At 45.0% G+C, this 72089-nt stretch overlaps 1 protein-coding gene across 1 annotated transcript; it reads left to right on the top strand.

Annotated features, from left to right (window-relative positions):
• Window positions 1-13664: 13664 nt before the first annotated feature.
• LOC147640260 (carboxyvinyl-carboxyphosphonate phosphorylmutase, chloroplastic-like) lies at window positions 13665-59973 on the top strand. Its single transcript, XM_086778663.1, has 7 exons — window positions 13665-14099; window positions 14617-14690; window positions 58693-58775; window positions 58898-58922; window positions 59070-59089; window positions 59184-59339; window positions 59495-59973. The coding sequence occupies exons 1-7, from the start codon at window positions 13777-13779 to the stop codon at window positions 59858-59860; spliced, it is 1047 nt and encodes a 348-aa protein (XP_086634789.1). The 5' UTR covers window positions 13665-13776; the 3' UTR covers window positions 59861-59973.
• The last annotated feature ends 12116 nt before the right edge of the window (window positions 59974-72089 follow it).

Genomic DNA, 72089 nt, shown 5'->3' with positions numbered 1-72089 from the left:
CCATGGAAATGGAGTGAAGGAGAGAGGAGAGTGGAGAGGGAAGAGAGAGAACCTTCTCTCTCTCTTTGGGAAAACGGGGAGGCCGCAGCCTGCAGGCAAAAATTCCCCCCCCAAATACGTTTTTTTTATAAGCTTAAACACTAAGCTTATAAAAGTTTTTTTTTAAAAACCTTTTAAAATATATTTTAAAAAGTGTTTTTTAAAAAAAACCTTTTCAAAAGCTTTTGAAATCTATTCAAAAAAGCTTGGAAAAAAGCCTGAAAAAGATGAGAAAATATGAGAATTGAAAAAAAAAACTCTAGAATTTTCTGAAATTTTTTTCTTGGAATCTTTTGGCTTTTCATCTTCTGGGAAACCTTTTGGCTTTCCGAATTCCGGAAAATCTTTTGATCTTTCGGATTCCAGAAACTTTTGACCTTTTACATTCTGATTTTTTTCTTTTCTTTTCATTTTCCCGAAACTATTGGCTTTCCGTATTCTGAGAAAATTGTTGGGATTCTGAAATTTTTTGACTGTTCGTATTCTAAATGCATTCGGGGTAAATTAATTTTTTAAAAAAAATCTTAACAATTAGTGAAAAATTAGACAAAGGTTATTTTAAATTTTTGAAAAATATGGGGTTGGTGTTTGGCATGTGGTGTGTCCATTCAGGCGCCCGTGACCATTCAAATTCCTTTAAAAATATATTTTTAAACCCAAAAATTTTAAAAATCCATTAAAACTGTAAATTTTCATTGGATTTGAGAATTCTCGAGCGGAATTGAAAATTTCGCGAACGATGGGATTCTCAAGAAAAATTAAGAATATTCTAAAAATTATTTTTAGAAATCTTAAAAATTGGTATTTTTAAAATATCAAATATAATTGCTAAATTTTTTTTGAAAAATATAGGTTTGGAATGCCATAAGATAGGTTTGGTGGAATTCAAAATTATCGTATTTTGAGGCCCTTAAAAATTAGGAAAAATTAGGAAAAAATCATGATAATTCTTTTTCTCGAGAATTGAATATTTTCGAGGGTTATTTAATGTTGAAGTACGTTTTCTCATGCTCTCATTAGATAGATGCATTTTTTACCATTGTTTAGCCATTCTTTTTGGACATGTTCCTTAATTTCTTTTGATGGCTATAATTTGCGTTCAAAGTGTGTTTCACCTTTGAAACTTTTCCATGATAATTTATTTTGCACTTGTTTAAGTGTGGTCTATGCTTAATTTCTTAAGCTTAAGACAAATTCTATTATGGGTTAGTTGATCAGTTTGTTTTGGTTGATTTTATTGGATGTTTCCCAAGTTTTATATGGACTCATCAGGTTTTGCCTAGATCACTTGTGTCTAGGGGTTTTTTTATGAGTGCTACACACGTGTTTCACTTGCTTCGGCATACTAGGGAGTTTTAAATTGTTAAGGTATGTATGGGTGGTATCATGGTGGTATGGGACGCTAGCGATCCCTCACATATATTATCTTATGGGATAATTTGGGCTCAGGATTGTTGCTTTGCTTACATCACTTGGCATGTTAACCTCAACATTCAAAGACAATCTCATTTTCTAAATTCACTAGAAGTTATAGTGTGGACATTCTCTATATAAACTTCTTTTATCTATAGCCTGCATGTATTGATGATTGTAATCTCATCGGTATTTTCACTTGTGGAAATCTCTTTCTTTAGAGTTCAACGAGTTTATCTTGTTGTGTTTGGATTAAAAGGAAATTTGGATTTTTCCTTTGTTGGCATTTCTTTCTCTAGTTCCGTACTTTAGGTGATTTATACAATCAACCTGATGGTTTACGGATGGACATATGTGACCCATCGAGACGTTGATGACTCTTTATGTTGATATGGGTAACTTGGGACACCGATAATTCCATGTACAGATGTGGGTATGTCGGGGCACCGATGAATCCCTGGTTCCTGCTGTTATAATGCCATGTTTTACTACTTTATTCCAAATGGTTTACAACGAGGAAATTACTTTGAGTATGAATTTATCTGATCATCCACCACAGAGTCTAATGGGCAAATAGAGCGTATGAATGAGATTGTAGAGGATATGCTTCATGCATATGTCTTTGGAAAAGCATCAAATTGGGAAAAATATCTTCCAATGATGGAATTTGCCTACAGATTTAAGCATACCGCTATTGGTTTTAGTCCGTTCATACTTATGTATGAACTAAAACTACCTCTAATTGTTAGAGTTTATCCAGTCTTTCATATTAATAGATTGAAAGGGAATCTAGGAGGTGAGGATAACATAGTTACTCCTCAAGAACTCGTTGAAGTCGAAGAATTATTCTATGTTCCACATGAACCTGATAAGGTACTTGAATTCTGGGAAAGGAAACTGTGTAGTTGACTAATCCATGAGGTTAAAATTAGGAAAATAGAGGATTCGACTTGGGAGTCGGTTGAGATTGTTCAGTGCAGTTCTCCTTGCAAGAGTGCAATGTTTTGAGAGAGGGGAAGTATGTTATATGCACATTATGTATGCATATACTAGGAGGCTAACCCACATTAGGCTTGTGAGCATGGGAGCATGGGAACAAGCTCTAGTGGAGCATGGGTTAGGACTAACCTTAAGGGTTAAGGTTAGGGTCAGGCATCCAAGGGTCACACATGGGAGTCAAGAGTCACTTGAGGGCCCTCCTGTATAATAGGGGCTTGAGGCTTGGAGGCTTGTGAGGCCAAGGCTAGCTTGAGGCTAGGTTATGTTATGCTCTCTTGTGTGTAGAGGATCATATCTACTCACCTACCATTTCACACTATAGCTACATAATATTAGATTGGAGTTATACCTCTTGATGGTATGGGACATCAAGGTAAAGATATGATGTATTTCATTATATTTCATGTGTGCATCCCTTGGGCTCGGGGGTGGTCAGGTGGATGAGTTTATGCCTGATTTATGCATGTTTATGCATAACAATTATCTAGAGAGATCTTAGGGTTTTAACAATGGAGGGCTTTTGCCTCCAATGTAATAACTTTTGGGCTGAAGAATGTTCTAGCCACATTCCAAAGGATGGTTTAGAAAATATTCTACGAATATTTAACCACCTTCATGAGAGTCTTCGTGGATGATTTCAGTGTGTGGGAAGAAAGAAGACCACATAACACACCTCAATGATGTGCCTAGAGAATGGTGAACGAACCAGACCTAGCAAGAAAATTAGCTAGATGGATGCTTCTGTTATTACAAGAGTTCGAGTTCATCATAAGGCACACCCCTAGAAATAAGCACGCAGTGGTTGTAGGTTTCCTATCAAGACTGGAGTCATGAGAAGATCCAAAGGGGGTGGAAGATGACTTCTCGGATGCATAGCTCTTCCTCATAGACAAAGAAAAACCTAGCTAGTATGATGCTGCAGTTCCTGTTAGACTTGTCCTTCCCGAAGTAAATATCTAGAGATCAGAGAAAAAATCTGTCTCTGCAAGATAGCTCTACAAGATGGTCATTCAATCTTATGTTAAGTGTAGTCCTGCCTGGATGTGGATCACTGCCTGGAGAAAAAATCTATCTCTACGTGGATGTGGATCACTTAACGCAAGTCGTTCATGGTGGTAGCAAAATAGCTCTACAAGATGGTCATTGATCAAATACTTAGAAGATGCATCCTTGAACATGAACAATAGGTTGTGCTGGCAGAAGCGCACCAAGGACGAAGGGCACTTTTTCGGGGAAGTCATGGGGTGGAAAGTGTTCCCCACAAACTGCATTAAAAGATGCACACAAGTTTACAAAGGAGTGTGATATGTGCTAGAGGCTGGGGCAACCGAATGATGTAGATAGAATGCCTCATGACCCAATATTTTCCCTAGAGCCATTCCAGAAGTGGGGTCTGGACTTTGTTGGCCCATTCAAGCCAGCAGCTTAGCGAACAGGAAATAAATACATTCTAGTGGCTATGAATTACTGCACAAAATGGGTAGAAGCCAAGGCCCTAAGAGATTGTAAGGCATTGTCAGTATAGCAAAGTTTCTTTATGAAACTATCATGTGACAAGATTTAGATGCCCAACAGAGATAGTCAGCTACCAAGGGACCCACTTCCTCAATGAATTTACAACATATGATAATGCATAAGAAGTCAACAGTCTACTACCCACGGCATTGTATTATTGTATTGTTATTGCTCAAGAATGACTGATGGGTTGGTCTTTGCCTTATTGGTCCTTGTCTTATTTCTATTTATTCTACATATCTATGTCTATTCAACATTCAATCTTGTGTTAAGTGTAGTCCTGCCTGGATGTGGATCACTGTCTGGATTCATGAGACAGACTTAGGAACTAACTTGCTTTGTAGTCATAATCAATCTCCCCGCGTTTAGGTAGATAGGTAGCTCAACCTAGCGTTGACTTATTACATTGGGCATAGCTACGTTAGTTGCTGCTCCTCTGGTGGTCCGGAACCACGTAAGTGCCGTGTCTTGATCGGACTCCAACAAGGTTGATACAATCAATAGCATTGCACTGGATGCCATGCCTAGGGAGAGCAAGGAGTACTTGAGTGTAGATTCGGTCAATAACACTAGTGAAGATTCTTTTTTATATACAACAAAGTACCTAAACAGTCTTAATCTTAGTGGTGGTTATCCACATCATCGGTTGGTTTTGAAAGAAATGCTCTAATAATTTCATTGTGTAATCTATATCCCCAAGAGGGATTGTGCAAGAGTACTCAATTAATGTAAGGAATTCCACACAAAGGTGTGAGATGTGGAAATTATTACTAACACTAACATTTGAGATAGGGTCTTCAAACATAACTAGGAGTAACCTACAAGGTAAAGATGTACAATTCATCCACCCAAACCAAGAGATAGGGGACATATCACCCAAACATAACTAGGAGTAACCTGCAAGGTAAGGATGTACAAGTCATCCACCCAAACCAAGAGATAGGGGACGTATCATCTAAAGCCTCATCATTGACTAAGGGTGCCCAACTAATAACACCAAACTAGATTCCTAGTTAAGGACATGAGCATGGATGAGTTGACAGATAATCTGCTCAACCATTTAGGTCAGCAATGGTAAGTACAACCATAAGGATATCCTCAAAGGCAGATCCAGCCAACACTCAAGCAGGACACCCACATCTATTTCTACGAAGAGATATGGTTTGGTGTGACTTGTCGTGAAAATCATACAAGTACAAAGTGTCCGATATGCTAAGACCTAGACAACAACAGTATTGTGCTCATTACCAGTGCCATGAGAACTATGACACATCTCATGTTGGTACCAGGGAAACCTGACACCATAACCTATACCTCTAGCACCAAGGCAACCATTGGCCTTACAAGCCCCATCAAATGCTTCTCCATAGAAGCTACAAAGCCTACATATCAAAAACCCATATGTACAGGCTCTGCCACCAATGCCATACCCATCTTTGATATTACCACCCCAACCGGTTCCACCTAGAACCGCAACAATAAAACAATACTTGATGACTTTTCTAGTGGATGCCGAGAGTCCATAATATGAGAGATATGCATTATATGAGCAATAGGATTCATATGGATATCCAAAACATCCCCTAGCCAACCATTGTTTATACCTCTCTATTTAAGGCCATGGTGTAAAAAAGAGCAAGAAATTTCAACAATATGGCATCCAAGCCACCTCTCCATTGCAAGGACATGCACCATGTTACTGAGTATCCTCATAGGTCCTCATAGAACCATCACACCTAGTGCCCCAACTCCATTATCGAATCCAATGCCAAACCCCAATGTCATTCCATATGGAGGCACATGTTACGAGTGTGGATTTGAACATGCTTTCAAGGATTATCCTGATAGAGTGATAATCACCCCTATGTGGCTGGGGCATTAACCATGCTCTCAAGGATTATCTTGACAGAGTGATAATCACCATTGTGGCTAGGGCATCAACCATTTTGATGAGCCTTAATTTGGTAAGTGTATAAGGAGGACTTATTCCTACAATCCTCCTTAATTCCATCACAAGGCTCTAAACCGAGTTGAGGGCAGTTTCCAACAAGGGAACATCTAGTAATAAAGAAGTAAAAAGATTAAGCTTTGACCTCAAAGGCAGTAGCCCAAGAGCTAGAGACGCAAGCCCTAAATACAACAATAACCCCTAAAAAGCTAATGACCTCAAAGGCAGTAGCCCAAGAGCTAGAGACGCAAGCCCTAAGCTATCTCCCTCATAAAGACAAGAAGTGAGCTCCTATTATCAAAGAGAAGAGAAACCCATTGACTAGGAAAACCTTCCAAAGAAACTCAAAAAACAAAGAGTACTCTAACTTTGTGTTGGAGAAAAAGAGAATAAAACAAGCCCAAGAGCTTGTAAGGAAGTGGTTGAGTATGAATCGCTAACCCTGCTTAAGCCAATCCTTGACCCCATCCTAGTAGTGACAATCATAGAACCAATAAGGGAACCTCAAAGCGTGCCAAAGGCCTTGACTAAGACTATAACCATTCTTACCTCAAAGCATGCTAAAGGCCTTGACCAAGACTAACCATTCTTAAGAGGTTGCAAAAAGAGCCAATTCTAGAGTCTCTACCTCAAGAACCAATCATAAGAATTTGTTCTAGAGGACAAAGGCTAGATACAATGAAGAAGAACTTGGTGGGAGGTGAAAGTTGGCCTTCCATGGGTCACTTCCATGGATCATCACAATCACCATAATATTTTCTCTAATGTGATAGGTGATAACATCATTTTGACACACCACATCAGAGGCACTACCTCCTAGGGAAGGATCAATGTACATCTCCTACACATTAGCAGGTCCAAGTCCACCTTCGAGTGAGTACAAGATAAGTGAATGTGAATATCACATGAGGGACATAGGAAGCCTCATAGCCTTATGCTCGAAATTACGAGTCTCAATAAGTTCTCTTTTAAAGGAAATTATCAACTTTAGAGAGACTTATCCAATTGGATGAATGGGAATTTTTAAAAGCCCACATAGTTGAACCTAAACGTGAAGAGAAGGAGGATAAGCCATGCCACAATGAGCACTCTCCTTCTATACTTGAGAAATGAAAGGACAGCCAAAAGTTTCCATGAACAAGTTGGGATACTACTTTAGAAGTGATGAAATGAACGCCATCTTACTTGTCATTTATAAAGGAATGATAGTCTCTACAATCTGATGGTGGTGCTGGTGTGAGCATAATCACCAATGATTATGGGGAGGCCTGGGGAAGTTTGCCACTCTTAGTGATTATGCTGAAGTACCCCACTCACATAGGCACAAAGCTTGGGAAATGATTATTGGGAGGCTTGGGAAAGTCCGCCACTCGTATAGGCACAAGCCTCGTTTAAGCTTGGGAAAGGATTGAAAGGATTATTGGGAGACCTGGGGAAGTCCGCCACACTCGTAGTAGGAACAAGCCTCATGTGGTCAAGCTTGCCGAATATGGGAACATGGCCAAACCCTTAGGTGTCCTCAAGATGCAAAGATTAAGACCTTTGGGCTAATCTTCCTCCACACATGGATTTTCATAGAAGAGGGTCATACACCATGATCCTCAGAAGGCCTTACATGAGAGATGCAAGGCTGGTTTAATGATTTGGAAACCAATCACATTTATATACACAAAGGTAACCAATTCTTTAAGATGAACTTGAAAACAGGGAAGAATTTTTGAAGACCTCCCTAGAGGGTTGCTGAGGTCGAGGTTGAGGTTTAGGGGGTGGTCTTCATCTTCGTGCAAGATTTAAGATCTCCGGTTTGGGGGGGTGGTCGATGCACAACGAGACGAGAGGGATATTTAGTGTTAGAGGCTACCTGAGGTGGTTTGTAAGTGGAGGGTGGAGGATGAGGCTTGGGATGTTGATAAATTTGAGGTTCCCTCATCCTCCACCCTCCACTTACAAACCGCCTAATGCTCGAGCTCCCCTTTAAAATGGTTACCGTACCCTTGGTGGATGAGGGCACCCTAAATTTACCACAACATCCCAAGCCTCATCCTCCACCCTCTATTTACAAACATGGTTTGTAAATAGAGGGTGGAGGATGAGGCTTGGGATGTTGGTAAATTCCTTTAGTGGTTTGTAAATAGAGGGTGGAGGATGAGGCTTAGGATGTTGGTCAATTTGGGGTGCCCTCATCCACCAAGGGTACGGTAACCATTTTAAAGGGGAGATTGAGCATCAAGATCCTCTTTCACTAGTTGATGATGCAATCCGTGGTGGCCATGATCCATCCTCTCCCAAGGACGATGCTCTCTTTCAACATACTTCTGGGTGTCACATAAAACTTGCACAATGCAGATTTATATCCAATTAGAAACTCCGCTTCAAAACAACCGACAAACATAGATTGGGAATTATTTATTCGCAATGATTGTTGTTGCAAATGGTGTTAGGGGTTGGTGGCCTAACGAGGTCCGCATCTCCCAAGACACCACGTTGTGGCTAGCCCCAATGTCAACCAAGGCAAGCCACGTAGCCAGATCGTCTTTTTGGGGAAACTCCAACTCAAGGCGAGCAGGTTTAATTGCTAGTTTTGTTTCAAAAACATAAAAAACTAATAGGGATGTGATCTTGACACCGTCTAGTCGTGTAAACATTGTCCCAAGCTTCTATGGAAGAGTGTCCATGGTTGCAAGAACGTGAATCTAGTCCTTGGAGTCAATAGGATCCAAGAGGGGCTCATATTCTTGGTCTCCATATTTTACCATCCAATATCTTATTTTACAAGCTTTATAGATGTCAATTGACGTGGTGTGAGCTTCTGCATCACATGCTCTACAAATATCGACTAAAGCGGTCCAAGTGGTTATACCCTAGCTAGCCAAGGAAAGTACAATGCCCATGCAAGGACCTAGCAACCAACACCATTTTGGCCTGAAGCCCAACCATGAGTGGAGATCATCTAAGTAGAAGCCCCATGCAACAGTGTTCTACCCAAACCCCACACCCCGCTAGATCTGCATCGAGCTGCTAGAAGCCCAGGGCTTCTACGATGGTAGACAATCCATTCAGGTCCCTAAAACCTCATTGTCGGTATAATCCTGGAAGCCAAAAAAACATAGGCGATGGCCTAAGTACCCACCAATACCACCTCGGATGCTTCATTGGACCTCAAAAAAATGGCTAGAAGCACAAGGATTCTACGAAGAAAAACCCCCCATCTGAATGTCGAGATCAAAGAAGACCATATCCCAACCCCCCACAAATGCAGCCTCAAATGTTAAATTTAAGTGGATATGGAGACCCAAAGCCATACCTTCGACGTCAACTCCAAAGCTTAAGCAAGAATGGAGAATAGTGGCTTCCATCAAGTCTTGTGCCAATAGCACCTTCAGAAAAATTAGGAGAGCCCATGGACACTGAGCAGGAAGAGGCAAAACCTTGCCCATGTGCAGTGGCCCTACCCGTCTTGCCTCCCATCAAAGAAGAGCCACCCATGGTGCCAAACCCCAAGGAGAACCATGCACACATTTTCGTGGCACCACCCATGGTACCAAACCCCAAGGAGAACTATGCACACATTTTTGTGGCACCACTAAGTAACCACAGGGTTCAAAAAGACCACCACGACCCCACAACACCTATGCCACCACACCAACTCATAAGCTAGAACTCAGCTCAATCAAGCATGCCAGTAAAGCAGGCTGTGGCGGCATCTAAGCTTTTATCGTGGATGGGCAAAATCAATTCTTTGTCCTCACCCACTGATGAGTGTGTGCACGTGGGCCAAGGCTCAAGCTTGTGTAGGACCCGAAAGAGACTGGGCTTCCCATCCTCTTCACTAACACATACCCCCGCTTTTCTTATAACCACACCATGCCACCCCCAGCCAACCACCCCACCAGCTCATTCCAAGCACTAGTGGTAACCTGACAAAGCTACAAGCAAAGAGCCACTACCAAGTTAACACCGCTACTGACAAGATGACATTGACATGTGAAGAAGGCCTCAATCGACTGCTACTACCGACACTCCATCAAGCGTCGTTCAATGCAACACTAACATCTTTATCTCCCCGCCAAATTGGTAAGTGCAAATAACACTTCATCCCTTCTTTATTGCTTATTTTGGATCCCCATTGAGTGGGTAGAGCACTCCTCATGAAGGGTAGAACTAGTAAAGCTAAGGGTTGGGTGCATGTACATCACTTGAATAGCTCAATTGTCACACCACATGTGCAAAGCTCGAAAATCTCGCTACTACCACCAAACCCAAATTAGCATTCACTTATAGCTAGACCATTGCACTTTGTTGGCGTGTGTAGTTAATCCTCTTTACTAAAAACCATTCACTGGCCGACACTTTGGCACATAGAATTGGACCATCCTTCCTACCTTGTGGTCCCTCCGGCATCCTTCCATGCATTCATGCCTTTCATCGATCACATCCACACGGTCTCCACTACACCTTATTAAGGCACTCCAACATTTGATCCTGTTCTTGCACGTAGCATCCATGCTGCATTCATGTCCCATGCCCACACTTTACATTCTTGCTTTTGGTTTAATTGTCTTGTTTTGCCTTCTTCTTTGAGCCTTGTTCTTGCTTGGTCTAACCCTCTTTCCATCCATGCTTGTAGCACAATTCCGGTGTCTGTACACTCACAAGGGCTACTATAGCCTTCCATTCGTGCCCATGCTTAGACTTCGTGGTTGCCATTGGAGAATCCTCCATCTCAATCAAATGGGCCTCCCAATCGTGGTCCATGGAGTCACTTAGTGGAGTTCTTCACGCAATGTGGTGCTTCAATTAACCAAGCCCATAATCTCCCTCCAAGGTACAAGGCTCGCCTGTATCTGTGCTAATTAAGCAAGGTAGAGATGCCCAAAAGGTTAAAGCAATGCCACATGCCCAAGGTTGGCAATGTCTAGTGTCCCACAATTCCACCCCAAGCTTTTGTGGAGACTCTGTAATGCTTCCATTTTTCCCACTGGCATCGCTATGCTTCTAGCAAGTGAGTTGAATAGCCACCAATGCTTCAAAATGAGGCTCAAAAGCTCCCAGAACCATTCCACCATGTCCAACAAGCCACCCATTATTTGCGGGCTTACTAATGCCATACAAGGTGTCCTCAATTCTTCCATCCTCATGGAAATACCAAGCTTAGTCACACTTGCCTTATCGACCAACCTTGTTACACATCAACTACCACACCATATGATGTAAGAGTCAAAGAAAGCAGGCAAATAAGTGTCAAAGAAAGCAGTGTGTTAGAGTTTTCACCGAACCTTCTACATGAACCCACCTTTTATCCAATACCCATGCATGCCACCTGTAACATTCATCAGCAGCTCTATATGTAATAGACACATAGGCATTGTGCTTTCACAAACCTACACTGAGCCTCATCATCATCAAGAGCTTTCTAGGTGCATTTTTAAATGGGGGGACCAGGGCACAAGCTTGGCCCATGGTACAACCCATCACTTGGACCTTCTTACAATCAGCAGGAGCCTTCCATGCCTCATCTTCAACCACCCCATCCATTCAATCCACCTTGCCTCTAGTCCAAGCGCTCGATAATGACAAGCCTATCAAGCCATACAGGCCGCCCAACTCCCTTAGCTATGGGCACAACTATGTGTAAATCTATTGTGATACCTCTAACAAGCTACTGATCTTAACTCCCCAAGTATCAAGATGTGATGTAAATGTCAAAGAAAGGAGCAAAGAGAGTTGAAGAAAGTAGTTGAGTTGGTGAATTCTTCATGTTGGAAGAGTGTATACACACAGGTACACCTTCTAGCCATTGTCCATGCATGTCACCTACATACTTCACGATGGGATTCACATTTTTTTTTAACTTCTCGCATCTCAAGGCATGTATATACACATGCACTTGTAAACAAACCTCGTTCAATGACAACCCTTTAGGTATATCTCTAGATGGGGGGACTATGACGAGGGTGCAAGCGTGGCCCATGGTATGACCCATTGCATGGAGAACCCTTGACCTTGTAGGTACCTTTACTAAGCTTCCCTGCCTACATACTCTATGTCGACTCTAGCTCAACACCAACAACACCTCACCCTAACTGACGTATCATTAAGTGATAGCCCAATCTCTAGGCATCATGATATGAGATCTAGGCATAGTACCTTATCGTGCCAAGATGTCGTGGACCTCTATCAACCCATGTCCATTCTTTCCATGGAGTCCTAGCACTCGTTCCACCAAACATAGGGTGCTGACCACTTCTCCCACCTACCTCATGTTGAAAGGTCCACACCACGTTCACAACCAGCAGAGGCCCATCAATGAAGCACCTCTACATCGCTTATCACTTCTGCCCCCCCCCCCCACATGGGTATAGCCATCATTCATCTCTTGCTCTCCTTGTTACCTCCTAGGGTTAGCGCCACTCTCCATAGGGTGACATTATTTGAAGGGGTCAAGTGCAGTTGCCAGTACTCTCCTAGTTCATTGCCTCAACCTTTGGCGAGTACCAAGCTTGACCCCACAACTACTATTGTGCCTAGCTCTCTCTATGCCTAGCTCGACCACACTACAGGAAGCTCGAACATTGATAAAGCATTATCTAGTCCACTAGGTCATGAAGATATGTGAGCTCCACCCGTTGAGTCAATAGCTCATGTGATAAGTAAAAATAAAAACCCTATTTTAAGGGGATTTTTCAAAACTGATAGTTCCCATGTAGGTGAAAGCCACAATGGACCGAGGAATGAAGCTTTCATTGCGACCGAGGAATGAAGCTTTCATTGCGACCACTCTCTCTACACCAAGAAAACCCCCCATCAGTCCACCAAAATAACTAGGCTGCCTACCTCCAAAAGGATATCCTCAAGCTACAAAAGAGAGAACTAGGAGCCTAAAGAATAGCTTCAAAATGTTGAGCACTACCTCAGTGCGGGGTGGAATCCCACAAGCACGTGGAAGTGGCCCAAGAAAAAGCCATCCTTGTTAAGGAAAAAGAGGTTGAGGACACCATCAATGAAATGATGGAAGTTCTCAAGGTGGAAGTGAAGAGTCAAGCCAAGGGGGTTCATAGGGTGTGGAAGAGCAACTAGGTATTCAAGGAGATGAAGTGAAGGAAGGTGACAACCCTCAAACTGAGGGTCGAGGGGTTAGCAGAGGCTTTGTTCACAATATCATTGCATGCCAATGGGGCAACAAAATTCCAAGCTGTGATAGAGGCAATGCCATGGCTAGACACACTCAAGCAATCCAAGCTTCTCAAAGGCACCAAGCTTTGAATATCTGAAGAGCTCACACCAATGTTACTAAAACAAAAGGGAGCGGAATTGAAAGCACCCAAGGTAGTAGGCAAAGGAAGAGTGCTCATCACTACAAGACCACCAATAGTATCTGAGTAGAGCTAACTAGTCTCCATCCATGGCGTTTTGCTTAGTGGAAGCCTTGATCAAATTAGGTTTTTCTTTTTTGCTGATATGTACGCAGCTGTAGTTGCTTTATACAGGTCCCATAAGTTAATTCTTGTTGTTCTAACAAAGATGTATGACTTGCTATGAAGTAGATTTGGGTCTATTGCTTTGTGCAGGTGTGCTAACGTGGAGTTTGGTGTACCCCTAAGCACCATATATACGACTAGCATCATCCTCTTAACATGTATCATGTATCCTAGAGAAGATTGACATAAGGACGTATGTTTAAATTTCAAGTACATTTTGCATGGGAAACAATGTCTTTGCATGGAAGTTTCACACCAAGTACCTCGACTTTGCATTTGAGACGATTACTTTTGGTGGGCAGGGCTTTTGATCAAGAGGAAGGGGTTCGAGCAACCCAAGTCGGCCAGAAAAGCAAAAACAAAAAAAAAATCCGCAAGGAAGCCATGGCAACATCAGCTCTGCTTCTAACAATGGTGCCCCTTCCTCAGGGCGAAATTGTGTGTAGCAGGAGGGCAAACTCAACCAGGGTTACGAGTCCATTAGTGGTCAAGATGCCCTTGTGCGTGAGGGCTTCAAGCAATGGGAGTGCTGGATGCCAGACAAGGTTCCACAAGCTCATAGAGGAGAATGGGGTTGTACTCATGCCTGGCTGCTATGATGCCCTCTCTGCAGCCATTGTCCAGAATGCAGGTTTTGATGCAAGCTTCATCTCTGGTTATGCTCTCTCTGCTTCACTCCTTGGCAAACCAGACTTCGGCTTTTTGACGTAAGTCCCCAACATGACTTGAAAAGTTTCCCCCTAAAAAAAGAAAATGCGTGGGGAAAAGTGAAAGCAGTTCGTTTGTGTGTGTCTCTGTGTGTTGCCCTTTGTCCTTTTTCTCCCCATTATGGTTGACACAAGGTTTATCTTTTTTCCAAGGATCCCTAAATTTTTATTTGCTTAAAATTTTTACCACATATTTGGGCACTCATAGGCACATTAGTCTGCATCTCCTCACCTTTTTTCCTAAATTTTTCTTTGATCCCCCCCCCTCCCCCCCCAATTATCACTTGAATTTCTGTTCGTTTTTTGTTTTTTTAATAAAAAAGCATAGAAGGCGTTCCATTTTTGGTCACTGATAAGCACATCAGTTTGTCTTTCCTCACCTTTTTTCCTAGTTTTTCCTTTCAAAAGAGAAAAAAAGCATAGATGGCATTACATTTCTGGCAGTGCTAAGCACCTGGCTCTACAAACAATATTTTCCAACAGTCTACTATAATGGTTAACTTTGGAAAATATGCAGGCCACCTGAAATGGCCATGAATGCTCGATTCATTTGTGCAACGGCTTCCAAGATACCCATCATTGCAGATGCAGGTAAGGCCAAATCAAAAGAACGGCCCTGTTCTTTTATTGTGTCAGCATTTTTAGTAACTGTTTTTTACATACATGATGGCATTGGAGGTCATGAGAGCAACAATAATGGCATGTAGAGATTGCAGATATACAAGGGTAAGCCAGGTTTTTGGCTGTTGATGTACTTTAGAAGTGCATATCCGAGACGCACCTGCAGGCTACGACAGGCGCCGGATAGGTGCAGCAGCATGGGCAGACAGGCTGGACAGGAAGATCGCCGGGCAGACAACTGCAGGTTTGAATGGGCAGTGGGTGGTAGGACAGATCTGGGCCAGCCAGCACATATGACAGTCGGGGTATTTTTTATAAGGTCAATTTGTGGGGTTTTTGCTAGTTGATTAGCTCAGCTCCAACTTGGAGCAGCTGACCAGGGATTGATTGCCTATGAATAGGCCTCTTCCCTTCCCTAGTGAATCATCAGTCAATCGGCTACCTTCTACAACAGTGGAGCTGCCAAGAGAAGGGCTTAGCCATGCAGTGAAGGCAGGATTGAATAGCAGGAAGCAGCCACTGGATGAGAGAAGCAAAGTTACTTTTGCAAGTGATCACCTGTCAAGAAATTATCTTACATGTACAAGCAATCTTTGTAAATGTTGTGATGTGCCAGTACGCATGGGCCAATAGAATATACTAGTGTAGAAAATAGAAAATATTTTGTCAAGGTTCATTCATCGCCCAAGTGATACTACAATTGTTATTAGGGCTTAAGACTAGCACATTTTATTTGTCAATATTTTGTCAGTGTTTGTTGCCTGATCTTGAAGCACTTCCAGCAGAAGCCTAGAATATTTGCAAAATTTTATTTTCCAACATTTCGTGTATTGCCCTCTTGATTAGGGTTGAATAAGAGGAACATTGTTAGGGATTAGGAGGAGCTAGTTTTGGGTATCTTGCTAATTTGAAGCTTTCAAGTTTTTCAATCAGGGCTTGCAAGGACCAGTAGTAGCAGAGAGAGATGAGCCATGCCCTGATGAAGCCAATTGTAGCACACGGTAGCCTTGAATTGTTGTAGTAGATAAAGATGAGCCATGCCTTGACGAAGCCAATGGTAGCACATGGTAGATAGGTAGCCTTGAGATGAGCCATGCGTTGACGAAGCCAATGGTAGCACACGGTAGATTGATTGAATATATTTTGGTCGGTGGGTTAACTACATGCTTTCCTTAGGTGCCTTGCATCTGGCTACAAGCTTAATGCCTGGTTCATTCCAGAGGGTGACTCACAGTATGGACTGACATTGTTTCATATGTGGGACTTGCACACCTGACCAAGACCATGTACGAGACTTGTACACATGACCTTGGACGCTTAGATTGGAACTGTAGTTTACTTGTCCCGGACAAGGGACCAGCTTCAACTCAGGTCTTGCACCTGCTGCACTGCTTAACTTGATGGAAGCTGCAAAGATTCTAAATAGTCTTTCAATAATGCCAGATAATCTTCGAAGAAGTTCTTGTCAAGCCACACCACTTCATGTGTCCCTCGGTCTTGAGGAATTGTCTTTCTTTTTGGCCAGAGCTGTACTTGAAACGATGTAAGAGGATTTGTTCTAGAACCATAACTTTAGCTTCGTCCACTATGTCTGGTTCTTGTTCATCGTGGACATTGGAGAGAGGAGGTCCAATATAAGGCTTCAACCAACTGACCATGCATGGTCCAATTGGGAGGTAGCTTCAGCCTCATAGAAACCACATTGATCTTCTTCCCTTTGAAACAATAACTTGGGTTGCTTGCCCATCTATTTCAACCTTTGCTTCATTATTCGGAGATATACCTAATCTCCTTCGGAGGAGATCACATCTGTTCTATCCTTGTTGGCCTGTCGAGTGTAGGCCTCCTGTGCTTTAGCTAACAACCTGTCTTTTACAGACTCCAAAATCTCTTGGTAAGACTCCGTTAGCCTGTTAGCTTCAGGCACCTAGGACGACATCCTGGTTAGACATGATTGGAATGGTCTTCCAAATGTTGTCTTGTATGGAGTCCTGTCAATAGCTGAAGAAAACGACTCATTCAACATAGCTTGAGCTAAAGGCAAAAATTGCTCCCACTTACCTTGCTGGTCGTGAACATAACACTTCAGCTCGTCGAACGCCAATTGATTGTAAATCTCCGTTTGGCCATTCGTTTGTGGGTAAAATGCATTGGAAAAATTCAACTTAGTTCCATAGTTATCAAATAATGTCCTCTAGAAATGATTTGTAAACTTGGCATCTCGATTAGACACAAATGCTACTTATTGGGTACCAATGCTTGATAAACAATCTAGCAACATCTTCGGCAGTCACGTTAGGCCTACAAGAAATTAGCATAACAAATTTGCTAAAATGGTCAACAATCATAAAATACTGCGTATTACACTTACTTGGACTGGGAGGCAGGTTCGTCACAAAATCCATCGAGATGTCTTGGAAATATCGTGATGTAAAACGCTGATGTTAGTGCTAATGTAAAGGCTGAAGATAGCAGAGAGGATTGTTGTCCCATGGTGTCTTGTAGCAGAGAGTGGGTTGCTGTCTCGTGTAGAGGCTAGATGAGAAATGCTGATGTGTTGAATGTCAGTCGAGGATGATGAAGGTGTATTGTGTAGAGCCCGACAGAAGCAGTAGCAGCAACATATGGTACCGGATATGTGCAATGAAGTGGTACAATTAGGTGAATGATGAGGCAATGCTATATATACCAGGGGGGAGTGATGGTCGGCCAGCCTAAAGGATGTTGGCCAGCAGTAAAGACAAAAATCCCCAAATAAAACCAAAAATACCTAGAAAAATTTCCTTTTTAGGGCTGGGAAAAATACTATTTTCACACCCCCCCCTCTCAGGCTAAAAAAGGGGACCATGAGAGAAGATGATGGATGGCAAGGTCCCACATTGACACACTAGCGGAAGGAATGTATCCCCCTCTAGAAACATAATTTGATAAAGTCAAAGAGGGGGATCGTGATGGCAAAGGTGGTGAAGATGAGTGGATGGCAAAGGTGGTGAAGATGAGTGGATGTACGTGGGTTGATCGTCTCCCAAAGAAAGATCTTGAATGGGGCTCTCCATTGGGTAAGAAGTCCCATTCCCTATGTGGTCCGGATCAGAGTTTCGAGAATTGTCATGACCCTGTGAAAGTGGAACAGCACAAGTGTGGGCATGGTGGTTGGTGAGCAAGATAAATATTTAATGATTCATATTTGGGGTGCTCGGACAAATGGTATTATGCTCAAGTGTGAAGGGGGACCAAGGACATTAATATTTTTAATGTTTTAACCTTGGGTGGCCCGACCCTTAGTAAGTTTGATAAACTTTAGAAAGGGGCCACTAGGATATTTTTGGGAAAAAGGGGCAACTCCACTTTGGGAGTTACACGCCTCTCTCTCTTTCTCTCTCTTGCTTTTGGAGAGGAGTCGTGGAAGCTAGCTGCGTGGAGGTGTGGGGCTGCTGGTTTTGCTGCGTGAAGAGCAGGGCGTACAGAACAGGCCGTACAGACCACGTGGCTGCAGGCCGTACAGACCTGGTGGTTGCAGGCCGTATAGAGCAGGCGGCTGTAGATTTATTGGCGGCTGGTTCAGGCGGCGCTGGCGACCAGGGTATGGACAGCAGGCGACTGCAAGTACAGTCCTGTACGGACAGGTACAGTCGGGTACTGCAGACCTGTACGGATAGGTACAGGCGGGTACAGTCCTGTTCAGTCCTGAACAGTTGTAGGGGGCGCATCTTCAGCTGTTGCAGGTGGCGCTTTTTCAGAGTCCAGTCGGTGCATCAGTCAGGCGGCTGCAGGGAGAAAAGTACAGACAGCCTGTTGCAAGTACAGACTGGTATGGTCAGTCCCTCTGGTGCAGAACCACACATTAAAATTGGTAAGCTCTGAACATATCAATCTTTCTTTCTTTCCACTGGCTTATGTCTGCTCTGCAGAGTTGTGTTATCTGGCCCCTTGTGAGAGGAGGGGTATGGCAGTTTGAAGGGTGGAAACAGAGATTGGACAGTGGATGTGTATTTGAACTGAGTTGAAACCATGTTCATGGAACAGCCAGATGTGTGCTCAAGGCTGCCCTGTTGAATTGTCTTGGTTGATTAGAGGGAAGCACAGTGTGTTGCTTTTGTGGGACACAGATGTGTGTGTGAATCCTAGGTGCTAAGAGGTCTTGAGGGCTGCCAGATTGGACATGCAGGTTTACTTTCCTGGACTAGCTTTGTTGTACTCAGTTATACATTTCATTGAATTTGAATAAAGAAATACCAAAAGGGGCGCAGGTGTCGATTTTCTTTCAGTTTTGGGGCATTCTAGCTCCTATTAATTTGTTATTCATTTGGACTACAATTGGAAGGGTGACTGCTAGTCTACCGCACTTTGGTTTCTACCAGAGGCCGGTTTCAAGGTTCCATTGCCGGGACCCATCATCAACTTTCTTAAGGGGGTGAGCTCGTGGTTGACTCCAGGAAAGTCATTGCTGAAAAATTCAGCAACATGTCAGACACAGAAGACGAATATTTTTATAATGAAGAGGAAGAGCAAGAGACCTCTCTTGAGAGAAATGAATCTGAGGATATTCTTGCAGGAGAACAAGCTGCAGATGATGCACAATATGAGGATGTAACACAGCTAGAAGATATGCCTAGTAAAGAGGAAGATGATGCTCAGTTTAAAAATCGTTTGGCAGGTGTAATGGATATGTTTATGCAGCTCACTCAAAGTGAGAAATTTGCTGAATTTATGAGATCCCGTTCTGAGCCTGAGAAGAAGAAGAAGAAAGTGCGTTCTAAGAACCCACCTCAGGGCAATAGTGGTGCCTTCCCACAGGATCCATCTTTTGGATAGTTTCCGAACATGCAACATGCTTTTGTTGCCAACTCATAGAGTTCCTTTTTTGGACAGCCATCTATTCCTCCGCAGTCTATGCATCCAGGCTATTTTGGTGGTGGCTCTGTGTTCCAATCCATGACTGGGGGTTATCCTCAGGGAGGCATGGGTATTCCAGGGAATTTTGGAGCTAGTTTTCAGCCTGGTATGCAAGGGAATATGTATGGTGGTATGCAGTCCGGAATGCAAGGAAACATGTTTGGGGGTATGCAGCCTGGAATGCAAGGCAACATGTATGGGGGCATGCAGCCTGGTATGCATAATGGTATGTTTGGAAACATGGCTGGAATGTATGGAATGCCAGGTGTGGGAATTGGTAATGTTGACCCTATGATGGGCATGAATGCTGGGGGTAGCAATCTTGTGAAGCCACTTCCTTACGATAATCTAACGCCTATGGGTAAGTCGAAGGATTATAAGGAAGGGGGAGCTGCTGTGAAATTTGACACATTCAGTGGGGCCAAAGATAAGCTAAAGGCACTTACCTTCTTACAGCAGTTTGATGCTGCTTTTTCTTGTGGTAATTACACGGAATCCTCTAAGGTGAGAAAAGCTGCGACTTTTCTCAAAGGCAATGCATTGGAGTGGTGGTCCACTCTTCTTCTACAGGGCATAGCACCATCTACTTGGGTACAGTTTAAGCAGGTGTTCTCTTCCGTATGGCTCACATCTACTTTTGAGGTGGATGTAATGACAGCATGGCACAAGTTGGATGCATCAAAGTGTGAAAATCTTGAGGATTATAATAAGAAGTTTTGGGAAGCTTTACTCCCAGTTACTTCTTATCGTGCAGTGCCTTTGTCTGAGCAGGTGGAGAAGTATTGTTGTGGGCTGTCCAAGGAACTGCGTGACTATTGCATAAAGACTCGAGTAACAAATATGTCACAGATGATAGAGAATGCTATGACAGCAAATGCGTTACTCACTGGGGTCTCATCTGGATTTAAAGGAAGTAAAAGCTCAAGCAAGAAATCTGAAAAGTCAGGGCATGCTTCGCGTGATGCAAAAGGGTCAATAGAGAAGTGGTATAAGAAGTTACCAATGCCCAAGAGAACTCCTGAGGAGAGACAGGCTTTGATGGATGCTTGGAAATGTTTTTACTGTACAGAAGAGGGACATATGTCTTTTAATTGTTCCAAGCGTAAGTCCCAAAAGGACTCTGACACTAAAGGGGAGCCCAAGTCAAAGAAACCAAAACCTTATGCAGGGTTAGTTCCTGATCTTGTTGGGGAACAGCCAGGTGGTGAAGAGACTGAGTTGTGTGGGGCATGGGGCAAAGTGAGATCAAAATGCCTTGATTTTCTTTGACACAGGTGCTAGAGCCAACTTTATTTCACCGGATTTGGTTGGCCGATTGGGGATTCGTGCAGAGGAGATGGGGCCTTTGTATGAGGCTAATATGGCTTGTCCTGGGTATGCAGAACCCGTCACTCCTATTATTGGAAAGCTCAGGCTTCATGTGCAGGGTTATGTGGACAGTGAGGAGTTTTTCATCATGCCACTTGATGGATGTGATGTTTTGTTGGGTATGCCATGGTGCCATAGAGTACATGCGGTGGTGGATACATACAATAGGAAGATTACTTTTACTCATAGAGGGAAAGAATATATTTTGGATGTAAAGCTAAAAGGGGAATCTGTTCCTATTGTATCAGCTTCGGCAATTTCATCAGTAATGAAAAAGCATCTTTCCGCGTACTTGATTTATGTAAAGGATGCAAAAGATGGTGAGTCTAAATCTAATTTGTCTACGTTAGATAAGGGCAGGACTGATTTCTTATGTGAGTTCCAAGATTTTTTTTCCGAGTCATTGCCAGGGAAACTTCCTCCGGAAAGGCTAGAAGATCATGCTATTGATCTAATCCCGGGGAGTACTCCACCAAATAGACCGTCGTACCGTGTTAGTGCAGCTCAACAAGAAGAAATTATGAGTCAGGTACAGGAGCTGTTGAATAAAGGGTTGATACAGCCTAGCTCATCACCCTTTTGCTCACCTGTACTCTTAGTGCAAAAGAAAGATGGTTCTTGGCGCATGTGTATTGATTACAGGTCGCTGAACAAGAATACCATCAAGAATCGATTCCCCATTCCGAGGATCGATGACATATTGGACCGCTTACAGGGCTCAACAGTCTTTAGTCGGATAGACTTGAAAAGTGGGTCATCAGATACGTATTAGACCCGAGGATGTGCATAAGACAGCATTTCGAACCACTTTTGGGTTATATGAGTTCTTGGTTATGCCCTTTGGTTTGACAAATGCACCTGCCACATTTAACAGAATGATGGACAGGATTTTCCGGCCTCATAGAGCGTTTGTGGGCACATTCTTTGATGATATGATTGTGCATTCACATACTGAGGAGGAGCATAGGAGGCATTTGGCCATTGTGTTTGAAGAACTCCAGAAGCATAGGCTGGTCATTAATGGCAAGAAGAGTGAGTTCTTCTTGCAAGAGATACACTTCTTGGGGCATATTGTGTCTAAGCATGGAGTCCGTATGGATCCTTCGAAGGTGGAAGCAATTCTTAATTGGCTAGATTTGAGGACCGTGCATGATGTACGTAGCTTTTTGGGATTGTGTTCCTATTAGGCGGTACATACGGTATTTTGCTGAGATTGCTTCGCCCCTTCATGCCTTAACAAAGAAGGCAACTCCGTTTAGATGGACTGATCAGGAAATTACAGCCTTTAAAAAGCTTAAAGAAAAGCTTACTTCGGATCCAGTATTGGTATTACTGGATCTCCGAAAGGCTTTTGTTGTCCAGTGTGATGCATGTGGAAACAGCATTGGGGCAGTTCCCATGCAAGGAGGACATGTGATAGCCTATGAGAGTCGAATATTGAAGAATGCCGAGAAGCATTAACAGGTTTATGAGAAAGAGATGTTGGCTGTAATTCATGCTCTTTCTACATGGAAACACTATTTGCTTGCGGCTGATTTCACTGTGCAGATAGATCATCAGACCTTGCGTTATTTCCTCACGCAAACTAAACTTTCTGAGAAGCATATGCGATGGGCCAACTTTTTGTCTATGTTTCACTTCTAGATTGTGCATGTGGAAGGCAAAAAGAATGTTGTGGCAGATGCTTTGTCACGCAAGCCAGAGGTCTCAGTAGTTTCACTTGCTTATCATCATGAGCTTGATGAGATGAAAGAGCAGTATGCCCATGATGAGGATTTTGGAAGGCTCTATGATCAGATGTCTAAGGGTCAGCGGCATGATCATTATACTCTCAGAGATGGGTTTTTGTTGATGCATGGTAGATTGTGTGTTACCAGGCAATTACGACTCAAGGTTATGATTGAAAGTCATGCTCCACCGTATGCAGGTCATAGAGGTATTGACGCCACGGTAAAAGCAGTTGAGGCTTTCTTTTATTGGCCAACCTTGAGAAGAGAAGTTGATGCTTTTGTTCGGCAATGCATCGTATGTCAGAAGGTGAAGTTTGACCGTCAAAAGACACCAGGGTTACTTCAGCCTTTACCTATTCCAGATAGACTATGGGAGAGCATTGCCGTGGATTTTATATTTGATCTTCCACCAGGCTCATTTCATTCCCGTGCGTAAGACGATCAAAGTTGATCATATGGTGAAGTTGTTCATGGCAAACATCTTCAAGTATCATGGCTTGCCTTCGTCTATCATTAGTGACCGTGATCCACGGATGACGAGTTTATTCTGGAGAGGATTGTTCGACAACATGGGTACAACTCTCAAGTTTTCATCTTCATTTCATCCACAAACAGATGGTCAATCGGAAGAGGCTAATTCTACAGTGTTGGATCTTCTTAAGTGTTGTGTCAGAGCACAAGCAACAATGGGAAAAGTATCTTCCTTTGGTGGAGTTTGCTTATAACAACACAGTTCATACCTCGACGGGCAAGGCACCTTTTGAGATTGTGGAAGGAGGGAAGAAGGTACCACCCATTTTGCACACAAAGGATAAGATCTTTGAGGCTGATCAGTATGTGGAGAATATGGATGAAGCTTATCGGAGAGTTAAGTTGGCACTCCAGAAAACTTAGCAAAAGCAAAAGAAAGTAGCAGGCCGTCACAGACGTGCATTAGAGTTTGCATTGGGTGATTGGGTTCTTTTGCGATTTGAAAAAGCTAGGCTCAAGAAGATGAAAGGTAAAGAGCGCTTATTTTCTAAGTTGAGCATGCGTTATTATGGACCTTTTCAGGTATTGGAAAAGATTGGTGAGGTGGCCTATCGCTTGAAGCTTCCAGATCACTGGAGGATTCACAATGCATTTCATGTGAGTCTACTTAGACCTTTCCGTGGGGATGTGCCTGAGGATGTATCAGATGAGGCTCAGTCGGAAGTTGAGGAACTTGATGAGGTTCTTATTCTAGAGCAGATACTGGCACATAAGGAAAGAAAGGTACGAGGTAAAGTTTCCCGTCGCTATCTTGTGAAGTTAAAGAACTATTCACCGATGGATGCGAAGTGGATGGAGGAAGGTGACTTACAGATTCACCTCAGGTTTTCCAGCTTTATCTCGATGCCTTTGAGTTGGAGCCGACTCTTGTTATGACTCATTCAGGTTCAGCAAAGCATGGGTCTGGAGCATTGCCTAATGCTCAAGAGGGGGGTAGCACCTCCACTCCCTTGATACAGACAGGCTCAGATGACATCTAGAGGTCGCTTGGTGCAGCTTTTGTCTCACCCGAAGGTACTGATGGCTGACAATACATCTGTTTATGGGACTTCTATGATATATGTGTACTAGTCACATTGGATGTTCTGGTTGTGTATGGTTCACAGTGGTATACAACTTGGACTACTACTACACCATTGGTTTGCAGTGAATGTTGTTACATATGCATGGTTTAGAGAGATTGGGACGTTGATCTTGCCATATTGTACATTTCACTTTGGATATTTTGCTATATCACCAGATTGCAATCGAGGACGCTTGCCATTTTTCAAGAGGGGGGTATGTCATGACCCTGTGAAAGTGGAACAGCACAAGTGTGGGCATGGTGGTTGGTGAGTAAGATAAATATTTAATGATTCATATTTGGGATGCCCGGACAAATGGTATTATGCTCAAGTGTGAAGGGGGACCAAGGACATTAATATTTTTAATGTTTTAACCTTGGGTGGCCCCTAGGCATAAGTGACCCTTAGTAAGTTTGATAAACTTTAGAAAGGGGCCACTAGGATATTTTTGGGGAAAAGGGGCAACTCAACTTTGGGAGTTACACGCCTCTCTCTCTCTCTCTCTCTCTCTCTCATCCTATGTCATTACAGAGGACATGCCACAGGAGGAGGAGACAGGAGCCTCGCCATACACTTGTCTGTCAGAGGAGATTATGCATTATTCTACACTAGGGGAAGTATTTCTTACGGGCGACTTCAATGCCCACACACAGAGCAGACAGTGTGAGGTGTATGACTATGATGACATGGAGATCCTCCACCCTGTGGATCCAGAGGAGATAGGGGCTAGTCGGGCATCAGAGGACACTGGACCAGATAGAGGACATTATGGGGACCACTTACTAGAGTTGGGAGCCAGGCATCGTCTCGTTATTTATAACGGGATGCTACAGTGGCCGGGATCAGGAGGGCTGACATGCTTTCCACATGGGGGTCATACACGGACCGGAGGCACGGTAGTAGACTACATTATGGGGTCTTTGGAGGCATCACAGCTTGTCACCTCATTCTCCATTCCACCTCGTCCTATTGGGGCAGATCATACGTACTTGGCATTTTCACTAGCCGGATCACCAGTATCACTTGCCCCCCACATACCGACGCCACACACTACCATCTACTTCACACATGACATGGCAGACATATACACTGGCAGAGTAGAGGATGGGCTCCTACTCATGGATCCCCTGGCACCTATGGATACCATTACAGCCCAGCTCGCATCACTCCTACACACGGCTGCATTACAGAGCTTCCCACATCGTGTACACTCAGGAGAGCCTGCGAGACCTGGGACTATGCCCCAGAACAGATGGTATGATGACGAGTGCAGAGCCCTATACTCACGGCTGCGCATACAGAGAGCCTTGGGAGCCATCACAGAGCAGGAGTCGAGGAGAGAGATGAGGAGACTTACTCGCCGCAAAAGGCGGGCCTTCGCAGAGATACAGGAGCTAGAGATCTTTCATTTCTTCATGAGTAGAGATAGCCCTGTCTCATGGCGGCACTTTAGAGAGCCCCGGACCCCGACACCTATTGCAGACCCACAGACATGGCACACATATGCAGAGGGACTATACCATGCCCCACAGCAGCCACCTATACCTCAGCCACAGGAGCCTCGACCTACCACAGCTAGCTTCTTTACCCACTCGATGGTACAGGAAGCTATCCGCCGCCTACAGCATGGACGGGCCGCCGACCATATGGGCCTGCAGGGTGAGCATCTCATATATGCAGTAGATTCTTTAGCTCCTTTTCTTGCACACCTGTTTAACAGGGCACTAGCAGAGGGTTTGCCTGCAGAGTGGACGATGCATACCATTGTGCCGATTCACAAAATAGGGGATATGCTCGATCCGAGCAACTACAGGACGGTTATGGTTGGCCACGTGCTGGCCAAACTGTATGGTGCAGTGCTGGAGCAGGAGCTTAGCTTATATGCTGAGCGAGCAGGTTTACGCTCATCAGGGCAGGCAGGCTTCAGGAGAGCTTTCTCTACCACCGACCATGTATTCACTTTGAGATGTATGATTGATCAGGCCAGAGTGAGGAAGAGAAAGCTCTATTGCTGCTTCGTGGATTTCCGCAAGGCATTTGACACAGTACCACGAGAGAGGCTCTTTCAGCGCCTGCAGTCTCTTGGCATACCAGCAGATATGACATGGGGCATCTATGCATTATATGAGCAGGTTTTTGGGCGAGTCAGATGTCCAGGAGGCATGTCCGAGACTATTGCTAGCACCATTGGTGTGAAGCAGGGATGCCCACTTTCCCCCACGCTATTTGGGTTATACATTGATGAGGTGGCTGACTTCATTACACGGGGAGGCGGAGATGGAGTTGATTTAGCAGGTACCTCAGTACATATTATGCTCTATGCTGATGATATTGTATTAGTGTCTGAGTCTCCAGGTGGTCTACAGCAGCATTTACATGCACTCCATGATTTTTGCACACAGAGGGGTCTTACTGTGAACCTTGGGAAAACCAAGGTTATGGTCTTTCATACATCGAGACAGGGCAGGAGTCAGCTGACATTTACTCTCGCAGGATGCCAGGTGGAGGTGGTGACATCATACGTGTACCTAGGGGTTACCTTCTCTGCAGCAGCCACACGCTTCACCATGGGTTCAGCAGCCAGAGCTAGATTGACACGGGGATATGCAGCATTGGCTATGCTAGAGAGACAATGCCACCAGGCGCATTTTCAGGAGCCCCGGACGAAGGGGTGGCTATTTGACACATTAGTCACACCGGCATTGATGTATGGAGCAGCGGTATGGGCGCCAGGCCTTGCTACCCATTGGTGGACACAGATAGAGAGACCACAGGCCCTCATGATGGCACGCATGATACGCAGCAAACCGTCAGTACCTCATGACATTATCCGAGCAGAGTTTGCTGCGCCTCCTATGATGGTAGAGGCCATATTTCAGACTATATGCCTGCTAGACAGATTCAGAGAGATGCCACAGGACAGATTGTCATACAGAGCTTTTGAGGCATCTAGACAGCTGGCTGAGGCAGGAGACAGAGGATCATGGTATGCACAGGTCACACATTGGTTCTCACAGCATGGCCTAGACATGGATCATCTACCACCATTCCAGTATGATAGGGATGCACCACATATCCGTCTCTCTCATAGTGAGAGGAACAGAGTATTGAGACAGGATCTATGGCAGCTCTATACACGAGAGACATGGATATCGCCTACACAGCCTCTTCCACCGAAGATGCTATACTACAGAGATCACTTCATGAGTATCACTGATGATGGATTTATAGAGAGGCCTAGATACATGGAGGGCTTTTTATCACACGGCTCCCGAGTGGCTATTGGTCAACTCAGAGTTTCATCACACCGATTGGAGATTGAGACTGGCAGAGCAGCACGGATCCCCCGAGAGGAGAGGGTATGCAGATTGTGCAGAGAGGAGGTGGAGAGTGAGGAGCATTATGTATGCAGATGCAGAGCATATACAGCCATCAGAGAGAGATATCCCATTCTATTCAGAGAGCCACGTTCCCTACGCCAGATCTTTGAGGCAGCAGACCAGCGCATACTGGGGAGATACATTCTAGACATACAGCGCCACAGAGAGACATTATTACAGGCTCAGACAGCTCCAGAGGGGGGGAGACAGACACAGATTACTGCATTTTTTCAGAGATCCATCCCCCTCCCAGCCCCTACACGGCAGGGAATTACTCTCCAGAGAGCAGAGACACTTAGAGCCCGCAGGAGACAGAGGGCACCTGGCTTTCGGACACCACGCCTATACCAGAGAGAGATGACAGAGATCAGAGCTCAGTTTCACAGAGAGGGTGCGGAGCGACTGGCTCGCTTCAGAGCACACCCAGGCATGTTCTTCAGGGAGCTGTGGACACCCCCTTCACTGATGTATACCATTCTATACCCCCAGTATGGTACAGGATGGAGCTAGCTAGGTTGCATATCATGATTGTATACTCCATGCATATAGCTTTGCATTTTTCTCCTAGTAGTAGAGCTCCATCCCCCGCACACCCAGATTCAGCTTTTTTTTTGTTCAGTACTTTTTCATTTTGTTGGGATGACAGAGGATACCCCATACAGGTACTCCGATTTGTCTCATAGGCCGAGTTCGGTCTTTTGGAAGACGTTAATAAAATCTTTCTTTCTTTCTTTCTTTCTCTCTCTCTCTCTCTCAGTCCCCAGGTGGTCTACAGCAGCATCTACATGCACTCGATGATTTCTGCACATACGAGGGGTCTTACTGTGAACCTTGGGAAAACCAAGGTTATGGTCTTTCATACATCGAGACAGGGCAGGAGTCAGCTGACATTCACTCTCGCAGGATGCCAGGTGGAGGTGGTGACATCATACGTGTACCTAGGGGTTACCTTCTCTGCAGCAGCCACACGCTTCACCATGGGTTCAGCAGCCAGAGCTAGATTGACACGGGGATATGTAGCATTGGCTATGCTAGAGAGACACTGCCACCAGGCGCATTTTCAGGAGCCCCGGACGAAGGGGTGGCTATTTGACACATTAGTCACACCGGCATTGATGTATGGAGCAGCAGTATGGGCGCCAAGCCTAGCTACCCATTGGTGGACACAGATAGAGAGACCACAGGCCCTCATGATGGCACGCATGATACGCAGCAAACCATCAGTACCTCATGACATTATCCGAGTAGAGTTTGCTGCGCCTCCTATGATGGTAGAGGCCATATTCCAGACTATATGCCTGCTAGACAGATTCAGAGAGATGCCACAGGACAGATTATCATACAGAGCTTTTCAGGCATCTAGACAGTTGGCTGAGGCAGGAGAGAGAGGATCATGGTATGCACAGGTCACACATTGGTTCTCACAGCATGGCCTAGACATGGATCATCTACCACCATTCCAGTATGACAGGGATGCACCACATATCCGTCTCTCTCATAGTGAGAGGAACAGAGTATTGAGACAAGATCTATGGCAGCTCTATACACGAGAGACATGGATATCGCCTACACAGCCTCTTCCACCGAAGATGCTATACTACAGAGATCACTTCATGAGTATCACTGATGATGGATTTATAGAGAGGCCTAGATACATGGAGGGCTTTTTACCACACGGCTCCCGAGTGGCTATTGGTCAGCTCAGAGTTTCATCACACCGATTGGAGATTGAGATTGGCAGAGCAGCACGGATCCCCCGAGAGGAGAGGGTATGCAGATTGTGCAGAGAGGAGGTGGAGAGTGAGGAGCATTATGTATGCAGATGCAGAGCATATACAGCCATCAGAGAGAGATATCCCATTTTATTCAGAGAGCCACATTCCCTACGCCAGATCTTTGAGGCAGCAGACCAGCGCATACTGGGGAGATACATTCTAGACATACAGCGCCACAGAGAGACATTATCACAGGCTCAGACAGCTCGAGAGGGGGGGCGACAGACACAGATTACTACATTTTTTCAGAGATCCATACCCCTCCCAGCCCCTACACGGCAGGGAATTACTCTCCAGAGAGCAGAGACACTTAGAGCCCGCAGGAGAAAGAGGACACCTGGCTTTCAGACACCACGCCTATACCAGAGAGAGATGACAGAGATCAGAGCTCAGTTTCACATAGAGGGTGCGGAGCGACTGGCTCGCTTCAGAGCACACCCAGGCATGTTCTTCAGGGAGCTGTGGACACCCCCTTCACTGATGTATACCATTTTATACCCCCAGTATGGTACAGGATGGAGCTAGCTAGGTTGCATATCATGATTGTATACTCCATGCATATAGCTTTGCATTCTCCTAGTAGTAGAGCTCCATCCCCTGCACACCCAAATTCAGCTTTTTTTATTCAGTACTTTTTCATTTTGTTGGGATGACAGAGGATACCCCATACAGGTACTCCGATTTGTCTCATAGGCCGAGTTCGGTCTTTTGGAAGACGTTAATAAAATCTTTCTCTCTCTCTCTCTCTCTCTCTCTCTCTCTCTCGCTTTTGGAGAGGAGTCGTGGAAGCTAGCTGCGTGGAGGTGTGTGGCTGCTGGTTTTGCTGCGTGAAGAGCAGGGCGTACAGAACAGGTCGTACAGACCACGTGGCTACAGGCCGTACAGACCTGGTGGTTGCAGGCCGCATAGAGCAGGCGGCTGTAGATTTATTGGCGGCTCGTTCAGGCGGCGCTGGTGACCATGGTATAGACAGCGGGCGGCTGCAGGTTCAGGCGACTGCAAGTACAGTCCTGTACGGACAGGTACAGTCGGGTACTGCAGACATGTACGGACAGGTACAGGCAGGTACAGTCCTGTTCAGTCTTGAACATTTGCAGGCGGCGCATCTTCAGCTGCAGGCGGGTATAGTCCTGTTCAGTCCTGAACAGTTGCAGGCGGGTACAGTCCTGTTCAGTCCTCTTCAGCCCGCAGGCGGCGCATCTTCAGCTGCAGGCGGCGCTTTTTCAGAGTCCAGTCGGTGCATCAGTCAGGCGGCTGTAGGGAGAAAAGTACAGACAGCCTGTTGCAAGTGCAGACTGGTACGGTCAGTCCCTTTGGTGCAGAACCACACATTAAAATTGGTAAGCTCTGAACATATCAATCTTTCTTTCTTTCCACTGGCTTATGTCTGCTGCTGCAGAGTTGTGTCATCTGGCCCCTTGTGAGAGGAGGGGCATGGCAGTTTGAAGGGTGGAAACAGAGATTGGACAGTGGATGTGTATTTGAACTGAGTTGAAACCATGTTCATGGAACAGCCAGATGTGTGCTCAAGGCTGCCCTGTTGAATTGTCTTGGTTGATTAGAGGGAAGCACAGTGTGTTGCTTTTGTGGGACACAGATGTGTGTGTGAATCCTCTGTGCTAAGAGGTCTTGAGGGCTGCTGGATTGGACATGCAGGTTTACTTTCCTAGACTGGCTTTGTTGTACTCAGTTATACATTTCATTGAATTTGAATAAAGAAATATCGAAAGAGGCGCCAAGCTTTGGGGCTAACAGGTGTTGATTTTCTTTCAGTTTTGGGGCATTCTAGCTCTTGTTAATTTGTTATTCATTTGGACTACAATTGGAAGGGTGACTGCTAGTCTACCACACTTTGGTTTCTACCAGAGGCCGGTTTGAGAATCAATTTTGGGTGAGAAGAATTGGTCCTCCGGGAGTGCGGGTAGACGATCCATGCTGTGTGCTCTCGAGGTCTTCAATCCCTTTGCTCACGATAACTCTGATACCATGTGAGGGCAAAAGGACGAAAGGACCAGAACGAGAGATCAGAGCAAAACAACACAGCATGAAATATGTGAGTGACTATATATATAATGGTGAGTGAACATATGTACAAGAGCCCTCTGATGTGAGGTGACTATGAGTAGAAAGACCAGTGCAAGAGTAGAGATGATGTCGGAGCTAAAGCAGTGTCGATGACGAAGGTTCGCGTCGATGTGAGGCAAAGCACTCCAAGAGGTGGTCGGTGTCGAAGGCTTGCGTTGGTGGATGCAGACTCCAGAGGCACTCCGAGGTGGTAGTGGCAGCGAAAGATGAGGTGATCCAAGCTCTGGTGACAAGGGTGCTGCTGTACTTGAGATGAAGAGCAGAGAGGGCTGCTGTACTTGAGATGAAGAGCAGAGAGGGCTGCCGTCCTGAGTGGTGGTGGTGGTGCAAGCTCTGATGACAAGGGTGCTCCAAGACCTGAAGGGTGCAAGCTCTGGTGACATGGGTGCTGCGTACCTGAGGGGTGGTGAGCAGCAGAGAGGGTTGCCGGCCCGAGTGGTGCAAGCTTTGGTGACACAGGTGCTGCGTACTTGAGGTGGTAAGGAGCAGAGAGGGCTGCCGTCCCGAGTGTGCAAGCTTTGGTGAACACAGGTGCTGCGTACCTGAAGTGGTGTCGATGGTGAAGATAAGCAAAGAGCGGGTTGCCGTCCCGATGGTGTAATGTAGCAGAGAGTGAGCTGCTGTCCCGATGGTGTGAGCTGAGGCAAAAACGCTGAAGTGCTCTATGTATAGGAGAGGGGGCTGTTGTACCATGAGCTGCCATGAGCGGTGGAGAAAACGCTGATGTGCTGATGTAAGCACTGATGTAAAACCCTGATGTAAGCGCTGATGATAGGCTGATGTAAAAGCTGATGTAAGGCCTGATGTAAGTGCTGATGATAGGCTGATGTAAAGCCTGATGTAAGCGCTGAATGTAGGCTGATGTAAACACAGATGTAAAGCCTGATGTAAGGGCTCATGTAAAACACTGATGTCAGTGCTGATGTAAATGCTGAAGGTAGCAGAGAGGGCTCTTGTCCCAGGGTGTGGCCTGTAGCAGAGAGTGGGCTGCTGTCCCTTGTAGAGGCCAGATGAGAAATGCTGATGTGCTGAATGTCGGGTGAGGATGATGAAGCTGTGTTGTGTAGAGCCCAGCAGCAGCAACAACATATGGTACCAGATATGTGCAATGAAGTAGTACAATCAGGTGAATGATGAGGCAATGCTATATATACCAAGGGGGAGTGCTGGTCGGCCAGCCTAAAGGCTATTGGCCAGCAGCAAAGACAAAAACCCTCAAATAAAACCAAAAATACCCAAAAAATCCCCCTTTTTAGGGCTGAAAAAAATACCGTTTTTACACAATTTCATCCATCTCCAATCCCTCGGCTCACCGAGTCAGAAAACAGTCTAGAGTTTACAACTGTCGTAGCGACAAATCACTCGCATAGAATGAGAAGTGTTCGAAGCTCCCGCCCCCCCTCCTTGCTCGCGTTGCCTGCACAGCTGCGCCTGTCGCCCTCCCTGCCTGTCCGCCCTCTTGCCTCCCCTTGCTCCTCACGCCTCCCCTTACCCCCCCGCCTGCCTTCGTTGCTGCTGTGCCCCCTCCCGCCTGCCTTCGCTGCCGCCGCCCTGCTCTGCTCGCCGCCCTTTCTCACCCCCCCCCCCCCCCCCCGGGTTCATCGCGCCCTCCTCCCCTCTGCAGCGCCCCATCCCCTCCGCCGCTCGCTTTCCTCCCCTCCCTCTTGCGCGCAGCTCCCGCCCTCCCCCCCTAGGGTTTTTTCCTTCGCCTTCCCCCCCCCCCCCCCCCCTTTTTCTTGCTTCCGCTCCCAGGGGGTTTTGTTTTCCTTTTTTGCTCCGTCTTCCGCCTCTCTGTGTGCAACTCGGTTCTAGCAGGATCCCGCCTTCGCCTCGCCTTCGCCACAGCTTCAGACTCTGATGGAGGCTCCTCCCGCCCCGCCTCAGAGGGACTCATCCGCAGCCCCCTCGCCCGCCCCTGAGGACACCCCCATCAGGCTTTCTCTTTCGCCAGAAGAGGAAGCGAGCCTCACCGCAGAGGTGGAACGCCTCCAGGCTCATTCCACCATCTGCTATATAGTCGGCACTCACCCCAGCAGAGGGGAGATCAGGGATCTTCTTCAGGCCCGTCTTCTTGCAGATGTGGGCAAGATCCTGGACGTACAGCTACTGGGCCGGGGACATTACCAGATCGAGTTCGAGGCCGCCCAGAGCGTTGCCAAGGTCCTTGCCATGAGTCCCCTTGACATCAGGGGCGCTCAGGCTTTCTTCAGACCTTGGCAGCATGGATTTGACCCATCAGCGGCGGAGCAGGGAGAGCGCCTTTTCCATGTTACAGTTTGCTTCCCTGGACTCCGCCGGGAGTATCTTCCGCTCCTCTCTAGGCTCGGAGCCATAGTTGTTTCTCGTACGCGTACGAACCTATTCGTACGTACGAGTCGTACGGTACGATACCATACGAATTCGTACGATATCGTACGGTACGAGTTAGGTTTTTTTTTTTTTTTTTCCCCCCAAAAACTTTTTTTTCCCTTGAAAAAAATTTCCAAATGCTTAAAAAAAATAGAAACCCTGCTTTACGAAGATCCCAAATGCTCGCAATACTTCGCAACTTTCGTGTCCACTCAGTATTCCATATGGGGTTGTGGAGAGACCTAAAAAATCTGGCGAGGTAGACTGGTAGTGTACACTTGATTGGTAGGATGAGAGAATCTTGCTACATCACTTGGGGATCCCTGGTATAGGTAGGCTAGACAATTAGATTCTCAAGTTATGCACAAGGGAGAACATTTGGACATGGCCATTTTGATCTAGAGAGGAGTCCCTAAACTTATCACCCTAGATGCACTCCTCGTATTTGTGCAAGGACGGTCCCTTAGTCATAAACGCTACACTGGGAGACCTTTGGTATTGCATTACCCATCCAGGTTCTTTTTTGGAGACAATTGGGAGATCCAACCGGGAGAGACACATATCCATGTACTGGTTTCTCAAGCACTGTAGACTCCTCCCCTCCCAACCTTCCCTCACATTCAAGCTTGAAGCTCCATAGCTTGTAAGTGTAAAAAATAAAAACCGTATTTTATCGTACCGTATCCCAAAATTTCATATCGTACCGAATATTCCCGTACGGTATCGTACCGTACCGTATCGTATTTTCGTACCGTGACAACTATGCTCGGAGCATTGGTGGGCTCGGTACTAGAGACTGGCCCCTCAGCAGCTTCAGTGGTGGCCAGAGCAGCTGGGCTACCTTCGGTCAGAGTGTTGGTGTCTGACATCTCCTCCCTTCCTAAGGTAATTCAGCTACCTAGGATAGGGGGGGGATGGAGGATGGGGGTGGATGTATAGACCAGAGAGTGGAGTTCTCGGGGCTCCTGAATCAGTGCTTCATTTGCAGGCAGGTCGGCCATCTGGCCAAGGCTTGCCCTCGCAGGAGACCCCGACCCTCACCACAGCAGCAGCAGGCTACTGATGGCCCGCCCACAGATTCGGCTCGGCAGGCTGCCTCCGGGACACCTGCTCAGGCCACAGAGACCTCGGAGTGGCAGCCTGGACAGGGGCGCCGCCGAGGGAGACAGCCACAGCAGCACGCCCAGAGACCGCTGCAGCAGCAGCCACAGTCTCAGCCTCACTGGGTTCCCGTGAGGAACAGCTTTTCTCCCCTCCAGGAGGAGACCCCCGCGGCGACGACTGAGGACCAGGAGATGCCAGCACCCCCTCCTTCACCCCCCCCACCCCCGTCCCCTCCCACCGCCTCGCGTCCACCATCGCCTCCTCCCGTCCCCGCTCCGGTTTCGGCAGCGGCTCCCTCTCCACTCCCCTCGCCCCCCCCTCCTCCCCCTCCACCCGCCTCACCTTCCCGGGAGGCCCTGGCAGTCCCCTGGCGTTCACCTGCAGTCCGGAGGGCGCTGAGCACTGACCTCGCTCGAGCATCACAGAGGAGACCTACTATGCCGATTCGGGCTTCACGGATTTCATCTATCCGCAGTCGGCTGAGTCGCCTTGGCATTAGACAGCGCTCGGAGGCTTTTGATTATGCCTTCACACGGCTTTTTGGAGCAGAGGGCCCCCATGAGCCAGCACCCATCCGAGTTCATGTAGTGATACCTCCGGCCCGCGGGGAGGAGGCACTAGACTCACCGGTGGCCTTCTCGTTCCCTCTATGTGGCCCTTGCGACCGCTAGTGGACTCTAGAGCTCGCTCTCAGCACTTTGAAGACTCAGGCAGTTGAGTTTTCTCATCACATGAGCGATCTAGAGGTGAGAGATGTGATAGGCCGACTTTGGGAGTTGGCTCATTTTTTCTTGGATCCCGGGAGTGTGGATACCTCAGCGATTCGGCATTTGGTCGTTCGCATAGTGGCAGACTTAGCACGCTACCTTGGATATGTGTGTATACACGAGGTTGCTCTGTCAGAGCGGGAGGCAGTCGCCATGGGCCACAACCACTGGCGCCTGATCCGGGATTCTTGCAGTACACCGGGTGGGCAGATTCGCAGCCGCTCGGATGGGGACTACTCTCCATCCAAGCCGCTTGCGAAGGGCCGCTGTACGGCTGAGACAGCATCCACCTCAGCAGGGCATCCATGAGGATCATCTCATGGAATGTACAGGGCCTTGGCGGAGCACATTTTATACGCTATCGTGGTTGCTTGAGGCAGGAGCTTCAGAGATGCCTGGTTGGTGGCAGCATTGATATTTTGATGATGCAGGAGCATCACTTGGGTGAGAGCAGGATCCGGAGATATGGTTCGGTGATGCCTGGTAGATGGGACACTTTTTGGTCTGCAGGGTTTGGTCCTTTGGGTGGACAGGGAGGAGTATGCATGGTCATTGCAGATGTATGGCGGCAGGCCATTGTGGATCGAGGGATCATTGTGCCTGGTAGAGCACAGTATGTCATTCTGAGGATGCATGATGAGCTATTGGGCGTGCTCAACGTCTATGCGCCCAATCATGCTAGTGCCAGAGCAGAGTTCTGGACCCAGGTTACGGATGCATTGCCAGAGGCCGCACATTGGTGTGTCGGGGGAGACTTCAACATGCTTGAGGACCCGGTAGATAGGGTGGGAGGCAGTCATGTTACAGTGCACGGCACGGAGCTTGCAGCTTGGGACCGGTTTTGCATGTCACTGAGGATCACTGATGCATGGCAGCATGGGGCTTTCTCCCGGTCTCAGGACAGTCTTAGTTTCTCTCGGTCGGATCGCCGGCAGGGAGGGACTAATCTATCACGGATTGATCGCTTTTATGTGGGCGACTGGTTAGGGGAGCGAGGGGGCTCCGTCGGCATTCTCGTTGGCACCTCATGTTCAGATCATGCGCCAGTTATCTTGACATTGGAGGAGAGGACACGGGAGCCCAGCTTGCAGTTGAGGATCCCAGAGAGGGTACTTACAGATCCCAGTCTCGCTGAGGACATTGAGAGGATCTGGCATGATAGTCAGTGCTCTGACCAGGATGCAGCGGGCCAGTGTGCCCAGGGACTCATCGATCTTAGCTCTTTTCTGCATGCCGTAGCTTTGACACGGCTGGGAGAGATTCGCGAGCGGGAGCATCGGCTGAGACGTTGCCTTGCTTCACTACAGCGCCTTCAGGAGCAGCAGCCTGCATGTGAGTGGGTGGCGTCCCAGCTGAGCCAGGCACGCCAGGAGGTTAGAGAGGTAGAGGAGCAGAGACATGAGTTTTACTATCGTCATCAGGCCTCTCAGTGGACGCAGCTTGGTGATAGAGTGACTGGAGAGTTTTTTGAGATCACTGGACCTCGTCATGCGCGAGCAGGAGTCCGCCAGCTTGGTAGACCGGATGGATCGGTAGCTACTGAGCTCGGGGAGATCAGAGCCATTGCCACTGCATCCTATAGAGACCTGCTTTCAGCGGAGCCAGCCACTGAGGATCGAGATGTTTGCAGACAGACTATGTGGGCCCATGTGCAGAGGAGGGTCACAGACCATATGTGTACAGTTCTAGGTGCGCCTTTGTCAGAGATTGAGCTTGCCGAGGCCTTGAGGGTCCTGCCGCGACATAGTTGCCCAGGGGAGGACGGACTGACACCGGCCTTTTTTATGCGCTATTGGGACCTTTTGGGGCCAGGCCTCCGCAGGGGCTTTCAGCATGTTTTGGACACTGGGGTGATGCCGCAGAGCTTTTCAGAGGGCTTGATCTATCTTATCCCCGAGGGGGAGGGAGTATCAGATGATATTCGGCATTGGAGGCCTATTACGATCCTCAATACTGTCTACAAGGTCTTAGCAAAGGCCTTGAGTTTGAGGATCCATCCCTTCCTGGGGGAGTTGATTCATGCTACTCAGACAGGATTTGTCAAGGAGCGCAGTATCCTTGACAACATCTTTACTTTCTGGGAGGCGACGGCCCGAGCTAGATTTCTTGGCGAGGACGTGGTCGTGATGCTTCTCGATTTTGAGAAGGCATACGATAGAGTTGATTGGGGTTTCTTAAAGGGCACTATGCTTTGCCTGGGCTTTGAGCCAGGATGGATCAGAGGGGTGGCGGCTCTGTATTCCACAGCTCGCAGCCAGGTGCTGATTGCAGGAGGACGGGGGCCGAGTTTTGAGCTGACCAGATCAGTCCGTCAGGGATGTCCTCTCGCCCCTTTTCTTTTTCTCTTCTTTGCGAAGGCTATGAGCATGTATTTGACGGCAGAGGAGGTTGGTTTGAGAGGACTCCAGCTCCCAGTCCGGGGGGAGGACCTGCTTGATGCCGAGTTTGCAGACGACACGGGCTTATTTTTGCATGGCCAAGAGGCCAATCTTCTTCAGGCAGAGCTGTCGCTCCAGGTTTTTAGTGCAGCTTCGGGAGCATTGATCAATTGGCGCAAGACAGTGGCCTTTTGGATCAGTAGTGCTCCCACTCCGGCATGGACCCCGGACCCCGGTTTTAGATGGATTCCTCCAGGCACAACAGTGCGGTATTTGGGATGCCAGATTGGCCTAGATTTGCCACCTGAGCAGCAGATTGCCTTGCTTCTTCCGAGCATTCAGAAGAAGCTTTTGTATTGGAGTACAGCTCGACTATCCTTGGCTGGGAGGGTGGTGGTGGCAAATCAGGTGCTGTTAGCGACCATGTGGTACATTACGTCTTGCTGGATCTTCTCGAGCTCTTGCATCAGCCAGGTACAGAGGCTGATCAAGAACTTTCTGTGGTCTGGGCGGGATGGTCAGCCAGCTCGGGCAAAGGTTGCATGGGTAGTTATTACACTTCCGCTGGCTCAGGGAGGTTTGGGCATTATAGATCCAGTCGATCAGAGTAGAGCCTTATTGGGGAAGCTTATTGTTCGGGGGTTGCTTCCAGGTGCTGAGCCTTGGAAAGAGCTCCTCTTGCAGCGGCTGCAGGCCCGGGCGCCCCCAGCAGGGGGCACTTGGGCACCAGAGATTCGCTGGATCTTCATAGAGATGAGGAGGACAGGCCTCAGTAGAGGATGGGAGGACAGATTTGCTTTGAGTATCCTGAGAGCTTGGGAGCTGGCAGCTGCTGAGACCGGGGCTCTCTCAGCGACCTCCTTCTTGTGTTGAGGAGCGGGCCAGACAGCCGCTCATCTGGAGCCCAGCGGTTCGCACAGAGCAGGGTCATATGCTGGGTTCTCGGCCTTGTCTAGCCTGGGGGCCTTTAGCGGCAGGCCCAGCTCGTAGTTTTGGAGACTGGCAGGCCTTCTGCAGTCTCCCAGAGGAGATCCAGGTGGAGAGGCTGAGTCACTTCAGAGGGGGGTTGATTATGAGGGATGATATTCAGGAGGCACTCACAGAGGAGTGGTTCACGCCTCTCGAGCCAGTGGCTCCACGGTGGATGGGAGCCTTTACGCAGTTGGAGATCCTGATTGTTGTCAGAGCTTGCACTGAGGATGGCAGTTGCCTCTACTATGAGATTCAGGATGAGGGCAGACTCCAGAGAGTGGAGGTGGAGTCGCCTTTGGTTGCATAGTGCACCTTTCAGAGGATTCGGATAGTGGCCGCCGCTTCTCGGAAGTGGCATATTGACCCCGACCCTGCTGATGTGCTCCCGGATTGGCGCATGTGGGCATATGCAGCGCGTCCCTTGGCCCGGCTACAGTGGGACCCCGGGGAGTACGAGTGGCATGATCCTTATGCATCCCTTGAGGCCACAGAGATTACCTTTTTCCAGTATACTGTTAGGCTGGGGCCGCATATTTTGACGGCAAGGAGGACGGTCTCTCCAGCGGGGCAGCGGGGCATTGGCGGCTACAGGGACTCTCACAAGAGTTCCTGGAGGATTTTTGGGCTCGGCTTTGGGCTAGTCGACAGGCCCGCAGGATCTCGACTTTTCAGTGGCTGGTCGCCCCCCACCCACAGGGGCTCAGCAGTTGGCACTTGGCTTGTTTGCAGCGGTCTTCCGGCGGCCTGCGTCCGATGCGGCCACCCTATGGAGACACAGAGACATTGCCTTTGGGATTGCCCTCAGGCGCAGCAGATTTGGCTGCGGATGCTGCGTATTCTAGCTCCCCTCTCTCCAGAGGGTATGTTAACGTGGGGTGCCGCTGCTTGGTCGACTTCGTCAGGGCCTGCTATGGGCTATGAGATGGAGCAGGGCAGTCAGGCCATCAGATTTATTAGGGGCCAGCCTCGCCTGGTTCCGGCACCGGATTTCTTGTCCGCCAGCTGGACACAGGAGAGGGATTTACGATGGGAGCTCCTCAGCAGCCTCACCATCTGGTTCACCTGGAGGGCCCGGTGCTTTACGGCCTTTGAGGGGAGATTGGAGCCACCAGCAGAGACTGTACGGGGGATTTGGCAGGAGTTGATCCACACCCTGCGAGGACAGTACGACCGCATCCGGGATGAGGCGATCTTGCGGCGCCAGGCCTTTCACACCACTTGGCGCTGTGGCCCTTTCTACACCTTACACACGGGATTCCCCCGTTGGCACTACAGGCCACCTGTTTGGCTCTTCCCCCCCCCTATTGTATGATTTAGCCTCTCAGTCCTTTGTACTGATGCTTGTTTTTTGCAGCACCTAGGGAGAGTCTCCCGGGCTGCCATGCTGTATTCACTGCTCTGTTTCTCTTATGAGCAGGAGAGATCTTTTGTAGCCCTACGGGCGTTTTTATATAACTAATGAAAGGATCTTTTCTCGGAAAAAAGAAAAAAAGAAAAAAAGAATGAGAAGTGTTCTCTTTACCCTCTTCTTGCTATGGAAGACCTTTCTAGCTCAGGCTTGTAACTACTAGAAAGAACCCTTGCTCTGTCCTGTGGTGGGTTACCTAACGAAAGCGATTGCCCCGATCTGTATTCCAAGTAGAGTCGGTTGCCCTGGGTGGGGAGTACCCGGCTGCCCCATATCGATCACTAAACAGATCACATTAGAATGGTTGCTCCAAACCGATCTCGTCGGAATGGTTATCCTAGGGAAAGTTCCCTAGTTCACAAATTCATCATCATTATCATTCACATTTTGAGACCATGTTTTGTCAACATCTTTATCAAAACAAAATAAATAATTCCACATAAGACAGTCTTCTTTCTATCAGAAGAACAGTCACTTCTCTATAATATGCAGCAGTCAATCCTAATTTTAATCAATGGCTAACAGTGAAGATCTTAACTTGGCACTCACGACATGTGTGAGACAATGAAGAAAGTAGTGATTCTCGAGCAAGATCCTACACCATGGCAGTTCTCATAGGCTTAAGGATAATTTAATCCATGAAAGGTACAAAACTCACTTTTGCTATGGGTTAAACCAAATACAAATAGTCATCCCCACCTCTAGCCGTAACCAAAGATGGTTAACCTGGGTGAAGATTTCACTTGGCATCTTTTTGTCGGTTAAAACGAGGTCTGATCGACAAGGATCTTTTCCAAAGTTTTGCTTGACTTACTTTTCAAAAATAGGAATCGAATTAAATTATGCTTCCAATTTATTGAACTAATTCTAAAAAGGATTTGGAGTTTTAATTGACTTTGTGGTACCTAGTCCATATATAGAGGAAATGACTAACCTGATCTAATTGGTAGCCGATAATTTGATTACGCATAGACTACCTCCTCGCTTGACTCCTTACATCTCATCATCATGTGTTTTAACTCATCGTGAGAGGCATTGAATTTGCATTCTCATAGTTGCAAGTTCAACTCCTCTCTCAATCCGCACGCTCCCTTGCCATCAACGGTTGTAGAGAAGATAATGAGGGCCACTTGGACATCGCAAAGAATGGAGAGCTCAAAGGCCTTCTTGAGGAGGCCACTCCGGTGCTTCGAGTAGGTAACCTTCCTATTGCATCATCACTACTAGTGGTCTGATCCACTTGCTGAGGTGGCTTTCTCATTACAGTTGGCCATTGTGTACTAACAAACCATGGCAAGTCGAAAGCTTGACAATTAGCAAGAGTTGTAAATTAGGGATAAGCCAGATGGCAGCGAGCGAGCGAGAGAGAGAGAGAGAGAGAGAGAGAGAGAGAGAGAGAGAGAGAGAGAGAGAGAGAGAGATGGGCTCAACGGCATTTGAAAGAGGAAGTAAGAGAATGAGGGAGGCGAGATGAGAGGAAGAGCGAGTGAGAGACCCAGGAGAGGGGGGGAGTGAGAGAGAGCCAAGGAGAGGGAGAGAGCGCGAGAGAGTGGGAAGAGGGGGACGATAGGGGGGAAAGAGTTGGAGAGGGAGAGGTTGGTGGATGTGCGTGTCACCTAGGAAGAGGAGAGGAGGTGACGAGAGGGGGAGGTGAGTGGAATGGCCATTTGCGAGGGCTAGAGACTGTGGGTGAGGAGTGGGTCGCGAGGGAGCAAGAGACTGTGGGTGAGGAGTGGGTCGCGAGGGCACCCGTAGTGGGTCGCGAGGGCTAGAGACTGTGGGTGAGGAGTGGGTCGCGAGGGAGCAAGAGTGAGGGTGGTGAGGGAGCGTGGTTGGGCAAAGGAGTGAGAGGGGGTGAGGGAAGTCGTAGAGAAGAGGGGGTCCATGTCATTGTTGTGAGGAGGGTAGGTTTTATAGGAGCACGAGTGGAGCCTGGAGCAGTGTGCATGAGCATGAGAGAACAAGGGAGTCAGCACCGACACAAAGCAAGAAGACCTGGTGGTGTAAGACAAAGGCCATCGTGTGGCTGGCCGGTGGAGGAGAAGACAATGAGCAATTAGTGGCCGGCCCCGCGTGCAAGGAAGGAGGTCTCGCATGATTTGTGAGAGCTCTATGGTATGGAGCTTGGATCTAGTGCAGACGTGCACCTGCTTTATGCAGCCAAGGCCGGCAGCAGGCTCGAGGCCCGCGAGGGTAGCTTCGTGGCAGTATGGGACGTCACGAGGTAGAGATTGGTCGGTACGTCCATCTAGTTAGCTCAGCTCGTGGCTTGGTGGGGACAACCAAGTTTGTGGGCTTGCCCACGGTTGTCATGGTTGGGAGGTGAGTCAGGCCTGCACCCCCTTCTTGTTTGTTCGGTTTGTTTGCAGGTTTCGAGTCTTGTACCAGGAGCGTTCTACGAGGAGATCCGGTGGAGTTTTGATAGTATTCTTTTTAAGTAGCTTGGTTAAAGGTGTGGCTATTCTTTCATAATCCTAAATAAAGATACGGTACCCCCTTGTGATACAGAGAAATCCTCAACTTTCCTTGATGTTGGACAGTTGAGGCCATTTCACTATATCTTGTACCTTGCTAGGTCTAATGAGATTCCATCTTTGGAGACAATGAATCCCAGATATTCAATTTTGTTTGTAATGAAGGTACACTTAATCTTTTTTGGTGCTCCCTTAGGATTTCTAAAACTTCTCTAACTTGGGCTTCATGCTCTGTTTAATCCTTAGGGTAGATAAGAATATCATCAAAGAACATCAAGGCACGATTGTCTAGCTTCTTCCTAAATATACCTTGTATGAGCCTATTGAAAGTTGAAAGGCATCAGTCAACACAATTGGTATCACGGTGTGTTCATAATGCCCACATCTGAAGTTGAATGCTGTCTTTGGAATGTCTTTCTTCTTGACTCAAATCTGATAGTTACTAGACTTTAAATCGATCTTTGTAAAAACTTTGTCTGTGTATAGTAGTCAGAGTTTCATCAATCCTAGAATTAGGATACTTGTTTTTTCACAGTGAGTTGATCTTTAGACCTCTATAGGTAATGCATAATTGGAAGGTTCCATTCTCCTTCTTCTAAAATAGGGTCCCTAAGATACACTCGCTGTTGATGAATCCTTGCGTCAATATTTGTCAGATTTGTTTCTTTGAGTTTTATGTACTCAAGCATTGACATTTTATATATACTTTTGAATAAGTTCCATCTCATGGTCATTTTCCTATGTGGATGGCATTTGAATAAGCTCTTTTAAAAAGAGATTCTCTAACTCTTGTTGCCAGTCTTGGTTTCTCTTTTTTAGTATGATCATTGACTTCGATGAGTTTAACTCTGAACACCCTTTGATTTTTCCTAAGGTCCTTTTACAATTTGCATGGTTTTATTAACAGTGACTAGGTCTGCCCATTCTCTTGAGGTTACTGCTTCTTGAGGCCCTAAATTTGTCCCAAAATTCAGCGTATAGAAAAAGCCCTAAATTTCATAGAAGGGTTTCTAGATGGCTGATTATGCAAACAATGGCAGAAGTCCCAAAATTGATCACCTAATTGGCATTCAATTTTTGCGAAAATGAGAAAAGCCCCAAAATGTTTGGCGGAATAGCTTTGATTCTCACAAATGCCTTTGACAAAATGCCTAATCGACAATGAATGTCAACACAGAATGCCCCGACTTCAAAATGCCCCAAACTTAATGAAAATCCCTAAACACAAGCTCACATAAAATCAAATTTCCGAAACACAGAGTAAGAAAAGCCCCAAATTGAAGTGTCTTGATTGTCTTTGACTCTTACTAAAAGGTAGGAAATGGTGATTGGCTTTGATTTTGGTAGGCTCCCCAACCTTGCAACTATCACCATCCCCAAAATTTTGCATCTATCCCCAATCTTTGAAGAAGTTGCTGTCAACCCGGAAACATGCTGCGACTCCAGAAGTTGCCTTCTCAGATCACGGACCACAACTTCATATAGGTTCTGCAATGCATGCACCATAGCTGGAAAGTCATTGGTCCCAAGCTTTCTTTTGTTCAGGAGTGTAACAAGAGCCAAGAACTTCAGGAAGCTTGCTGCTCTTCACCACGTAGTCATGTAAAAAGTGAAGCAAGCGAAGGCTTTTGACCAAGCGAAGCAACGAGACTGGCGGGAGACCATGAGGAGAATGGGCGGGCATGAGAAGAAGCTCCAGGCGAGGCTGAGAAGGGTGTAAGCCAGGCGGCCAAGAATAGAGGCACGGGACGGTGGTCGCTTGGCTCTGAGACGGCAGCGGCGACGACTCCGTGTGGAGATAGTCGGGTTGCAGCAGAACCAGCTCTGATACCACTGTAGGAGTAGGGTTGGGAGGATTTAGGGTTGCACAGGGAGTAGACAAAGGATGGGGCACGAGACAAGATTAATCATAAGCAAGATTAATTAAAACCACAAACCCTAAGCTAAAACACTAGATCCACAAGGGCTACATCTTGCTCAATGTGATATTCATATACACATAGGGGTGGCTAGTATATAGCCCAAAGTACATGAGAGGATAAGGATGACCAGTCACACTGGATGACATCCCTGCATACATAATCCATACAAGGGGTGGTTCACATGCCCCTACTCATACACACACTTCTTTACATTGAATTTTCCCAACAATAATGTTTATAAGTCGGTGTGTTCACACATCATTAATGAAGGGCTGGACATATTATTATTTTGGGTATGGATAAGTGGACAAAAGGAGGCGTCTACTTGAAACTGTTGGGGTAAAGGCGTTATGCCCACCCTTATAGTGTGTACAAGCCCATAAGTTATAGTACATAGTACACTTAGTACTTTTAATGTACTAAGTGCACTATGTGTACTAGTGCAATATACATGTGTGATAGGGGAGTCACACACTCATGCCTCATGAGTTGACTTATCTCCACAACTCTCTCTCTCTCTCTCTCTCTCCCTTGTGCTTCTCTGTGTATGTCTCCCACATGACCTAACCCTAATTCTTTCTTCTCCCCTTCAACTGGTATCAGAGCCCTGGTTTTAGGGTTTTGTTCTCTAGTGATGCATCGCTGGAATTCAACTGGAATTCATTTGCTGCGTGTGTTGAACCATTCGCAGGCAGGTGGGCGGAAAGAGAAGGAGTCGAGAGCAGCCTTTTCTCCTTCAGCAGAGAGGCGAAGTGACGTGCTGCAATAGACCTTTGTAGTGGCTAAAGGCATGTCAGTTAGCGACTGACAGTGAAGTGAAAGTCGACTGGAGAAGAAGCGCAAGGACACGAACGCGGCGTTAGTCGAGCCTTAGCCACAAGGCGTAAGGCGTAAACCAGGCGTCAACAGGCTGCGTGTAATCGTGGAGGCTTTAGTCGTCGGCTGGCGCTAGGCGAAACTGAAGCGAAGGCGTCGAGCGTGGAGCAGCGAATTGACGTGGAGCGAAGGTGAGTTGGCGACAGCACGGCGAAGGCTTCTGCGCAAGGAAGTCACCGTACGCTGTTACGTAGCGTAAGGCACTGCAATCGGGCTATTGCATTAGCAAAGGGCAACTTGGTGGCAAAGCTTGACGACCAGCTCTTACCAGCGCCCTTGTGCTTGACCGTGAAGTGGCAACTCGACCACCTCTCTGCACAGTTGCTGCAAACAGGAGCCCTCCATTGGCTCAGTCTTCTGCAGTTTGCCTGAGGAGTCCTTCACCTGCACAACTGCAGCAGCATCAACACGACCCTCCTCTTTCCTGCAAACAGATTTTTTTTTTCAGAGGTACATGCTTCAATTTTTTTTTGGGATTTGCAATTGAGCAAGTACAGTAATCAATTGAGCAGGTACAGGTGCCCAATTGCTCAATTTTTGAGCAAAATTGGCAAAATTGGGTGAAATTGGTCACAATCAGGATCAATTTGCAGGACATTGGTCACAATCAAGATCAATTTGCAGGAAATTGGATGTCAAAATTTGGGGCTTTTGATGTAATTGTGCAATTAAGCACTCATACATGCTGGATGATGTGAGAAATCGCACATTTGGGCAAAATTGGAGCAAATTGCAGCAAATTGCAGTGCAAATCAAGTGGCTTTTGTGCCGATTGAGTTGATTTGCATGCAGGCAATCGCATTTGATGCTGTGGATAATGTGTTGATGCCTTACAAGCACTCAATGTGCCTGTAAATCAAGGGGCTTTCATGTATTTGATGTATATGTGGCCAGGGGGAAGCATCGTGAACACTCTGGATGCCTTCATGTGCGTCAATGTACCATGTATGATCAGAAATTGATCTGTAAATCAAGGGGCTTTTCAAGTTCGTATGCTTGTTGAGCTTGGCAAAGCAGCAAGCAAGACATTTATGCCTTGAATCCTCAAAAATCAGCTTGCAGTCAAGGGGCTTTTGCCCAATTTCTGTTCGGGACTGTTTTATGCAGTGTTCGGGACTGTAAAAGTCTGATTTTTACTCATTTGGACAGCCAAGAGAGCATTTATTGCTACTGTACCTGCTGGTACAGATTTGGCACAGCTTTGTGCAAGTTTTGGCATGGCTGTACACTGTTTTGAGTGACCAAAAGGTTCAATTTCAGCTGTTGTACTTGCCGGTACAGGTTTGGTACATCATTGGTGAGCACTTGGTACTGCTGTACAGTACTTTGGAAGGGCAACAGAGCACACTTAAGGTGCTGTCCAAAATCTGCAGCAACCAGATTTTGGTGATTTCATCACAAAAAGTGGGAGAAAAGTTGCATTTGTGCTTCCGCAGTGGGAGATAAAGCTTGGGAGAAAAACTGTGAGCACTTTGTGTGCTTTTGGTGCAGTGTTTGCACATTTTGCAGGGAGTCAGGCATTAAAGGTTGCATATTGCTATGGCAACCACAGGTGAGAGCTCTTCATTGCTTCACATCAAGAAGCTTGAAGGCTCGCATAATTATGATATTTGGCAAACCCAGTGCTACAATGTGTTGCTCTAGAAAAAGCAGCACAAGCCTATCAAAGAAAGGGGTGTAATGCCCGCTTCTCTTACTGCTGAAGAGTGGGAAGATATGGATGAGCTGGCAAGATCTACTATCATGTTGTCTGTGTCAGACTCATTACTTTTCAGCATTCGTGAAGAGAAGACAGCTTGGGGAATGTGGCAGAGATTGCAGGACTTGTATGCCCAACAAAGTGCCTCAAGCAAAGTGTATTGGTTGAAGAAATCAAAAGTTGGCAATGGACGATGAGTTCAAAGCCACTTTTCTGTTATGCACTTTGCCAGAGAGTTGGGACACATTCAGGACAGCCACTAACAATTCGAATGCTATGCTGTCATATGCAGATGTTGAGGGTGCTCTTCTTCAAGAAGAGATGAATAGGAAAAACAACTCTGTTGGAAAGTCCAATGCAATGAATGCACGTGGGAGATCCCAGCAAAGGGGGAAAAGCCAAGAAAGGGGAAGGAGCAAGTCTCGCTCCAAAAAGGATTTGGAATGCCATTATTGTGGCAAGAAGGGACACATTAAAAAGCAATGCTACAAATGGAAAAATGATCAAAAGGAAAAGGGAAAAGGCAAAGACAAAGAGAAAGATGAAGCCAAAGATGTAAAGCCAAAGGGCAAAAGTGGAGTCAAGATTGAAGAAATCAATGTGTCACATGCAGGTGGCAGTGAGGATGAGGTCCTCTTTACGTCTTCACTTGATGCCCATTCACTTCTTACAGGTGGTCATGGTATGCACTCATGGATCATTGATTCAGGTGCCTCCTTTCATGTCACAGGTTGCAGAGACTTGTTTGTCAGGTATACTGCTGGCAATGAAGGAGTGGTTTATTTGGGTGATAACCATGCATGCAAGATTCTTGGCAGAGGTGATGTGAGGCTTGTGTTTTCAGATGGCTCACAGCTTATGCTCCATGATGTCAGGCATGTGCCTGAGATCAAAAAGAATCTGCTTTCTACTGGACAGCTTGATGATGCTGATTATGTTACCACATTTGGACGTGGAAAGTGGAAGATTAGTAAGGGCTCACTGGTTGTTGCCAGAGGCTCTAAGGTGGACACTCTTTACTTTATGCATGCAGGTGTTTGTCACCATGCTAATGTAAATGCAACCGAGCTGCCGGAAATTTCTATGTGGCATAGCCGGTTGGGACACATGAGTGTCAAAGGAATGGAGCAATTGTCTCGTTTGGGTTACTCGCCTTCTCTAAAGTTTTCAAGTTTTCAGTTTTGTGAGCATTGTATATATGGTAGGCAACTACAATGCCCCCACAAGAAAGCTCTTGGACAGAAAGATGCTCAGTTAGAGCTTGTGCATACATATGTATGTGAGATGCCTCAGCTTTCTTTGGGAGGGGCAAAATATTTTGTGTCTTTTATAGATGATGCCACACGCAAGGTGTGGGTTTATCCTCTTCGTTTGAAGAGTGATACATTCTCAGTGTTTGAGAAGTTTGTTGCTCTTGTTGAGAATCAAACTGGCAAAACACTGAAAGCTTTGCGTTCCGACAATGGTGGAGAGTACATGTCCAAACAGTTTCAGGACTTTTGTGATGCTAAAGGCACCAAGAGGGAGCTCTCTACTCCTTATGATCCTCCACAAAACGGGACAGCAGAGAGGATGAACAGGACCATTCAGGAGGAACCTTCTATGTTGTCACATGCTGCATTACCTCATGGTTTTTGGGCTGAAGCTGTTATGACAGCCGTTCACCTTATAAACAGGTCACCTAACACGAGGCTTGGTGGGAAAGTGCAAGAAGAAGTATGGACAGGGAAGCCTCCGTCATACAAGCACTTGAGAGTGTTTGGTTGCGTTGCATACGTGCACATACGCAGGGAAATGCGCACCAAACTTGATCCTAAGTCTCACAAATGCATATTCCTAGGATATGGTGACAGAGGTGAAATGGGGTATAGACTTTGGGATCCCGTGAATAGAAAGATTATACGCAGCAATGATGTCATTTTTGATGAAACATGCATGTATAAGGAGCCTGCAAGGCAACAGGAGCCTGGCAGAGTCATCTTTGATGATGATGGACATCATGGACAACAACAAAGGGCTGTAAATCAGCCATTACAGCAGGAAAACCAGCCCTTAAATGGTGCTGAAAATGGTCCAAATGGATAGCCAGAGATGGCAGAAGATATCCCTATGGATATACCACACTTAGAGGAGATACCGGGCATGATTTTTCAGCCTTATGGCATGGAACAGGGCCACCAATGGGTGATATGCAGGCTGGACAGCAACCTGCAAATGATGGTCATTGGGTACGGAGGTCCACAAGACCCTCCAGAGCCCCTGACAGGTTTGTTCCAGGGGTTGACTACTTGATGCTTACTGACTGTGGGGAGCCCTCATGTTATAAAGAGGCTTTACAGAGGGCAGACAAAGCTCTATGGGAGTGTGCCATGAAGTCAGAGATGGATTCTCTGCATAAAAATGAAACATGGAAGTTGGTGCATTTGCCTGCAGGCAAGAAGGTTTTGCCATGCAAGTGGGTATACAGGCTCAAAGTTGCATCAGATGCAAAGCCAAGATACAAAGCCAGGTTAGTGGCTAAGGGCTTCAAGCAGGAATATGGTGTGGACTTTGAGGAGATCTTCTCTCCAGTGGTCAAAATGACCACACTTAGAGCTGTGTTGGCTTTGGTTGCGCATGATGATCTGGACTTGATTCAGATGGATGTGAAGACTGCTTTTCTTCACGGTGATCTCCATGAGGAGATATATATGCAGCAGCCAGAGGGTTATGCAGTGAGTGGAAAGGAAAAGCTTGTATGCAAGCTGAAAAAGAGTCTTTATGGGCTCAAACAGGCACCAAGGGAATGGTATCATAAATTTGATACATTCATGAAATCACAGAAATTCAGGAGAAGTGACATAGATCACTGCTTGTACACCAAGAAAGCTTTGGATGGCAGTCTATTGATCCTCATCTTGTATGTTGATGATATGTTGATTGCCGGGAAATCTCGTAAAGAGATGGATGCCTTGAAGCAGAGGCTGCATCAAACCTTTGATATGAAGGATTTGGGTGATGCAAATCACATCTTGGGTATGCGGATACTTCGGGACAGAAATCAGCATGTGTTGTATTTGTCTCAGAAGGAATACATTGGCAAAGTCTTGCAGAGGTTCAATATGGACGGGGGGAAGAAGACTAGTACTCCTTTGCCTCCATATGTGAAACTCAGTGCTATGGACAGCCCACAGTCAGATAGAGACAGGGCTGATATGGCCAAGATTCCGTATGCTTCAGCATGTGGCAGTCTCATGTATGCCATGGTTGCTACTAGGCCGGACATTGCATTTGCAGTGGGAGTGGTTTCTAGATACATGGCCAACCCTGGCAAGAAGCATTGGGAAGCAGTGAAAGGTGTCATGAGATACCTGAAGGGCACACAGGATTTGTGCATTTGCTTTGGCAAACAGGATGCATTAGTGCATGGTTACACGGATTCGGATTATGCCGGTCATCCAGATAACCGGAAGTCTACTACCGGTTATGTGTTTACATTCACAGGAGGTGCTGTGTCATGGATATCCAGGATGCAGAAGTGCACTGCCTTATCTACTACAGAGGCCGAGTATATTGCAGCCACACAGGCTTGCAAGGAGGCATTATGGCTATCTCGGTTAGTGGTTGATTTGGGTTATACAGGGGATATTCCATTGTTGCATTGTGACAGTCAGAGTGCCATCCAGTTGGCAAAGAACCCTGTCTTTCATGCAAAGACGAAGCATGTGGATGTAAAGTATCATTTCATCAGAGAGGTGATAGAGAACAAGCAAATTCAGCTTGTTAAGATTCACACGGATGACAACCCGGCTGATCTGTTGACAAAGAGTTTGCCTCCGGAGCGGTTTGCTCATTGCAGACACTTGATGGGCATTGGATGAGGCCAGTTTCAGCCTTGATATGGCCTTGTATATTATCATGTACATGCTGATTTTTTCTTTTCCTTTACTTAAGGGCCCTTTGCCTTTAAGTGGGAGGTTGTTGGGGTAAAGGCGTTATGTCCACCCTTATAGTGTGTACAAGCCCATAAGTTATAGTACATAGTACACTTAGTACTTTTAATGTACTAAGTGCACTATGTGTACTAGTGCAATATACATGTGTGATAGGGGAGTCACACACTCATGCCTCATGAGTTGACTTATCCCCACAACTCTCTCTCTCTCTCTCCCTTGTGCTTCTCTGTGTATGTCTCCCACATGACCTAACCCTAATTCTTTCTTCTCCCCTTCAGAAACTTGGCCAACAACCTTGGGAAAAGCATAAAAGTTGATATTTTTGGGCTAAAAACTTGGAGTACAAGCCAAGGAAGGCATAAAGTTTTGGGCTAAAACTTGGAGTACAAGCCAAGGAAAGCATAAAGTTGATATTTTTGGGCAAGTTCACCTATGTTGGGCAAAAAGGGAAAAGCACTTCAAATATAGCCAGTCGACTCTATTAAAGAAGGGATGGGGGCTGTTTTTGAGGAGGCGCATCTCTCTAGAGCCTTCTCTCTCTCTCTCTCCTCTGTTGGCCGACTGTAGTTTGTTCTCTCCCCCCTCTCTTGCGCTGGCTGTATAGAAGTTTATGGGCTATTTTCAGCTGGTCGACTTCTTCCAGAGCAGCCAGATGGCTGGTCGCTTACTCCCACAGCCTGACAGGGCTGGTCGACTTGTTTTTGGGCTGATTTATGGACTGTTTATGGAGCTGTTTTTGGGCTGATTTGAGAGCTCTTTTGGGACTGTTTATGGCTCTGTTTTGGGGCTGATTTTGCATGGAATTCGGGACTGTTTTGGGCGGGCTGTTTTATGGACACTATTTGGGCTGATTCATGGATTGTTTTGAGATATATCTGGGCAAGAGATTTACTGATGCTTTGTGGAAAATCCGGTGCTGTATACACCCGCACCTTGGTTATTGTAAAAGCTTCTCTCTAAATAAAGAAGTTCATAGGGGGCGGGCTGTTCTGGCTCAGTGCGGTGTTATTGTATCGTTTAAGGTTCTTTTGTTGTGTTTCCTTGCTATGTCGAGTATTTGAAGTGATGGTCTATTATTGTTCCGGGCATCCCTGTTTTGTGACAGGGGTCTTCTTAAAGCAAACCTTAGAAGTGTGTCCTTTTGTATGACAAAGGAAACACCGTCCCTCGTTGTATTGTTCGTGCTCTTTAGGATTGTGGAGTGCGTGTGTGAGAGCATATCTTGATACAGAGTTCTACACCCACTATTGGGCACTGATGATGTTAGTGGGGATGTCGTAGTATCTAGTCCATACTATGCATAATGAAGTTGGATAGTTATATGGTCTTGTGGGTTAACTACCATGAGTATATAACATGCACGTTCCTAAAAGGTGAATTTGGGAATGTTCTCGGATTCATCTAGGTATATAATTCAGCCGTATTAGCGGACATGCAGATTTCACATTGTGAAGTTTTCGTCCGAGTTGCGGCCAATTGATATTGTGCTTATTCTTTCTATCTTTAGCGGTGCATTTGCTCTATTAACTACTTATTTGCTGTACTAATTCTTTCTATTTGCTACTTCCCTTAGTGCCAGGCTTCATTATGGCAGAGTCTGTTTGGCATCTCTGGAGGTTTGACAGAAACTTAGTACGAAGGGCTTTGTGTGAATATATGCTCTTATGTGTGTGTGTGTGTGTGTGTGGAGTGCGTGTGAGAGCATATCTTGATACAGAGTTCTACACTCACTATTGGGCAGTGATGACGTTAGTGGGGATGTCGTAGTATCTAGTCCATACTATGCATAATGGAGTTGATAGTTATATAGTCTTGGGGGTTGACTACCATGAGTATATAACATGCACGTTCCTAAAAGGTGAATTTGGGCATGTTCCCGGATTCATCTAGGTATATAATTCAGCCGTATTAGCGGACATGCAGATTTCACATTGTGAAGTTTTCGTCCAAGTTGCGGTCAGTTGATATTGTGCTTATTCTTTCTATCTTTAGCGGTGCATTTGCCCTATCAACTACTTATTTGCTGTACTAATTCTTTCTATTTGCTACTTCCCTTAGTGCTAGGCTTCATTATGGCTGAGTTTGCCCTGCATCTCCGGAGGTTTGACAGAAACTCAGTACGAAGGGCTTTGTGTGAATATATACTCTTACGTGTGTGTGTGTGTGTGTGGAGTGCATGTGTGTGAGCATATCTTGATATAGAGTTCTACATCCACTATTGGGCACTGATGACGTTAGTGGGATGTCGTAGTATCTAGTCCATACTATGCATAATGGAGTTGATAGTTATATAGTCTTGTGGGTTGACTACCATAAGTATATAACATGCACTTTCCTAAAAGGCGAATTTGGGCATGTTCCCGGATTCATCTAGGTATATAATTCAGCCGTATTAGCGGACATGCACATTGCAGATTTCACATTGTGAAGTTTTCGTCCGAGTTGCGGCCAGTTGATATTGTGCTTATTCTTTCTATCTTTAGCGATGCATTTGTCCTATCAACTACTTATTTGCTGTACTAATTCTTTCTATTTGCTACTTCCCTTAGTGCTAGGCTTCATTATGGTTGAGTCTGCCTCGCATCTCCGGAGGTTTGACAGAAACTTAGTACAAAGGGCTTTGTGTGAATATATGCTCTTATGTGTGTGTGTGTGTGTGTGGAGTGCGTGTGTGAGAGCATATCTTGATACAGAGTTCTACACCCACTATTGGGCAGTGATGACGTTAGTGGGGATGTCGTAGTATCTAGTCCATACTATGCATAATGGAGTTGATAGTTATATAGTCTTGTGGGTTGACTACCATGAGTATATAACATGTACGGTCCTAAAAGGTGAATTTGAGCATGTTCCCGGATTCATCTAGGTATATAATTCAGCCGTATTAGCGGACATGCAGATTTCACATTGTAAGTTTTCGTTCGAGTTGCGGCCAGTTGATATTGTGCTTATTTTTTTTATCTTTAGCGGTGCATTTGCCCTATCAACTACTTATTTGCTATACTAATTCTTTCTATTTGCTACTTCCCTTAGTGCTAGGCTTCATTATGGCTGAGTCTGCCTTGCATCTGTGGAGGTTTGACAGAAACTCAGTACGAAGGGCTTTGTGTGAATATATGCTCTTATGTGTGTGTGTGTGTGTGTGTGTGTGGAGTGTGTGTGTGAGAGTACATCTTGATACATAGTTCTACACCCATTATTGGGCACTGATGACGTTAGTGGGGATGTCGTAGTATCTAGTCCATACTATGCATAATGGAGTTGATAGTTATATAGTCTTGTGGGTTGACTACCATGAGTATATAACATGCACGTTCCTAAAAGGTGAATTTGGGTATGTTCTCGGATTCATCTAGGTATATAATTCAGCCGTATTAGCGGACATGCAGATTTCACATTGTGAAGTTTTCGTTCGAGTTGCGGCGAGTTGATATTGTGCTTATTCTTTCTATCTTTAGCGGTGCATTTGCCCTATCAACTACTTATTTGCTGGACTAATTCTTTCTATTAGCTACTTCCCTTAGTGTTAGGCTTCATTATGGCTGAGTCTGCCCTGCATCTCCGGAGGTTTGACAGAAACTCAGTACGAAGAGCTTTGTGTGAATATATGCTCTTATGTGTGTGTGTGTGTGTGTGGGGGGGGGGGGGGGGGAGTGCGTGTGTGAGAGCATATCTTGATACAGAGTTCTACACCCACTATTGGGCAGTGATGACGTTAGTGGGGATGTCGTAGTATCTAGTCCATACTATGCATAATGGAGTTGATAGTTATATAGTCGTGTGGGTTGACTACCATGAGTATATAAAACACACGTTTCTAAAAGGTGAATTTGGGCATGTTCTCGGATTCATCTAGGTATATATATATATATATATATATATATAAGCTTATCATCTATCTTGTGGACGAGAGCCTTTTGGTTTGGAGTAAGGCAAGGTCTCTTATTCGAGTTCTTGGAGCTAGAGGCTTCCGTGGTAGACATTGATTGGGTCTATTTCTGGTTCTTGCCAGAGGTAGTGGGTGCCTTGGCTACGCTGGGCTAGGAGGTCTTTGGTTTTTCGTTGTTATACTTCATCTCATCTCGGCACTTTGTGCAAGTGAAAGTGCCAAGTCTTTGGTGCAAACATGCACACATCCCACTAGATTTGCATGTCCAAACTTTAGAGGAATGGATCTCTTTTGTCCGCATCCGATTTTTGCAACTGTAAAGTTAGGTGAATGACTTTATTTGTAAATTGGAGGATAGGTAGCACATTCTGGCGCAATCCTCGATACTCGTCCTTGAGTTGCTTAAGATAATGAGGCGGTAGAAACGCTTCTTGAGGTGAGTGACAAATTGGTCCCAATCGTAGGGACAACTCCATAATGTCGATGTAGCAACTAGCTAACACCACCACTGCAACAAATTAGGCTTCAAATTGATGAATCTAGGAATACAGAGTTGTGGGATCGAGTTTACCATTTTACTTACTAAAATTCACCTTCTCGTGAAGATGAGTCAAAGAAGTCACGAGTACTCTCCTTGTGTGGAGAGCTGCGAGGTATCGCTCGTGCTCCACGTGTCGACATTGGTCCTCAAGTGCGGTAGCGCGGGCTGCTGATTGTGTTCGAAGCTCTACCTCCCGTACCTGCAATTCATGTAACGCACAGGAATGTTGTGTTAACTCCTCAAGGGAGTAGCCGAAGCAAGGATCTGGGAAGGGATCTTAGTAATGACTGGCGGAGGAGAGCAGGGGGGAATGAGTGTCGAGGTTTCTTGAAGAGGTATCCTTTTCTCCAAGGCCTTTATAGAAGAGGTATTCTTTTCTCCAAGGCCTTTATAGAAGCCGTACATGCTTGCATCTGTTCCCCTTGTTGCGCTATGATGCGCATAAATTCCTGGAACATGGCGTTTGTGTCATCAGTGATGACTTGACTTTTGGAAGTAGTCATTGTTGAAGAAACAATTTCTGTTGGGATTTGGTGTTCTCTCTCATCGTCAGAATTCACTATAGTGGGAGTGGTCAAGTTTTTCCCTGACCACAACAATACCATCCACTATGTGTGTGGGAGACGTTTCCGGCCTCTTCCCAAGCCTAGAAACCAACCGTCCTTTGAGTGACAGGAGTTGCACCGGAATGGGAGTGCAACTGGTGTTTGAAAAACAAACACACAAGCGAAAGTTTTTTTTTTTTTTTTCTTGGCCGAATCTCTTTACCGAAAGGCAAAGCTCTGATACCCCTGTAACATTCGGAAACTTACAGTCAGGATTATACTTTAAATAATGAATATTCAGCACCTTGGTTTTGGACGATTGCACAATGTAGCGGAGATGAGAGAGAGAGAGAGAGAGAGAGAGAGAGAGAGAGAAGCAGCACAATAAAGACATGGTACACCCGATTGGGTCCCAAATACCCTTTGCAGGGCCCCCACCAAGGATTGGTGTATTTGCTTTATTGAATGATGAAAAAGACTGACTTCTTGGAGATCTTCCTTGGCTGTAAACCTGCAGTCTGAAGATGACCTGATTCTTGACCTTCAAGTTCACCGTTGCATTAGGCTTCCTTTGGCTGTCCTGGCCCTTGGAGTTCTTCAGCACTTTGTGAATAATGAGATAACTAAATGACTAATTAGCCCATGCTTTTACAGGCTCAATATATAATCTGGTTGGTGGGTTAATAAAGCAGTCAGCCTGTTTTAATGTTGCTCCACGACTTGTTTATCAGCCTAAGAATAGGCGCTTTTCACATGGGCACTCTGGCTGCTGCCACACTCTGTCCAGGCCACCTGTTATGCTAGCCGACTGGCTGTGAAAGCCATCTGTGCTGGCCGAGTTGCTGAACTGGCCCTTTAAGGGCTGGCCAACTGGCTGTGCCGCCTGGCTGCCCAGGTCTTTTGACTCCCCTTAGGTCTATGGCTATGGGTGACTTATATATATATATATATATATACATACAATGAAATTGGTGGTACTAAACTTCATGCACTTTCTTATGTTTTCAATACACACCAAATGGATAACCACATATGCTAGAGCTCACAATCTTTCCCAAGGCGCCATCCCTAGTGACATTATACTCGACCATGGGAATATAAAGGGCTTAGGTAAATTGAGGATTTCACTCAATCTCTCTGCACCAAACATGAGAGCTAATCTTTGCATAAAGAATATTTTCCTATCGAAGATGATGTGAATAGTCACTAAACGTGAAAATTCATAAGGTTCATCAAATCAGATAGGTCGATTTGGCCGAAACCTTGTTGGCGAAAGGGCCAAGAAAATAGCAAAACATAGAGGATGACAGCATTTTATTGAATCAAAGATAGGGAAACTGAGTCATACCAATGAAAAGAGCTTGAAAGGGCTTCGTGCTAATGTGAAAAGCTACGATTGAGCAAAAAGTTATGGGAATTTTAGTGTCGGGTGTAAAATTTCCCCAAACTGCATGGTTGGTGATAAAACAGAGAACAAAGAGGAAAAAGGTATGTTGTGTTGAAGGCTTAAAGACCTGTGTTTTTTTGGAAGTGGGCTTGAGATTGTGGAAAGCAACTCATGCTCGTTGGGGAAGAACGGAGGAATGGTTAGCCTGAGACCTCTACATGGAAAGCCAATTCCTGGTAGTTGGTAGTGTTTGATTGTGTGCACATGGGATGGGATGACAGGGACACTATACCTCGGCAAAGCATTGTATCCGGATTTGGAATGTAAAAGAATACCCAAACAGGGAAACAGGCCCATCTATTAGTCCCCAAACCGAAGCATGTATGCAGACACCATGAATCGTGTTTGCATCGTGTTGTTTTTAATTAAGTGAAAATATTAAGATTTTACATCCAAACCCTGTTACATTAGCTCGTCTACTACTAAGGTGGAGGTTGGGGGCATTCTAGAAAGGTGCTTTTTTGTCCACTCACGCTGCATGAGAGCAGCCATCTGGTGGTGTGCTAGATGTATGAACAAGGCGACTGCAATCCTGGGTAGATGATCAGATGCTAGAGATTAACTCTTAGGGTGATTGTTGGAAGATCAGGTGAACTAAAGGAGTGAAGCCTTAAATTTGCAGGGATGATCTAATGCCAAAATGAATACCATCGGCACTTATAAATCTTGCTTCTTTGCCTAATAAATCTTGCTTCTTTCCCTAATTTGGAGTCTGGACTAGGTCAAAATAGCAATGGCCCTCAAGATTTCAAGCACTAAAAATATTAAATATTACAGCTGATGAGCTACTGTGGCAAATGTCAAGACTAACTTGTCTTGTGGATCATTTTGATTCAGACACGGGTGGAGGTAACGCTCTGAATGTACAGAGGACTGTCAAGGATCTGATTGCTGCAGGTGCAGCAGGATGTTTTCTTGAGGTAAATGCATGCATGACTCGAGTTGTGAATGGATCTCTATAACAGACCTTAGGTGACAAAATAAATGCACCGAGACGTTGTGGAGGTTTTTCTAATGCTCTTTGTTTTGGTCTCTGTCCCAGGATCAAGTCTGGCCCAAGAAATGCGGTGCGTTGACTGGAAAGATTTTGCAAAAATGTTGCTTGGTTTGATTACTACATTCATGCCTGTAGTTGATGTGTATGTGTTTGCCATGTATGACATAACTGGAACTAATCTAGCTCCATATTATTGTTTTGCACCGTGTTCTGGAAGGCCATATGCGTGGAAAGCAGGTGACGACCTTAAGTCCATGTTGTCCCATTCATTCAATGGATTGTTGGTGTTTGCTTTATTTTGAACCATGCTTTGATTGTCTTGTCAAAACAGGTTATTCCAGCTGAGGAGCATGCACAGAAGATAGCAGCAGCACGAGATGCCATTGGAGATAAGGATTTCTTCTTGGTTGCAAGGACTGATGCCCGTGCCACCTCAGCAAAGAATGGCCTAGAGGAAGCCATAGCACGGGCCAATCTTTACATGGAAGTAGGTTTCAAGCTGTCAACTTTCTGCTCTAAACATATCTACTGATGAACCTTGAAGAGGAAAGGAAGGGATGACTGGAAGCCATTCCTGTACATCCAAGGTTGGGGCTAGGTGTTCCAGAACTTGGAACCTTACTTACCTATTTTTTTTGTCAGGCTGGTGCCGATGCAAGTTTTGTGGAAGCCCCACGCGACGATGAAGAGCTGAAGGAGATTGGTAGGAGGACAAAAGGCTACAGGGTTTGCAACATGCTGGAGGGTGGCATCACTCCACTGCATACACCTGAGGAGTTGAAAGACATGGGTTTTCATCTTATTGTACATCCCCTTACGACGTTGTATGCAACGGCCCGAGCGCTCGTAGACATTGTGAAGACTCTGAAAGAGAAAGGCACCACGAGGGATGACCTTAGTAAGCTAGCAACCTTTGAAGAATTCAACGAGTTAATGAGCCTAGAGTCTTGGTTTGAGTTGGAAACGCGGTACTCTCCAAACAAAAGTGTGGTCACATCGATTCATTGACAGGATAATTACACGCTCATCATGCAGGAGCATGAAAATTTTTGTTCCTTTTGTGGAACTCCTACTGCATGTAATGAGGAGCTTGAGTACAAATGCATGTTTCAATTCTAACTGATTTACTGCACAATCAACCCTGCTGAAAAGTGCTTAGTTTTGAGAACGTACACGATGAATGTACCCAAATCACATGAAAAAAAAAACACGACAATAGACTCATAATAATGATGTCCATAGGGAATGGTAATCTCTTCTTGTGCAGCTGTTTTGCCTTGTTTTTTATTTGATAGTGATGACAAGGATTACCTTGCCAAATGTTACAATTCCAAATTGGAAAAAGTATGCACACCTGCTTACATTGTTACTGTGCCCGTGCATAGATGTGCCAGCTATGAGTGTTCGTTACCTGCACCTCCTTCACCCCTTTCGCTTCTGCGCATGTGTGGTGCATGTGTGTGCGTGTGTGCGTGTATGTGTGTGTATACAGTGAGTGCCCAGTGGGGATATGGCATGTCTAGTGAAACATAGACATCTTTAAGTAGACCACAAGAGCCATACATCTTGGAACAATCCAAAAATTGACAAGCACTGATAAAATGTTCAGAATGGCATATGGTTGGGTCCCAAGGCAATCTTGTGAAGAATTTTAAGAATGGCCTCATTTGGTTGACCCAAGTGTGGTTCATCTCTTGCCTTTGAACTCTTCTCCATTTTTTGTGTTTGTTTGTCCCCTTCCCTCCCTCCCCCCCACCGCCCTCCCTCCCTCCCCCCTACCGTAAGGCACTTCGCCATCTTACCCGTACGGATGGGCACTTAACTTTTGTAAGATGGTGTTGGAACATATAAAGCAACCTTACGACACCCTCAAATGTTAAATCCAAGTGGGTATGGAGACCCAAAGCCATGCTTTCGATACCAACTCCCAAGTTTATGTAGGAACGGATAGTAGTGGCTTTCACCTCGACTATTGTGCCAACACCACCTTCAGAAAAGTCGAAAGAGCCGGTGGACTTCGTGCACACACCTTGCCCATATGTTGTGATCCTACTTGTCCTTGTTTCCATTGAAGCAGAGCCACCCATGGTATTGAATCCCAAATTGAACTGTGCATACACTTTTGTGGCACCGTCGAGCAACCCTAGGGTCCAAAAAGATCATGACGACTCCACGACATCTATGTGCGTCAAGTCGCAATACCAACTTGCAAGCTGGAGTTGGAAAGATACAGCTCCAACAAGTGTACAATCAAGCCGGCCATGGTGGTTCCAAGCTTTCGTTGTGGATGGAGACAAAGGATTCTCTGTTCTTGCTCGTTGAGCATGCACATGGTAAGCCTCGAACCCTAGTCAATGTGTGCATATGCAACGTATTGGGAATGATAAAAAACAAAAAAACCTAGAAACATAACCAAAAACCTGAAAACATAATTGAAAACATGCACGTGCACACATATTTGCATTCATTTGTGTACACACTTTAAACAAGATTACTGTCAAGAACCAAAATCACAATCCGACCTCACCGATCTCACATCTTTTGATTATCGACCTACTTCTCAAATTGCAATCCAATCTCGCTATTGTCACCCTCTGATCGTTATCTTCGAATCGTCGAATTTGACTTTACAAATCACCAGACCCTTTAAATCATTATGATCAAATCTATGTCAATCTGACTTTAAATCAACAATCGAGCGATCAAACTTTTGAGAACTCCGATTCGACTCAAGTGAAACGTTAGCACAATCACTATATATAGCAACAATGCGAACTCACCCTACATTTACGCAGAGAGTAAGAATACTTTTTTCAAATGTTGTTCGTGCTCTTGATGATTCTTACTGAAAACTAAGATATCATCAAAAAATACTACAACAAAATTTTGATGTTTCAAGAATATTCTATTCATCATTTTGTTGAAAGTAGCCAGGGCATTAGTCAAACCAAATGGCATAACTAAAAACTCATAGTGACCGGTTTAAGCAATCTTGAAAATGTCCTTTGAAACCGGACTTGAGGCGAGTAGGATCGAAGATCAAAGATGTGAGATTGGTGAGGTCGGATTGCGATTTGAAAAGTAAAATCAACGATTAAAGATCTGAGATCGGTGAGGTGAGGTGGGATCAAAGATGTGAGATCGTTGAGGTGGGATCATGATTTGAGAAGTAAGATCGACAATCGAGGATGTAAGATCAGGTGAGGTTAGATCACGATTTAAAAGTAGAATCAACGATCAAAGATGAGCAGTCGATGAGGTTAGATTGCAATTCATAGAAGTGAGATCGACGACTAAGATGTTGAATCATGTGAAAGATGGGATATCTAGGAGTCGGATTGTCATGATCAAAGAAATTGTGTTTGGATTTTTAAGTGCTTTTTCAGTGCTTCGGTCTCAACAATTTCTTGTGCCAAAAAAAACCAAAATAAAAATATTAGGGAGGAGAAGCAGTCAATCTACAGGGGGCCAGCTGGTCTGCTTCGTGGAGAGAGAGGGGAGAAGGCATGAACATCGGTCTGCATTGGGAGAGGAGTAGATCTATGTGGAGAGAGAGAGAGCGGGGGAGAGGAGGGGAGGGCGCTTGACTGAGGCTGCACCTGCACATGGAAGAGAGAGGTAAAGATCCAGCCGCTCGTTGTTGCAGGCCGAGGATAGATCTCAAGCTTCCCTCGTCGTCGTATTGATACGGTGGAAAGGGCTTCGGGCTCGTCGGCCTAGTCACTCTTTGGGCTCCGGTGGGTTTCGGTGCCTGTTTTTATGCAGTTAGGTTTTTAAAACAATATTATATTACGTTTCCTTGCAAGGTTTGTCATCAACTGGAGTGTAGTGTAATGGAAAGGTTTATGAGTTTAAACCAAGAGGTACGCGGTACAAATCCTACCAACGCATCTATGATTTTTTTGTTGGTCGCATGTGTTATAGTGTGTATGTGTGCGTTATAGTGTGCGTGAGTGTCTGTTCTAGAGAGAGTGTGAAATAGTGTGTATGTGTGTGTGTGTGTTAGAGAGAGAATGCATAATAGTGTGTATGTGTGTTAGAGAGAGAATGTGTAATAGTGTGTATGTGTGTGTGTGAGAGGGAGAACATAATCCGGCGTCAGAAAAGGGGTTTGACTGACTGGAAAATGAGGGTTGAAAATCATGGGGCCCTCCAAATTAGAATAAGACAAGCATGGGAGCTTGAGATCTATCCTTGTCCCCCGTTGCACATCAGAGAGTTAGGAGAGCAGGGTGTAGGGCAATGCAGAGAATGCAACCAGAATCTTATTCTAGGAATTGATTGTGGAAAAGTAGAGAATTAATTCAATCATAAAAACCATTGCTTGTAAGCTTCAACTAAATCAAATCAATTGAAAAATTAAACACTTAAACAAAAATACTTAGCTCCAAAAAGACCATATTGGGTGCAATCTTCCCCCCTCTTGTGCGTGGCCTCTCCCCACACAAGAGTATTTCTTTATTAGCTTTCCTTTTCACCAAAATTAGGCCATAGTCCCCAAAATACAAGATGTGCTTTTTAGAGAGCACGGCACTCTTCTTTAACAAAAATAGAGTGTCAAATTGGGACTAGGGTAAAGCCATAGGCTTTAATAAATTCCACATAAATAAATGTATCTTTCCTAAAGTTCAAAATGGAAAAATCATTTGATAAGGTTACAAGCTACTATGCTTGCCAAAAAATGAAATGTGATGATCCAAGACATTTCTTCCAAAGTAAACTCTTCAATTCCCATAGTCTTCATCACCTAAAAATATAAGCCCAATTAATTATTACATTAATCCCACAAATATTAAACAGGCACAAATCATCACCAACTCATGACTACCAGGCGTAAGTACCCCAGGAATCACCCTGCCATACAAACCTAACTGAAATAATCATAGGTGGCCTCAAACATACGCCATATACCGCACGTATTAATATTTATAGTGGTATCACCCACGATATTAACCTAGCTGGCATGACGCAAGAGTAATCTAGATCTAGGCGTCCCCAAATTACTCAAGAGGGGATAAATAATATTTTTCTAGAGGACTTAAAATATATTCTCATGACATCCCTCTTGCTTGAGTTTGCAATTGTCCTCAATTGCAGATTTGCTGGGTTTGAAAAGAATGAAGAATTTCAGGGTAAACTCGGAAAAATTTCTCAGGCATCCATTTAGCATCTTCTTGTGGATGATTCTTAAAAGTCAAAAGATACTTGAAGTATTGATTACCTGTCCTTGTTGTTGTTATCTCTTGGTTAATGATAGCATCAGGAACTAGTACTTCTTCCTCTCCTTCAATAAGAGGTGGTTCCTCATATGTTGGGTGAGTACGAAGTGTTCCTCGATATGTCCACACTCTTTAATCGACGCTTTTCAATTCTCAAAAGTACATAATCACCTTCTTGAAATGAAAAAATCTTTGCGCTTCCTATTTGCTTGTAATGTATACTTCTCTTGAGCTCTTTGAATACAATCACGCACTTCAGATAGAATGCGATCAAAGTCTCTAACATATTGGTCGGCTGCTTCAATCTTATGAGAGAGTCTAGTAGCCGGAATAGGCAATGCTCTTCCATAGATAATCTCAAATGGTGCTCGACCAGTAGCAGTATGAGGAGTATTATTATAAGCAAATTGGAGTAGGTGTATGTACTTATCCCATGCACTAGGTTGCTGGGAAACATAGGCTCTAAGCATATCTAAGATAGTGCTATTTGTAACTTCGGTTTGTCCATTCGATTTCGGATGGAAAGCCGTAGAAAAATCTAACTTAGTGCCCAAGTTTGAGAAAAGAGCAACCCAAAAGCGACTACAAAATTTAGAATCTCTATCAGAAACTATTACTTTGGGTAGACCATGATGAATAAAAATTTGCTTAACAAATATGTTGGCGGCTTGCTGAGAAGTTAGTGTCTTTTTACATGGAATGAAATAGGCTTGCTTACTAAATCTGTCCACTATTGTCCAAATCATGTCATGGTGACTGGAAGTAGTAGGGAAGCCAGTAATAAAGTCCATAGACACTTGTTCCCATGGTCTATCAGGAATAGGTAGAGGCATAAGCAATCCTAAAGCTTTGCCTTTGTAGCTTTTAATTGTTTGGCAAATGTTACATTCAGCTACAAACTTAGCTACATCATTCTTCAAATGGGGCCAATAGAATTCTCGAGAAACTACTTGAAGTGTTGCGGAAACTCCTCTATGTCCCACAAATGGTGGTTGGGGCATCTCTTCCAAAACAAGCTGTCTGTAAGGTTGAGTAACACACAATCTTTTCTCAAAGAAAAGATAGCCATCATTATGAGAATAACTTCCTTGAGGTGTCCAATTGTTTTCACGCAATTTGATCCATATTTGAGAAAAATTTGGATCAACTTCATAAGTTTCTTTCATGAGTACAAATGGTTCACTTTCAATAATGGAAATGTTGTTGATATTTGGTCTTCGACTCAAAGCATCGGCAACAACATTTTCTTTTTCAGGTTGATATTGAATCATAGGTTGGAAACTTTCAATGAAAGCTGCCCATTTGATATGCCTATCTGAAATAAGATGTTGCGTAAGCAAATGCCTAATGCTTTGTTGGTCTGTCTTGATAAGAAATTCAGAGCCCATTAGGTAATGCTTCCAGATTTTCAAAGCATGCACTACTGCTGCTAATTCCTTGTCATAAGTGCTATAATTTTGCTCTGCATGCTTAAGCTTTCTACTTTGATAAGCAATAGGATGGTTGTCTTGCATAAGAACAGCTCCAAATCCTTTGCCACTAGCATCAGTCACTACTATAAAGAATGGTCTTTGGAAATCAGGTAGTGTAAGAACTGGTGCTTGTGTTAAAGCATTCTTGAGTGTTGCAAAAGATTTATCTTGCTTTTTAGTCCAATTGAAATTTGTAGCTTTCTTAAGGAGTTCAGTCAAAGGATGTGCAATACAAGCAAAATTCTTGACGAACTTCCTATAATAACTACATAAGCCAAGAAAAGATCTAAGATCATGTATGTTTCTAAGCGTAGGCCAAGAAGCAATACACTCAATTTTCTTAGGATCTACACAAATTCCTTCAGCCGATACTATATGACCTAAGTATTCAATCTCTTCTTGAAAGAAAGAACTCTTTTCAGGATTGCCATACAATTCATTTTCTCTCAAAAGATTAAACACTTGTTCCAAGTGTTGTTCATGCTCTTGTCGATCCTTGCTGAAAACAAGATTGTCATCAAAGAACACTATAACAAAACTTTGAAACTTAAGGAATATACGATTCATCATACGGCTGAAAGTAGCTGGAGCATTGGTCAAACCAAATGGCATGACCAAAAACTCATAATGACCAGTTTGGGTTCTAAAAGCTGTCTTGAAAATGTCAGATTGAGTCATACGGACTTGATGATACCCAGACTTTAGGTCAATCTTGCTAAAGACCTTTGATCCTCTAAGCTTATCAAGAAGATCATCTACCCTAGGAATAGGATATCTGTTCTTGACAGTAATCTTATTCAATGCACGATAGTCTACACACATTCGGTAAGTTCCGTTCTTCTTCTTAACAAGAAGTACTGGAGCTCCAAAAGGTGAACTACTAGGTCGAATAAGGCCTCTCTCTAGCAAGTCTTCTATTTGGCTTTGGATTTCTCTTTGCTCTAAATTGTTGACTCTATAGGGAGCTTTACAAGGCGGGGAATTTCCAGGCAATAAGTCAATGCTATGATCCTCAGGCCTAGACTTAGGTAATCCTGGAGGCAGATCTTCCATGAAACAGTCACTAAATTTGGAGATAAAAAGATCAAACTTTGGTCTTTTGGATGTGTCCAACTCAGCATCAAGCTGGTTAACCCATACCATATAAGTCTTGTCTCTTTTTCTTAGAGCTCTCTTTGCTTGAGTGTGACTCAACAAAGGACTCATTTCTCCTTTGACTTGACACTGGAGGATAATATCTTCATTGTCCTTCCTTAGAGAAATACTATGAGTGTCATAGTCTATAATAGGATTGTATTTGTGTCTCCAAGGCATACCCAAAATTATATCTACCCCTTGTAAAGGTGCAACTAAGAAATCCCTCTTTTCTGTTAAAGGTTTGATGCATAAATCCAAATCTTTCACCTCTTGCATGCAATTATACTTTGTTCCAGTAAATGCTGCTTTGACTTTATAGTGCGTAGGTAAAGAATGAAGATTTAGTGCTCTAAGTACCTTTTCAGAAATGAAATCATGTGTACTACCATCATCATGTAAAATAAGAACATGTCCATTTATCGTTCCTTTTATTTTAAGCAAAGAATGAACATGAGGTTTACCTTCTTGTTCTGAGTAATCTGGATCGGAATTACCCTCTTGCTTGAATGATTCTTCTTCATTGTCGTCTTCTTCAATCATGTTGACTCGAGCTGCTGCCTGCTGGTGTTGAATTCTTTGGTACGCTCCGGACAATTCGGTGCTATGTGACCTTCTTTGTGGCACTTGAAACATTTGATAGGAGATGTCTTCGGTTTGCCACCATTGACTTTCTTATTGGTACTCAGGTTGCCTTTAGCCTCGTCCTTGCCTTTGTCATAACCTGGTTTATACATCTTCTTTGAAGCATAAAAAGATTTAGTAAATGGTTTAGAAGAAGACAGTGCTTTAATCTCTTTAGGAAAACGCTGTTCAATGGCTGAATTTGAGTTCTCGTCGCTTCAAACAAATCCCGAACGATTCTGCGTGATTCAAGAGTCTTGGGCTAGTCGAATTGTTGATGAAATAATTTTTCTGCACTTTGAAACCTGCTGAAACAGTCCTGTAAACCTTGCCCAAACTCTGTAATATTTTTCTAAAATTTTCAGAATTTTTCAGAAGCGATTTCGGAATTTTCTGGCCTTTTCTAGGCAATTTTCAAGCTTTTTTAAAACCTGTAAATCACTTTTCTGCACCCAGAAATTTTCAGAATTGGAAACCTTTGAATTTCTCCTCAAATTTGAAAATAGGAAAAAGTAGAGGTTCAAAAAGTGATGTGACTTGCATAGGGATTGGGAAAAGTAAGCTTGATTAGGATTAGAGAGAGATTAGCTTATGGAGTGATTTAAACACTTTGAGCTTTTTTTTTTATATTCTTCTCTCCACGCAGTTTTGCGCCGGCAGGCTGCCGCCGTGCGCCTCCTTGTCAAAAGCTTAATGAGATTTATTTAATAGCTTTTTACATGCTTAATCTGCTCCATCCATTATAGGTTTGCTCAACCTTGAAGCTTTCTGATTTCTGAGAGATACCCGTGAGGTTTTTGGCTATGAGGATTTCATCCATACGGTCAGATTTTGATTTCACTGAGTATTTGAAAAAATCGCTTTTTGATAGAGAGGGATGGTTTTGCAGGGTGGTGAGTGGGTTTGAGAGTAGATCTAGTTTTGAATCTTTGACCTTTGGGTAAAGACCTGCAAAACACCCTTCTGTCCACTAGATAAATTCCTGCACTTTCTTGATTTTTGAGAAGTTGAAGCCCTTTCCTACCTTCTCCACGAATCTCCTAGCCCAAGCTCTGATACCACTGCAACCGGAATCTTATTCTAGGAATTGATTGTGGAAAAGTAGAGAATTAATTCAATCATAAAAACCATTGCTTGTAAGCTTCAACTAAATCAAATCAATTGAAAAATTGAACACTTAAACAAAAATACTTAGCTCCAAAAAGACCATATTGGGTGCAATCTTCCCCCCTCTTGTGCGTGGCCTCTCCCCACACAAGAGTATTTCTTTATTAGCTTTTCTTTTCACCAAAATTAGGCCATAGCCCCCAAAATACAAGATGTGCTTTTTAGAGAGCACGGCACTCTTCTTTAACAAAAATAGAGTGTCAAATTGGGACTAGGGTAAAGCCATAGGCTTTAATAAATTCCACATAATAAAAATATCTTTCCTAAAGTTCAAAATGGAAAAATCATTTGCTAAGGTTACAAGCTACTATGCTTGCCAAAAATGAAATGTGATGAACTAAGACGTTTCTTCCAAAGTAAACTCTTTAATTCCCATAGTCTTCATCACCTGAAAATATAAGCCCAATTAATTATTAAATTAATCCCACAAATATTAAACAGGCACAAATCATCACCAACTCATGACTACCAGGCGTAAGTACCCCAGGAATCACCCTACCATACAAACCTAACTGAAATAATCATAGGTGGCCTCAATATATTCTCATGACAGAGAAAGAAGAGCTGGCCGTGCAAAGAGAGCAAGCAATGTGGTAGACTCTGGCGGATGTTGTTGTGTAGGGAAAGAGGGGGAGTCCTCACCCTTGCCCGGAGACGAGAAGGGATGGGAGCTACTATTGTTGCATCACATGGAGAAGGGGGCCTCTGGGTTGCTACCATTGATGGGGCACATGCCTAGGCTGGCATTGATGTCTTTGAGGAGGCCACACTGATGACTGCTGCTGCTGCAAAGCTAGGCCTTCACTCTATACATGAGCTTTCTTACTACCACTATATATCATCCATTCCCTTGCCACATCACAGTACCTTGCCTCGACTACTACATATTATTTTTCTCATTACCACATCATACCACCTATTCTCTTGGCACTTCATACTATCTTACCAACCCATTACTGCATCACTCTACCTTGGCCAAAGAGCACAATTGAATGACAAGGAGGCATGCGGGGGGTCCCTCCCCCTGCATGCTTGCAAAGTTTCGTCACCACCAAGAAATCTCCAAGACCTCTACAAAGGTGGTTCTCAACCATCAAAGCCACATTCGGGTGAAAAATTGGAAGAAGAATCTATGATGAGGAATCCACCTAAGTCATTGACTAACACAAACATTGGTAGAAGTACAAAGGCATGATGCTTTCAAGTACTTGTAGAACTTCAAAACCACTCGTGTAGTAAACAGATGGATTCACCATCATCCGCACAAAGAGGGAGATGATGGAGTTCATATAATGCACCTTCTAATGTGCTTGATAAGTATAATATCTTGTCAGTATGTGAATTTTCCAAACACCATGCACACATTGGACAACATAAGAGCCACATTCGTCACTTCTAACCAACACGTTTTGAGGACCAACTAGTTTTCCAATTGTGTGAAGTTGTGCAAAAGTAGGAAAGAGTAAGACATTATGACACACCAAGGTCCACAACCTTATTGCCAAAAAGCGTCTAAATGTTGAGAGACCAAGGTAAAATGGACTCAAAAGGACATTATAAGTTTTAACACACCACGATGCAAAAGGAGGTCCAAAGGATAGAGGGATTGAAATCCTCCACAATATTGGAGGATTGCTTCCAAAGGAGGGTACTCATAGAAAAAGATAGGTTGGACTTTGATGATGTAGTTTACAGATGATGAATCGTCTTCTTTAACATCAAGACCGAGGAGGTGCCTGATCCCACAAGAAACCCACCATGGGAAGGAATAGAGAAGGAAAATAAGATCACAATAGCTAGGGAAAGACCTTCCATGGGAAGGAATAGAGAAGGAAAATAAGATCACAATAGCCTAGCTCTAGCTCATCCCATCATGAATGCTTGTTCCCTTAGGCATATTGTTGAGGAACAATATAGAGATCATTGAAGAACGTGATGGAAAAAACATACATTTCCATTGAAGGAGGATGTGGGATTATAGCATAGTGATGAGCACATTAAGTGGATACACAAGCTACTTGTGATAGATAGTTATCATGGGTAGAAGAAGTGATTCAACAAGCAATGGGGTAGGAGAATACGTTTCATTGGAGAGTGCCTCTTCTTGTTTTTTAAATGAATCTAAATCACCTTGGGAGAGAACATACCACTAATTTAACTCCCTACTAATAATAAAGAGTTGATTATAGTGCTTACGAAAATATATCCTTACAAGAATTTAGTGTGAAAAATTGACCTAAGTGTAGAAACTCTTAGGTATTCTTGTTGGATGAGGGAGTAGATGCTCCGCACACACACACAATCGTATCAAGCACAGAGTGCGAGAGAGAGACCAGAAGCAATATCTGGAAGATAGATAGAATAATATGAAATGAGTGGAGTCCAAAGTGCTTGTAGCCCTAGCCCTAGGGCTAATGTGGCTAACACACTTAGGGCATGTTCACATGGGAAAAAAACCCTACGAGGGGTAGGGTAACTGTTCACGCAAGGACTTCCAAGGCTAACAAACCTCCCTGAATTGAATGGTGTGAATGTGTATAGGGTGTAGCAGACTACCTTGGTAGAGGTAATAAGTTTAAAGCCTTGTGGAAAGACTTAAAGTTTTCCCTCGAAAGGGACTTGGTAAACCCATCTACAACATTGGCCTGTGTAGGCACATAAGTCAAGGCAATCTCTCCTGCATGGAGCCTTTCCCTGACATAATGATGATGCATATCAATGTTCTATGTCTGTGTGTATAAAGAATCAAATTCTGCGCAGCTACTTATGCACTTTGATTGTCAGTGAAATTGGTGGTAGAAGATGACTGTCTAATACCAAGATCTGCCAATAGACGACAAAGCCATTAATACCAAGATCTGTCGATAGACAGCCGAGCCATACACACTTTGATTGTCAGTGAGAATGGTGGTAGAAGACAGGTGTCTAATACCAAGATCTGCCACACTCTGATTTTGCTAGTGAAAATGGTGGTAGAAGACGACTGTCTAATACCAAGATTTACTAATACCAAGATCTTCCATACACACTCTGGCTGTCATTGAAAATGGTGGTAGAAGACGATTGTCTAATGCCAAGATCTGCCAATAGATGACAGTTCCATCATACACACTCTAACTGTCAGTGAAAAATGGTGGTAGAAGACGGTTGTCTAATACCAAGATCTGCCCTTAGACGACGGAGTCATACACAATTTGATTGTCAATGAAAATGGTGGTAGAAGATGCCTGTCTAATACCAAGATCTGCCAATAGAGCGGAGCCATACACACTCCATAATAGTTGTGAATGCTTCCTTGTACTTAGCTTCTCACGACTTAAAGTGGCCACTATCAACAAACTGCTTCTTAATGATTCATGAAATGCATGAACTGCCAAGAAAGAAATAGTTACTACCGGTTGACACCCAAGTGTCATAACATTTTGCCCAATCACTGTCAGTGTAGGTGATCAAGCATAAAGAAAATGCACTGCTACTTCACTGCTTTTGCCAATGCCAAGTGCCAGGGCAATGCATAAATATGCTTAACTGTGACACCACATACTAAATGTCAAGATGGGTAAGGCATCCCACAACTTGTTGAATAAACTAGATACCCAAATAATAATGCAAAAGCCCCAT

This window comes from Cibotium barometz, chromosome 3 (assembly GCF_041138505.1).
Source record: "Cibotium barometz isolate CiBa-2024 chromosome 3, ASM4113850v1, whole genome shotgun sequence".
NCBI classification, from domain to species: Eukaryota; Viridiplantae; Streptophyta; class Polypodiopsida; order Cyatheales; family Cibotiaceae; genus Cibotium; species Cibotium barometz.
This window is presented reverse-complemented; position numbering and strand designations above follow the sequence as displayed.

Excerpts from the sequence above, each read along its gene's own strand:
- LOC147640260 (XM_086778663.1), top strand. The coding sequence starts at position 13,777 with ATGGCAACATCAGCTCTGCTTCTAACAATGGTGCCCCTTCCTCAGGGC. Across the intron at positions 14,100-14,616 it reads CCAGACTTCGGCTTTTTGAC|GCCACCTGAAATGGCCATGA; the intron begins GTAAGTCCCCAA and ends GAAAATATGCAG. Across the intron at positions 59,340-59,494 it reads GGGCCAATCTTTACATGGAA|GCTGGTGCCGATGCAAGTTT; the intron begins GTAGGTTTCAAG and ends TTTTTTTGTCAG.